At 44.1% G+C, this 71,412-nt stretch overlaps 1 protein-coding gene across 2 annotated transcripts; it reads left to right on the forward strand.

The window, feature by feature from the left end:
- Positions 1-325: 325 nt before the first annotated feature.
- Positions 326-25,111, forward strand: LOC141469072 (glycerol-3-phosphate acyltransferase 3). 2 transcript variants are annotated; one of them, XM_074154356.1, is made up of 12 exons: positions 326-542; positions 12,291-12,363; positions 17,558-17,828; positions 18,314-18,388; positions 18,883-18,972; positions 19,172-19,265; positions 19,678-19,793; positions 21,271-21,326; positions 21,809-21,894; positions 22,429-22,557; positions 23,011-23,090; positions 23,957-25,111. In XM_074154356.1, exons 1-12 carry the CDS (start codon positions 399-401, stop codon positions 24,081-24,083), a joined length of 1,341 nt encoding a protein of 446 aa, XP_074010457.1. In that variant the 5' UTR covers positions 326-398; the 3' UTR covers positions 24,084-25,111. The 2 variants fall into 2 exon arrangements, with proteins under 2 accessions (XP_074010457.1, XP_074010458.1); XM_074154357.1 differs by lacking the exon at positions 326-542 and having other exon boundaries at positions 12,294-12,331; positions 17,505-17,828.
- The last annotated feature ends 46,301 nt before the right edge of the window (positions 25,112-71,412 follow it).

Consider the following 71,412-nt stretch of genomic DNA (forward strand, 5'->3'; position numbering starts at 1 on the left):
CCCTGCAAAGCGGAGCCCCCTCTCCCCAGCCCTGCGCTTCCAGAAGGATGTCTGTGCTCGGGAAGGGGCACCCTCTCTTCCCCTTTTCCAAGAACACCCTTGCTGTAGAAACATCTACTTAAATAAAATGCCCCCTTCGCCGTCACCCAGCCGTGTGTGGGGGTGCTGCCACCCCCGCCGCTGCCAGCGCCCGGCCCCGGGCTAGTGGAGCGGTGGCGGAACGGGAGTGGAGCGGGACGAGCGGGGCGTAGCGGGGCCGGAGCGGGGTGAGCGGGGGCGGAACGGGGGCGGAACGGGGCGGAACGGGGCGGAGCGGGGGTGGGCCGGCGCGGGCCGCGAGGCTTTAGGGCGGCGGTTGGTGGCGCCTGCCCTCTTACCGGCGTGGGGCACTGCCCGCCATGGAGGACGTGGGGTGGGCGCTGGCGCGGGTGGGCGCGGCGTGGCTGGGGCTGGTCCTCGCCCTCATCGTGGTGCCCTCGGCGCTGGGAGTCTCGCTGGGCATCTCCGAGGCCTACATGCGGGTCCTGGTGAAGACGTTGGAGGTAGGCTGGGGCCGCCGTCCCCTCAAGCCCGGCGCCCTCCCTCACGGGCCCGGCCGCACCGCGCGGGGGTAAGGGAAGCGGGGAGGCCTGTTCCGCCGGGGCCTGTCCCGCCTCCCCAGGGGACTCCGAAGTGGTGCCCACGGTGAGGTGTCGCCCGGGGTCGGAATGAGGCGGGGGGTACCCCGCGGGGGCTGGGCCTGTCCCACCGTCCCCCGGCCCGGGCTGCTTCTCTCCGGCAGCGCCCCGTAGCGCCGGCGCGTTTGTGCCTCGTCCCGAGGAGGCTGTGGCCGGCCCCGGGCCCCCGAGGCGGGCGGGAAGGGCCTGCGGGCAGGTGTGAGGGGACGGGGACGGCCTTTCCCCCCCCCTGCGGCCCTGCCTAGGGCTGGGGAGCCCGAAGGAGTGCCCGTCCCCCCCGACCCGCCTTGGGGAGCGAGGGCAGGGGAGGAGAGAGGTAGCTTACGCCCTGACTGGCATCATCTGTGCCCGTCTGTGGTGTTGGGAGTTCAAGCCCTTCGGCAGAAACCTGAATCGGTGTGAGTTTAGCGGTTGTGCGGATTCTGGCGAGCGCTCCTTGGACCCGCAGGGGCACGAGATGAACCTTGTTACCCAGGGCTGCACCATGTCCCGGGCAGGGTTGTCCCTGCTTGGTGTCAGCTGTTCCCCACCTGAGGGAAATGGTGTGGAGTCATGCTCCTAGAGGGTGTAAATGCCTGGCAGCGTGCCCGGTGCCTGTGACAGCAAGTGCTGACGCTCAAGAGAAGCGGGCTGCCATCTGAGTCGAGCGTGTTCATAGAATCATCCAGGTTGGAAGAGACCCTTGGGATCATCGAGTCCAACCATCAGCCCCACTCTACAAAGTTCTCCCCTACACCATATCCCCTAACACCACATCTAAATGACTCTTCAGGGATGGTGACCCAACCACCTCCCTGGGCAGCCTGTTCCAGTGTCTGACCACTGTTTCTGTGAAGAATTGTTTCCTAATGTCCGGTCTAGTTCAGCAACTCAGTCACCATCTTCCCCCAAATTCTCTGGGAAGGTGAACTTCTCACAAAGGAGCTTCTTTCTGGATGGGATGTAGTTCATATGTGTATGAAAACGTTCCCTCTGAAGCTCATAGTGGTGGTGAGGAAGAGGATTTTTAAAATGGCTGGAGGAAATGATCTGGTTTAAATCTTTACTATGCTTTTTTTCAAGGAGGAGGGGAACCCAAACCAACAAAACAGTTGTAAGGAGAAGTGAAGTGACGCAAGGCACAGTCTGTGGCAATGCAGTATGCATCAGTATGTGACTGGAATGTAGGTCTTGCCTGATTTTCACAGAATCTTCATGGTTGGAAGGGACCTTTGAGATCACCGAGTCCAACCATACACACACACACACACACACACACACACAAAAAAAACCCCAAAAACCCAACAATCTCGGGCACTAGAGCATGCCCTGAAGTGCCACATCTACACGCTTCTTAAATCCCTCCAGGGATGGTGACTCCACCACCTCCCTGGGCAGGCTGTTCCAGGGCCTGACCACCCTCTCAGGAAAGTCATTCTTCCCGATATCTAATCTAAACCTCCCCTGCCCCAACTTCAGACCATTTCCTCTGGTCTTTGTTCCATGAGGTTATCAGTCAAACCTTGCTGATGTACTTCAGTGGGTAATAAAAATGACATCTGTTAAATGTATCTTAGGTTAAAATATTTTAAGGCTTTTGGTGAGAATGAACCTGCTTCAATTACTTCCTGGGGCCCTGAATGGTATGAGGATAACTGTTAAGGGTAGAAGATGCAGTAGTTAATGGAAAAAAGTTTTTGGATAGCAAAAGGTGAGGAGGTGAAGGTCACGCAGGCCTGAGCAATCCAGATGACCTGGTAAGATAGTCTTGTTTGGATGACTTGCCTTCACCTGTGATTATACATTCTTTATTCTTAGACCATTAATCCTTATTTTTTGGTGTCATCAACTGTTGTGACAAGAGGTAACTCAGAATGTCTTGGGCAGAAGTATGGAGAAGCAGCTGGCAGCATATTGATGATGGTGACTTCTTAGGCTATGACTAAGAGCTCTTCTGATGCCTAAGGAAGGAAATAATGACTTATCTTGAGAGTTGCGATTAGTTTTGCATGAAATACTTTCTGGAATTACATGCCATTCATTATATTAAAAATATGATGTTAACATAATTATATTGTATATAAATGTTATATATATATATATTAAAAAAAAAGAAGAAAAGCCAGTGACAAAATGGGAAGTGTTCTGAGAAGAGTCTGGTAAGTTGGACTTGGTGCAGGAGAGTGAAGAAGCTCAATCCACCTAGATAATCCCCTTATCTCAGCTTGGCCTTGCTTTGCCTGTGAGTTCTTCATGCCTTCAGAACACCTGCATAGGGAGAATCCCTGAAAGAAGGTGTTTTGTTGTGAAATGTTCCTTGGCTTACAATTGTGGCTTGGTCGGCAGCCTGACAGAGACAGGCTGGTAGCCTGCCAGCCAGTTCCAAGCAGTGCCTGCAAAAGCCCCTGAAGGTACGTGTTATCGCACCTGACTCTTCCCTGTCAAGACCCATGTTAACGATGGAAGGTGTTAAATACATAGCTGCTAGCCTTGTGCAGTTGCCCAGGTGTCTGAAACTTCCGGGGCTGTGAATTGAGCATGCAGCCTTTCTGCTGAGAAGCAGTAGTCTGTTTTGTGGCTGTGTTGAGCTATAGGATGCTGCAATCTCTGATGGCCGAGACCTTTTTCCGGCACAGTGGTTAACTTAATGGCTTTCCTTAAGCTTCCTCTTTAGTTTCCAGCCCTGGATCTCCCAGGCAGCCTCCTCTGTCACTTTGCAGGAGGGTGGGCGTGCAGAGCATTCTGTCAGGATGGCAAAGCTGATGATGTCCTTGCCTCTTTAATGGGCTAGATCGCAGGAGCCATTTGCAAAGTGGTGGCTGTCTGTGCACCCCAGCTGAGTACCAAGTTGCTCTTTGGCTTTGCCTGTTTATATCCATGCATTTGCATAGCGGGAGGACATAGTGACTATGTGAGCCTATACTGGTAGGTAATGACATGTATTTTGTTAAAGCTGATCTGTTAGGAGGGTCCAGCTCTGTCAATGTGGGCACCGTAGTCTGGGACTAAGTAGATAGAGAGTCTGCAGTTTGCTGTGGCATGTCTGTTGGTCTGCTGTCCTTTCAGGTGAAACAAGGCATGGAAGAATAATTCTGTGGTGCTCAGTTGTCATCTAGGCTGTGGTATGGAGCGAGCTAAGGATGATACTGGACTTGTGCTTGACTTTTTTCCTGCCAATAAAAATAAATCTGTTCCCAGTTATTTCGGGAGGGCGGAAGCTTGTTCCCAGTGCTGCGAGCATGGCCCAAGAAAAGGGAGGAGAAAAGCTTCTTTTAAGAACAAAGTGTTCTTGTACTTTGTCTGCCGTTACTGACAGTGGAGATCAGTTGGTGCACAATAGCTTTCTCTCTGTGCTGAGCTGCCTCAGCAAGGCACATGCCTCTGCAAAACATGTACAGAGGGCAGCGTTGAGGATATGTGCTTCTGGTGGGTTGCGTCGTGGGTTGCATTTGACCCTTAAGTACTGCACTAGGAATAACCAGCTTTATGTCAAGTACACAGGTATATTTTTTTCCTATGTGACTATATGTTTTTCTATGTGATAAGGGGAAAAAGAGCAGAAAAAGCATGACCAGCTATGCTAATACCAGAGGAATGCAGTACAGTACGCAGACTACTTGCTATTAGAAAACCTACTTTCCCCATCATGTAGGTATTCCTTAAAGTACATTATTTTCCTTCTGAATTGCCTTACCAAACTAAGCAAACTTTTGGGAAACTGCTCACTTTCTTCTGCCTGTGGCTTCCCTTTCAGTGTCAGAGGGAACTCTGGCACCATGTAAGCATGTCTCTTTTTTTTTTTTTTTTTTTAGATGTTACATTACTGTCACAAAAGCATCTCCATTGGCTGTTTGCTTCTATCAGGTGCTAGTCTGGGCTAGTCACCTGCTACGGGGACGCTTGTGAAATCGCTTGCCACAGAAATCTTTCCTATTGCTGAAATGCTGGGGACAGCTTCTGGTGATCATCAGTGTGCTGCATTTCTCCCTGTTTGTTTTTAAATGTTGTCAGATAGCTTTCGATTTAAATTTAGTGTGTCTTTACCTCTTGGTCTCATTTTTCATCTGTCTTAGTCCATCGCCTCATTTATAAGCCCTGCTATGAGTTGGGGTTGATAAGGCACCTGCAAGCATGCCATTTGAGGTCTCTTGCCAAGCAGTGGAGAAATAAATACAGCATTTCAGGAAGTGATTTGTCTTTCATTAAGGCCCACAGAGCAGCCAGTACCACAGAGCAATCTGTTTCTCTATTCCCATCAGTTTGTAGAAAATGTGGAGTACTAGTTTAGCCTGTATGCCTGTATATTTAGCAGTACAGATTAACCCCCCTGAGGCATGATCTTTACTTGACAGATTGCAGCTCGCCTTGCTAATTCCAGGAATTTTTTTGCTTTTCCTCCAGTCTTGCTGTTACCTTTGGGGTGTGCCTGGCTCCCTGAGATGGCAGGGCTGACTTGTCAGCAGCACTTCTACGGACTGCCCTGCTTGCTCTTTCCAGTGGGAGAACATTTCTTGTATTTTTAAACCGTGTGGTGCGTGTTACTTGTGAAATATTAAGAAATGAGCTAGCCTGAGGGAAGTGAAGTTATTAGGTCACGCTTGTGTTAAGAAACAGCCCGGCTTTAAACTAACATCATCTTATTGTGTGTTTTTGGCTAATGGTTTGTTGGTGGCTGTGAGCGCTTTGAATGCAGCACCCCCTCTTCCCCCCTGATCTGGAGGCTCTTTGATTGTGGGGCTTGCAGTTGGCAGAGAAAGTATTTCTTGGGTGGTTAGTTTTGCTGGTTGTGCACAACAGATGGTTGAAGTCCTACATGTTTAGTACATAGTCAGACATAGTTTAGTAATGTGGTGGGGGTTTTTTGCATGGTTTTCTTTTGTTTTTTTTTTTTTTTTTTTAATCAGAGTTAGGCTGATGGTTGGACTAGATGATCTTAAAGGTCCCTTCCAAGCTAGAAGACTCTATGATTCTCTGTTTTTATGTCCTTTAACTGATCCGTCTGGGTTTAACAGCAGCCCCTTGTAACAGAAGCAATTTCTAATACCTTTTTATGCTGCCCTGCAGGGAATGTGCTTTTGCTAGACAAGGGTGTTACATTATTTGGTTGCTAGAAGGTGAAGCCAAAGGTGCTTGTGTTACAGATGACCGTGGCAGTGTGAATGGATCTAAACTTGAGAATAATATACCTCGGGGGGGGGGGGGGAAAGGACCTTTTGGTGCCTGTGGTCAAACTGTAGATGGTGGCTGTGCACGTTAGGTGGGATGGGCTGTTATGTCCTGTCCCAAGTACACCAGGCTGCAGTTTCTTCCCATGAACCACCGTCAGGATTGCATGTGGTGTTGGGTATAAGGGTGGGGAAGGGAAAAAGAGAATGTGTAAGCTAATAAATAGGTGAATCATTGTGGGTTTTTGACTGTTTCCTCTGTAACTCACTGGCTCCTGAAGAAACTTTGCTGACTAATGTCACGGCGCAGTGTCAGTGTGTAATTGGTATCCTTCAAGGACTGCTGGGCAGAGGAGAAACAGAGCTCTGAAGGCTGCTGGCTCAGACGTTAACAAGAAGCATGTCTTGGAAATGTGCCTGACGTGAATGATGCACCCTTGTTCACAGTGCTTGGACTGGCTTTCAGAATAGTATTTTAGCAAATCTGCTGCATAATCTTGAATTAAATCCCAGGACTTTATATATTATAATAATATAACCTAGACCCTACTCCTCTGGAAAGCCATTATGTGTCTTTTCCACAGACTTAATCAAGGCTCCTTGCACGTAAATAAGGTTGGCAGAGCAGGGGGTTACCCTCTGCTGGTGGTTGCAGTGCTGACTGATGCAGCACCTTTTTGGTCAACACCCTGACCTGAAACTGCTCCAAATTTCATAGCATGTGAACACTGGATGTCCGATACTGTTGATAAGTAAATGCTGTTAAAAAAATAACAGCAGCTGTATTCAGAGCTTACCTTAAAGTAACAGCTTGTGAAGCTGGTGTAAAAGCTACTTGGCATTCCTGTTGCTGATGCCCTTGGTATTTTCGTCCAAAGTTGGACTCTTCATTGTTTTTCAGATACCTGTCCACCAGGAAGGACTTGCTATACAACTTTTGAGTGCAGAAGAATTTGGAAAGCTGCTTGGAGGCAGTGACAAGGATGTCCCATTAGAATGAGGAAAAGATGGCATGGGAGACACCAGAGGACCTTTTGCCCTCACTCGGAAATGGGTGCTCGTTTTGGTGGTGTTGGTTTCTTCTCCTCCTCACGCAAAACCACCCAATAATTGGCATGCAGATTTTGCTGTGTTAAACGATGTAGTATTGTGTGGGAGGTGCTCTGAAACCTTTCTGTTGTTACTGATGTTTGGAGAACCTCCAAGGAGGAGCGCTCACCTAAACTAGCACATAAACTTTTGCTCTGAACATGACCTGGCAGTGCCTTTAAATAGGGGGACACCAGTGATCTAACTCCATATGATTGCGGATTTCAGTCATTGTCAGCAATTCCTCTTCTGAGTAATCATTAAGTATTGCTATTAAGCCAGCAGTTATGTAAAGGTGATAAATGGGGTGAAAGGCAAGGTCCATCTGCTAGGGAAACAGAAGTCCCTGAAATGTTCTCGATGATGTGTGTTTGAGCCTAACAAAGTATCTCTAAATGTGCTTTCATGAAACAACATGTAAAGCTTGGCTTTGGAGGTAGCTGTTTATCTGGAGGTAAGAAGCTTTTTTTGACATCTCATAAATGTGTGACTTTTGCCTGAGGTCTTACTGGATCTTTCTCAAATACTGCATAGGTCCTATATATGTGAGAATTACTTAGTGATGCATAAGTGAAACTGATCTTTTGGCCATTTTGTACAGGCTGTTGACTTGTTGTCTGCTTGTTTTTTTTAAGGTGCTGATAAATTAGAAGCCTTTCCTATGGGGAACCTTCTAGGAGAAAGGTTGATATGTTTTCCTTGTCTAGTGAAGTGAATTAAAGTGTCCAAGCTACTATGTCCTGAGCAGCTGGAATACCAAAATTTCAAACTCAGACCTGTGGTGGTGTTTGTGTAGTTTCTGTGATTGTGCAGCTTTCTAACTTTATGTGTTAGTTCAGTGGATAGCCCCATCTGTAGAAGTATTTTTAATCTGTTCAGGAGCCTGGTGTTTTATACTCATTCCCCAAAACTGCCTCAGGAATCCTTGCTGAAGACTTGGGTCTGCACCAAGGTACTCCAGACTGCTTGCTCAGCACCAGTTCACAAGCTGTGAGAAGCCACTTAGATTTGTGACTGTTACTGGTAAGTGATAAATCCAAAAGACCTACCGGTCTGCTTTTTGCTTGTCTCCTGAGTAGAACGGAGACTATGGCTTAAAATTTTATTTCATGCTTTTTGATTTCTAATACACAAATGTGTTATTTTCCCCTCTGTGGGCTGGATCAGCCTACATTGTGATAGGTCTTTGTAGCATAAAGCTGTTCTTCAGCATAGGAACCAGCTGAAAAGGCAATGGATGGTGCAAATCCCTACCTAGCAGAAAGGAAGGGAAATTATTCCCATTGCTGCATGTGGTGTCTCTTGTTTTTCAAACTAGCTATAAACAAGCTTTTTGCTTGATCGAAGGTCAAATTTTGGCTTTGATAGCGCCTTTATTTCAGGTGCCTGAAAATAAGTGGAAGGATTAGATTAAAGCTAAATAAAAATGCCTTGCTGCTCGGTTGCTGGAACATGCATAGTTTTTGGAAATATGATGGATTGAGGGAAGAAGAAAGCTGACACAGAGGACTTAAAAGTGGTTTGCTGTAGCACCTGGTAGACGTGGACCCTTATGAATGCCCCAAGGCTCCTAGCCAAGAGTGGAGCAAGAGAAGGGAGGTGGTCTCATCCTTGCTGGTTTTATGGAGCCTGCTTAAATCCCATGGGAGATCTGACACCAATAGTAAAACTGCCGCAACTATTGACTTGTGGAGCACAAGTCAGTGGTCTCCTGGAATGCTCTGTGCAGCCTTAGTGCAAGATGCCTCGTTGGTGTCAAGCTTGTGGTGGTGCTCCCATCTCCTGGGAAGGCATGGGTAAAGGGAACCATCCGTTCCAGTCTTTCTCTTTATCCTGGTCCTCCCCATCTCCCAGGTAGGGTACTGCAGCTTTCTGAGTTAGATGAACCTGTGGACCAAAGGTCAGACTACTTTGGAAGCAGGCATGTACTTTTATGAATAGGGTAGATAAGTTTCTACTGCCTAGATGCATTTATTTGGGTTACATGACCCTGCAATTTTTGTCTGCTTTGGGAAGAGTCCACCGCCTCCTTTGTATAGCAAAGTCTCAAAAGATACTGCAGCACAATAGGACGTTACAAGCTTTTGAGCATTACAAAGGCATGTCTCAATAGCCTGTGTCCTCATGGCTTGTGCTGAGGCTCAAACTTTTTGACACTATCTGGCGTGAGCTTGCAACTGCGGGATTTCTGTAGCAAGAGCGTTGTGAAGAGAGAGTGTTGCGTGCTCTTTCTGAGCACCAAACTGAAACTGTTCCCCTAGGTTTCGTAAAGCAAAAGGTGGCAGTGCTAGATTTTGATTAGGATTAGCCAAGTATCTTCTTACTCTTCTGTGTAATAAGTGACACTGACAGATTTTAATTCGTTCAATACAGGGGCTCAAGTCTGGTCAGAGAATCATTGTGTCAATGTATTTTGCAGGTCTGTCTGTACCCTCAAATCCATTTAGTAGAAGAAATGTAGAAATGGAGGTATTGTGAATAGTTTCTTCCTTGAACAACGTTTTGTTTTATTTCCCAGAACTTTTATGCCTGTAGCACTTCTGAGGATGATGTGTAGCTGGAAAGTACTGAGTCACTCGTACAGGTAAAATTAGTTCCTGGAGTAGCTATTGCCTTAGCAGCAGCAGCAGAACTGGGAAAACAAGGGAACATATTGGCAGAGTAGGTTGTAATTCAGCAAGAGCTGATATAGTAAGTGGTCCTCACTATTCTTGGGAAACTATTTGGTGAGATAATGCTATGAGTTGGGATACTGACCCTTCAAAAGGGCACTGCATCCCCAAATGCCCTGCACCTCGGTTGGAGGGGAGAGTTGGAAACTGGATGGTTTAGCACTGGACCAGCAAGGACCGTCTGTACGCTGTTAAGACAAAGTACGCCTTTGACACTGTTTAAGTTGTTAAGGTTTGAACAGGATAATATCTCAACCTTCTGACATGAACTCCTTTCTGTCAGGTCATCTGTCTGTCTTGGAAATGCCTATTATAACAGTATTCCTAGAAATAGGATTAAGTCTCTTGGGGGAAGAATTAATGTGCATAACAGGGAGCCATGAAGTCAGTCCTCTTCGGCTGAGCTTTCCATCTCTCCACAAAGCTGCCATGTAGGGAAAGGAAGAATCCAGGCTAGAAGGGCTACTCTGTCATCGCAGGCAGACTTTGGGGTGGCAAAGGGGTTGTAATCGTTCACCTAGTAAAAATGAAACCTGACGTAGGAGGTAGAAGCGCTATTTAAAAGCACTGCATGGAACTGAGTCAGCTGAAGGTCAAGAAAGCCTCTTGGCCCGAGAACAGGTTAAACTGGCTCCACCCCCATTAGGTCTGGAAATGAGAGGAAGTCTCCTGACACCGGTGTCATTCTGCCACAGGGGTTTGCAGGGAGCAGAGCTGCTGGGAAGCTTTGACACTGTTGGAGAGCAGAGCCTGCTTTATCACCTATTTCAGTGTCCTTCTCCCAGCCCACCCACTAGAAAAGAGCAGGTTAACCCCGGTGAGCTGGCAGCCCTTCCCAATGGCAAGGGAAGGGGCTCTCTGCAGCTGTACACTAGAGCTGGTGATTTGGCCCATTTCATAGAATCATAGAATTGTCTGGGTTGGAAGGGACCTTTAAGATTATCTAGTCCAACTATCAACCTAACTCTGAGGAAAAAACCCAAAAAACCCCCCACATCACTAAACCATATCTCTAAGCATTATATCAACCCGTTGTTTGAAAACCTCCAGGGATGGTGCCTCAACCATTTCCCTGGGCAGCCCATTCTGTGTAAAAATTTTTCCTAATAACCAATCTGAACCTCCCCCGGTGCAACTTGAGGCCATTTCCTCTTGTCCTGTCGCCTGTTCCTTGGGAGAAGAGACCGACCCCCCCCTCCGGCTACCCCCTCCTTTCAGGGAGTTGTAGAGAGCCAGAAGGTCTCCCCTCAGCCTCCTTTTCTCCAGGCTGAACAATCCCAGTTCCCCAAGCTGCTCCTCATAAGACTTGTTCTCCAGACCCCTCACCAGCTCCGTTGACCTTCTCTGGACCCGCTCCAGCCCCTCAATGTCTTTTTTGTGGGAAGGGGCCCAAAACTGGACACAGCCCTCGAGGTGGGGCCTCACCAGTGCTCAGGACAGGGGGACCATCACCTCCCAAGTCCTACTCACCACGCTGTTCCTGACACAGGCCAGGATGCTGTTGGCCTCCTTGGCCACCTGGGCACACTGCTGGCTCATGTTCAGTCCGCAGTCCACCAACACCCCCAGGTCCTTTTCTGCCAGGCAGCTCCAGCCACTCTGCCCCAAGCCTGTAGCGCCGCAGGGGGTTGGTGTGACCCAAGGGCAGGACCCGGCACTTGGCCTTGTTGAACCTCATCCTGTTGGTCTCAGCCCATCCATCCAGCCTGTCCAGGTCCCTCTGCAAAGCCTTTCTACCCTCCAGCAGGTTGACACTCCCACCCAACTTGGTGTCATCTGCAAACTGACTGAGGGTGCACTCGATCCCCTCGTCCAGATCATTGATAAAGATGTTAAAGAGCACCAGCCCCAATATGAAGACCCAGGGGACACCACTTGTGACCGGCCGCCAACTGGATTTAACTCCATTTCCCACCACTCTCAGCCAGTTTTTAACCCAGCAAAGGGTACTCCCGTCCAAGCCATGGGCAGCCAGTTTCTCCAGGAGGATACTGTGGGAGACTGTATAAATGCTGCTCAGAGCTCTAAAATGCCAAGAAATGAGCAGTTGCCGAGTCAAGGGATATTTCAGTTTTGTTCATCTTGGAAAAATATTGGGTGTATCCCTCTTTGGTCTGAGACCGAACTTAAATGACGCTTCCTATGACTGCAAACGCTGTTTTGTTTTTTAGCGGAGTTAGCTGTGTGCAGGCCTCGGTTTGACTTAACCCAGTGAGGAGTTTTTATTTTTTGCTTCAGTATAGTTGAAACTACTCTGGAGAGTTGTGGTGCATCTGTTGGCTCTGTGAACACGTGTGTGCTGAGGGGCTGTTGTCTAGCTCAGCTCCCGGCGTTTCCCATGCGGACGTGCCCCCGTGGCTGGTGTGCAAGTAGCAAGGCCGATGGACGCCTCTCGGGTTCTTGGTGGCTGCGTATCTGAACTGGAACTGAAACATCTGTGAGGCACCGAGTTGGCTCCCTGAAAACTGGAAAGCAGAGTTGGGAAGTACTCGCTAGCAACGTGTGGGTTTTTTTGATTACTAAATGCACTGAGGCAGTGTTTCCTCAGAGGAACCGTGTATGGGTGTTTGGGCACATCTGAGGAAGACGGGTGAGGTTATTCTTTGAAAATCACAGCCTATCTTTGATTAACTATATCTTTCTTAGGTGACTTTTTTCTTAAGTGAATGCTATGTTTGTGAAATTAATGTTTTCTTTCTCTTCAACAGTGGGCCACTATACGGATAGAAAAAGGTGTCAAAAAGCCACAGCCACAGATGCTAAAGACTCCTGCTGCTAATGGTGAGAGCTTGGGATAAAGTCAAATTGATAAGACTAAAGAAGGAGCACCAGAGTCCTTTTCAAATGCAGAAGTTAGATGTGTACATGAGAGAACTGGAGAAGAGGTTGGGTGGTTACAAGCTAACTGTTACATCTAGTTGTTTTGCAATGCCACTGACACAAGAACTGTTCCTGCAGAATGAAATGCTTCTTTTACTGGCTTGTACTGAATGATTGAAAAAACAAGGGATAAGGAAATTAGGGGTATGAAATAACACAAGTTTAACAAAACAAAGTAGAGTGTAAGCTGTCCTCAGCTGAGAGAAAATCTTGAGTTACCGTGTAAGCTTGATTTTTGTCTTGAAATCTGTCTCTAGGTCACTGACTGCAGGGCTGCTGGTTAACTCTCTCAGTCCTAACAGCATCAGAGTACACTTAATAATCTCTGAGAAGATCTGAATATTTAGTGGACAGCACTTTTCTTTCCCAAGCTCAGTGATTTTTCTGTTGTAGGACTCCTGAATGAATGGAAGTGTGTAGTGTTATACATGTTCCCTTTGTTCAGTCTGCTGCTATTCACCTTTTGGCTCCTGGAGTTACCTCACTGTTTGCCAGATGAACTTCTTATGCTCATTGCCTGTGGAAAGGCAGAGTAAGAGTTGCTTCATATTTCTTCCTTTAGCCTAATTTTGAAATGAGTTATTTTACTATATCTTAACCCATACTGTGTGTGTGTGTCGTGGTAGGCTGTACTAGGTCAGAGTTGGCTGTAAGACTTTGGAACTGTAAGCCCAGCAAGAGCAGTCTGTTTGCCCAGAAAATAGAAGGCTGAACAAGGTGTTGCAGTCGGCGTTTGGTTTTCTCCAGATTCCCGACTGCCTTGGTATTGCTACTGATTTGTGAGTTTGACTGCATTTGACAGCAGTGGCAGCATTTTCTGTGTGCTCCCTCATTAGGCAGCACAGCTGGAAACAGGACCAGCTTGCCAGTTAGCATACAAGTCGATTGTTCCCCAATTCTATGAATTAGCTCATGTGAACAAGGTAAAATAAAGGAGACCGAACTGCTGAACTGATTGTTTTTTCATCTCCAAAGGAGTATCTGTATTGATACTGTAAGCATTAGTACAGTACCAATCAGTAGGCCAAGCATGAGACAGACTCCAATGGTGGCAGGTCAAACTGTCAGCACCTGTAAAATAAACGGAAAGTACTGCACAGCAGCTCTTAAAACAGGTTAAAATTTGTCTTTTTAAATTGCTGACTTTAAAGTGGCTGAGAAAAAGGGTGTCCTGTATCACTCACCAATGTCCTGAAAGTTGTGGGGCTTTTTAGGGGTGGCGGGAAGGTGAGATGAGTGATCCTTCCCAACAATGGCAGTGCCCTGCTAGCTATGTTTCACAAGTTGTCAGTGATGCAACAAGGTATCATTTTTCTTCCTGTAAGGATGATAGTGTCTCGTCAAGTCACGGGTCAGTGAGAGGGCAAGAGACCCAACTGAGCTGCTTTAATCACACAGTAGGAACTCTTGTTTTCCTAGACATCTGGTCATTCTGGCACATAGTTTTTTTTCTTCTCTAGAAAAGAAAAGTAAAGGGAGAGAGAACCCAGCTAGTAGATCATGTTCTGTGAGCTATCTTTTAGTAAAGCTACAAGTGCTGTTCCCTGTGTGTGTGACTGAGAGGCGTGTAGTGCTAATATGTGCTGTAGTTCAGGACCTGGACTAATCTGGGTGTACTCCACTGCCTGGAGGATTAGTGATAGTAAAAATGGCCTGAGGTTACTCATATAGACAGCTGCATGCAGGCTATGTTCAAGTGGTCTTATGGATGGGGTTACACAACTGTGGTTGTGGCCTGAAGCACACTTAATGTCCTTTTAGATTTAAAATTAAAATAAAAATGTTTCCCCACTCTAGGTGACTCCTGCTGCAGTGAGCTGGAGTCTAACTCTTCCATACTTGCAAAGGTGTGGGAAGCACTGGAGATGTGGAGTCTGTAATGCCAAGCTGTGCTCTGTATATTGCTCTTGGGTGCTTTTTAAGTGTAGGACTAACTGACTTGTTATTAGGAGTTTGGGTTCCTGTATGTGGATGAAAGTACCTGAGGGCCAGGGCAGGAGTAGGTCTAATAGTGCATTATATAAGTTGGCAGAACACGAGTAGACGGAGAGGCCCAGTTGCATTACCCAATATTTACTGAGGGAGGAGAAATTCCCTCTGATAACTAATTATGGAGTAGCTGATTAAAACAGGGTAAAGGTAAGTGTCTATGTGTGTGTATGCATATGTGTGTTAAGTGCTGAAGGGGAACGTGTAGCACCTCCATCTTTCCTGACCATCCAGCCCTCACTAGGAGGTGGGTCAGGATGGGAGGCAGTATTGCAGATGCATGTGCAAGGGCAACTTTTCCTGGTCCCAGGCAGAGCAAAAATGGTCCTCCCAAAGCCTTTAAAATCCAGTGTCCCTCAATATGAAAGACAAAAGAGAGCGTAACTGAGGAGACGCTGCAGCACTAAATCTGGTATATTTTGCATCTCTGGGCAGAAATGGCAGCCAGTGCCCCAGTGTTGGTATGGTGGTATGATGAGGTGTCTCAAGAAAAATGTAGTCTCAAGGCTGGTGTAGTTGCTGCGTGGGGAATTACCTGGTGCTGTCCCCTCAAGGTCCCTCTGTGTTAGAAGGCAGTGTGGTTATGTGCCAGGCCCAATGGTAGCTCTTGGCTGAGCAGATCCTTGAAGGCTAGTTGTCTATCTCATTGCAGCTGAGTAACTAGCTCTCAGCTGTCAGTGTGGGTGCTGGGTTCAAGTTGTTGGGTTTAAAAAAAACACAAAAATGCTGTTAAGTCAGAGTTTTGAAAGTGACAGCCACTAACAGAAAAGCTTATGCAAATAATATGACTGTAAGTAGATGGTGTCAAATTTTAGCCTGGTATAATTAGCTGGCTAGAGTATGTGAGCTCGAAGGCTTGGTGCTTGTGCTGTGACACTAAGCAGTGGCTACAGCTTTTTTGGTTGAGTGATGTTTGCTACACTCCTGTATAATGCTGCCTTTTAGCTGTCTGTGGCAAACTCATCTCTGCCCATGGCCAAGGGATTAAAGGCTGTTAAATGTTACTTCTGATTACAAGAAGGCTAAGTACATCACCTGAGCAGCATGTGTTTAGTTCTGTTCGTAATAAACTCAGGTGCTGCTGAGATCTTGGCTTACAGTAGCTTGTCCCAAGGCTGCAAGGCAGCTTGCGCGTAGCAGTGTCGTGTGACAATGACAGCGCAGGCTTGTGAGGCAAGACATTACAACCGTGCTATCTCAGCTGTGCCAGCAGCGTGTTAACCTTGAACCCTGGGCTGGTTTCAGCCAAGGAGCAGGAGCCAGGGGAGCCAGCTGCTTGGCTGATGCTGAGCCTAGGGCTGAATAAGTGTTCCCCGTTCTCCTGGGAACTGGAAAGAAGAGTGGTACTTGTGTGATGGGTGCTGGAGAGTTGCCCTGGCCAGTCTCTTGTCCGTGACCTGTCTCCCACCCCAGCAGCAGCAGCAGGTTGGGCTGACTCACGTAGTCCTGGATGTTTCACAGCTTAGAGGTTTAAGGGACTGACTGAGAGAAAAAATGAACCACAAACTAGAGCTCTGGTTTGGGTTTAGCATAAGGCACAAGTGTAGTATGTCCTATTAAATGTTTGATGTGATGCATGTTTGTATAATTTAGATCCTGAAGGGCATGTGGGTGATTGGGTGTGCCATATTAACAATTTATATTTATAGTCTAGTGGTAGGACAGTGTACTAGGATGGTCTGCTGCAAGCTGTGGCTGTGAAGCTCGGAGCTAAAGGTGTTGATAGGTTTTGTTGCAGAGTGACATCTCTCTTGCCTGTTGTTTAGTGCTTACCTCAGTGATCTGTGGGACTTGTATCTTGGGCCTTCTTGTGTTATCCCATATGCATGCTACTGTACAATATAAAGATTTTCCATGGCACTTGTAATTTAAATGTTGCCTGTAATATTCACAGCTTTTTTCTGCTGGCAAGAGTTTCTTGGGATGCAGATTTCCACGTTGTGGGATGTGTAGTTGTAGGAAAACATCTAGTAGCTTGAAACAGTTGGGTGTTTCCTCCTTTCCCCCCTTTTTTTTTTTTCATCTCAACATGGAAGCACAGAGATTATGCAATTCCTCAGAGGGTGTCTGACAGTGGCAACCTGAACTTCGACCTCTGTAGTCCTAGTTGAGCGTCTCAGGGGATGGTTGTTCTGGTTAAATGTTATTCTAGATTTCTTCAGTCATCAATTTCTGGAGCCAGACTTGCTTACCAGAAAACAGCTACTTGATCTTTATATTTAGCTTACACAATTTGTCCTTGCCTTTGAAAGCTCTAGTGAGAAATCGGTGCTTATCAGACCATAAGTATAAAAAATGAAAAGGGGGGAGGAGAGGGAATATTTGCTGTTTGCAATTCTGAACTCCCCAGATTTCTTTTTCTATTGCCAGGCATTATGTGGGCAGAATTTAACTGAAACATAACGGTTAGTGCTGAACTAAATTATATCAAGGCACCTAAATTATATCTAGGCACAAATTTATTTGTGTTTTTTGGAGGGGTTTTTCTTTGATTTAAACTAAAATAAAAAAATATTAGGGGTGGGGTTCTGTCTATGCTTAGAGAAGAGACTTGTGCTGTGAAGAGCGGGAGGTGCATTTGGTTCCATGCTGGTCCATGCACAGATGTCAGGTAGCTGTTGTGCTTTGGGGCTTTGGCAGGTAGTAGTAGAGCACATCTCAGCTGAATGTGGGACACCAGGATGTCTGACAAGAGATGGGCTTAGGGAACAGGGAAGGAGGCTGAATGCCCTTAAAAACCCTAGGAGAAAGGAATAGGAAGGTCAAGGTGTCACTTGGTTTTGGTTTCCTATGGAAGCATGGGGTGGTATTGGATAAAGTTGCTCAGTTGAGGGCTTGTCAGATGGTGGGAAAGGATTTGCCTTCTTGCCTTCAGTAGGAAAGAGAGGTTGATGTATTTACTGCTCAAGGTGTTTGTGGGAAGAAGGGGAGCTAGAACTGGCCTACTGAAGAGTGTGCTGTGTTCAACTAACGATCTCATCTTGCCATCATAGGAGGGGCTCTGGCAGCAAATTTGTAGCCTCTCGTAATGCAGAGCATCAAGTGATTTGGAGGATGACTTTACGGCATAGAATTATTTCCTCATGGTTACCCTTTCCTTCCCAAGGTATCATTGAAAGAGATGAAACGCCTATGGAGAAAGAAATTGCGCGTCTGCATCGAGTGGACTTTGAATTCTCTGACATATTCTACTTCTGCAGAAAAGGGTTTGAGGCCATTGTGGAAGATGAAGTCACCCAAAGGTTTTCCTCTGAAGAGCTGGTCTCCTGGAATCTCCTCACAAGGACTAATGTCAACTTCCACTACATCAGCCTGAGGCTGACCATTGTGTGGGTCATTGGGGTCATAGTGCGGTACTGCTTCCTGCTGCCCCTACGGTGAGCTCATGGGTGCCGAGGGATTTTTGTCAGTCTGGGAACACATAAATGTGTGTTTTCTTGGGAAATGTCATCTCAGCTTTTTAACCCAGAAGCAGTGTTAGCAGATACAGAAGATGAACTGGCTTAAACTCTCCTTTGAATGGTTAAGAAGCCATTCAGAACATTTTTATTTTTCCATTTACTGTGGAGAATAGATTAGGGCTAGGTGGTCATTTTTTCTGTGAATGCTTCCCCTTAGTAGTGTATTGGCAACATAAGTGTAAATTGGGCAAGCTCTAAAACTCCCTGACACTATATACATTGGGGCATCTGAATCTGCAGCCTTTGCTAGACCATGATTTTGAACAATATGCCAGGGAATTACTTGACATAAGCAGTTCTCTATCTGAGGAATAATTGAATTCCTGCAATCCCTTTCCATTTTAAAGGGGAAAATGATATTAGACCTACTTACTTCCATTTAATGTCTGTTTTATCTGTAGCTTTACACTTGCTGCCATTGGGATTACCTCAATGATTGTGGGGACAACAATGGTAGGACAGCTGCCAAACAGCAGGTAGGTACTGTGTGTGGTGTGTGAGGGATGAACTTGCCAAATTACATCAAGTGCAAACAGGTCAAGATTAGGACATATTTTACAAGTGTTAGAGTACCGATAGTCCACTCCACCTCGTGGCCTTGCCTTTAGTGGTGTTTTGAACTTGGGGCTGAGGTTGGCTTCTTTCCAGGCTTGACGCTGAGGTTGGTGGTTTCTGATGGGCTCCTCTTGCTGGCATGAGAGACTCAAAGGGAGCATTGTAGGGAAGGTAACGATTGCTGGGATTAAAAATACCCAGTGAGGAGATGACAGCCTTGCCCAGGTAAGCGAGACCAAGGATATGACGTGTCATGGCTGAGCTGCTGTAGTGAGTGGTAGAGTTGGGAATATCCATCTGTGCTCCAGAGTATCAGGAAAATACCAGCCCTGAGTTGTGTTGAGTAGGCTGGAGAATACTGCGTGTGTGTCTAGCTGTTTTCCAGGATCCTCCTGATGCTTGTCATTTCTTTCAGTGTGAAAAACTATCTGAGTGAAGTGGTCCACCTCACCTGCTCCCGCATCCTTGTCAGAGCTCTGTCTGGTACTATCCATTACCATAACAAGTGAGTAAGCCAACTTCATGGTAGCAAAAACGTGTGTGTCCTACATGTGAGTATCCCATTTGAAATGGGGAGGCTCTTTCCTGCTGTGCAGGTTAATGTCATGCTAGATGCTGACTCATCTGACAGCTTTATGGAACTGTCGTGTGTCATGTGGTGCTTAGTGCATTAGTAGTCTAACAAAAAAATCATGTCATTGCAGGGAAAACAAACCTCAGAAAGGAGGAATTTGTGTTGCCAACCACACATCACCAATAGATGCGATCATTTTGACAAATGATGGATGCTATGCAATGGTATGAGGACTTCCATGATGAACACAGAGGGAGAGAGACCAGGAAAGGGAAAGACTGCAGGGTATTGGCTATGGAGTTCAGTTCTTAACTTTCGCAGTAGAGATGTTAACTTGAGTACTAGTTAGTGGGGAAAAGTATAAATTGTGTTGAAGTTGGTCCATGAGTTACATGCTGGTGAAGTTGTCCTGGCAGTGTCAACGCTAGGCTCTTCATGTGGTGAAACACTTGAGATGCTTCCATGCGTGTGCCGAGATCCTTTCAAGTGAATGCGTTTTAATAGTTTCTGTGGGCACTTCCCAGTCCTGGTTTGCAGTCTCCAGTGTGTTTGGGGTTTTTTTTTGAGGGGGATGCAGAAGAGGAAGTTCTGCTTTTCTGGCGTCTCGTGTGCTGATGTGCCTTATTGGGCTTGCAGGTTGGCCAGGTTCACGGTGGACTAATGGGAGTTATTCAGAGAGCCACAGTCAAGGCTTGTCCTCACGTCTGGTTTGAACGCTCAGAAATCAAAGACCGCCATCTAGTGACAAAAAGGTGAGGTGTGGGTTGGAGCAGGGGATTGCAGTGCTGGTGTGACGCCGGTATCTACTAGTGCTTGAGGGGCCACACACGCGTGTGTAATCCCCGAAGAATCTTTCAGCAATCAAAGACCTAGATAAGGAATTAAAGCTTTGGAAAGACAGTAGCCCAAGAAGCTGATGAGGTTGCAATGGGAAACGGGGAACTTGGAACCTTGGGATCTCAAGAGGGCAAAAGGCTGACTTGCGAAAGCATCTTTTAGCAGGAGCCATATCTCATTGTCCTGTTCCAAATGATGACTGCTGCTTGTGAATGCTAATCACAAGGATGCGAACTATCTGTAATTCCACTTTACTGGAAGGATGCAGGGTATTGCAAATTAGTAGATGTAGTTAGGAGTAGAAGCAGCCGGTATAGTAGTGGCACAACAGCAGTTCTTGGAGTGGGTTGAAGGGGTGGTATGCAGCGAACTGGAGCATTTAGAATGACCCAAATATGCTTGCTTTGGGTACAGTAGACTTTGGTCAAATGCCAGGTTCCCAGGTCACCAGGGAAGGCTTGGAAGTTTATGCTGAGTGAAATGGTTCAGATCAAAGGTTCTGGTAAAGTCTAGGTTGCAGCAGACTGTCACAAAACATCTCATTTGAGTAGCCATCAGCATAATAAATATCTGATGAATTCAGATATACATTTTGAAAGGAAGTGAAGATAGTTCAAATTCTGGGACTTTCTGTGAACCTAAATACTGTTTTTTTTTAAATTTTTTTTTAAAAAGGGCTTTCTGTAACACAAACTTTCTCAATGTCATTTGAAATTGTGAGCCACTAGAAGTAACAAGTTTTGCTCATTTGGCTGAGGGGCAAAAATGTGTTTAGTTATAAAACGGAGCTGCTTACAAAGGTAGTTTTCTCTAGAATGTCACCAAAGTCATACCCATAAAGACTGCAAGACGGTGGTAGAAATTCCTCCCAATTTTTAAAGAACTTTGAGGTTCATTTTGACATAACTTCTTCACCACTTCATTGGCTTCTGCGCAGCAGGACAGCTTTGCCAGGTCATCCAAGTGTTGTTCAAGTAGTGTGAGCTGTAAGCATTTAGGAGTTCTCTTAAGAAATCTGCTGTTAAGTAGGTAGAATCTGGATGGACCACTGCACAAGACTTTTCTTCTCATGTAGGCAATTTATCGCAGCTTGAGGTAATTAGACTGACTTAGTGGCATACATTTGTTGGCTTCCGTGACAGTCATTAATAAAATAATATAAAGGAAAGAAGACAGGATGTTGCCTCAGTGGAACGTCCCATGGGCCTAAGGAATGGCTTGCACAAAGCTTCAGGTTTGTCAGAAACAAAAAAGCAAGTACAAATTAGCATCCAGTGAAGGGCTCTGGTTTCAAACAAATGTGTTATATGTAAAGATACTTTTAATGCACCTGCCTGGAGAAAGAAGAGTGGAAAAGGAGCTGTTTTTAAAGCTTTCCTTTTGCTTCCACAGACTGAGGGAACATGTGGCGGATAAAAGCAAGCTCCCAATCTTAATTTTTCCAGAAGGTAAGAAGCTGAACTGCTCCTTATCTCCATTCAGTGTTGATGTCATCCCTGTTCTCTTTTCATGGCTTCTTGTGCTCAAATGTGTCTTCACCTCTGCCTTAGATTTTATTTAGGGCATCCTGTTTTTCATCTTTGAGATCACATGAAGACAGCACAATACTGTCCCTGGCTGTTGGGTCTCCTGGCAGAAGCTATAGGCAGAAGAATGGGAAGATTGTTTCTTTTGCCCTGTGAATATCAATTCGCTGTCCTACAGATCTAACCTTAGCCTCGTGCTTTTTGTCTCCTGCATGTTCTGGCTTCATTCAGGGAGTCAGTCACAACACAAAGAATGAAAGCAAGCAGGGCAGAGATGCTTAACTTACCTATAAAGCATCTGCCTTTGTTCCTTAGTGAGTGGAAGAGTTGTGTGCTCATATAGTGTTGTTACTGAAATGTGGCAGGTGGTGTGAAATAATGACTTTAGTTTCTGTTCTGGACAGGCACCTGCATAAACAATACATCTGTGATGATGTTCAAGAAGGGGAGCTTTGAAATAGGAGGCACAATCTATCCTGTGGCAATCAAAGTAAGTGGGAATAGCTGGCCACTGTTTCAAAGTTCGGGATCTGTTTTTGTCAGGGTGGTAGGAAGTGTCTCAGCACAGCTGCTAATGAGAGCACAGTAGCTCTGGCAATTGGCTACATGCTGTGGATGACTCCTATAGTATAAGTGGCTGAAATGAGAAAGTGAAGTCCTTCAGGCCTGGAGCCTGGTTGGTGGGACCTGGTGGGGTCAGCTTCTTCCTCCAGAAAGCTGGAAGGAAGATCCAGCTAGTCCTTCCCAGTGCTGAAAGGAAGAGAAGCCCGCAGCTCACAGCAGACGTAGCTCTTTTGGCAGTCTGGGCAAACGGGTGACATCTGCTGCTGGTTCTGTCATGTAATCACAAGCAGCACTAATAAACAGGCTAATTTTTCTAAAGCCTCATTCTAAGCAAACATGTCAGTTGTGAATTTTCTCTTACTCCGGCATGTGACTGAAAGCATCCACCTCATTTCTGAGACAGGCCACGATGGTCTGTGGGGAAAGGGTTTTATCACTTGTTTTTTGTGATCCCTTACAGTATGATCCTCAGTTTGGAGACGCGTTCTGGAACAGCAGCAAATATAACATCGTGAGCTATCTGTTGCGAATAATGACCAGCTGGGCTATTGTTTGCAATGTGTGGTACATGCCACCAATGGTTAGAAAGGTAATCTTTTAAGAACCTGACTGTTTCTGCAAGTACTACTCTTTCCCTCCCCGCCCCCAAGCCCCTACTCACCCCATGTCTCCAAATCAGAGTTTTATACTGGACTTTTTAGTGTTGACTTTGTATGATTTGACTTAGGTTTTTCTCATGCAGCTTGGTACCACCAGCAGTGGATCAAATATGCAAAGGAGAGCAGTAAATATACTGCTGTTCACAGTAGCAATGCTGTTAATGTTCCGTCCTGTTGGAACAAAATTTTTCCTTAATTTCAACACTCTAGGAGAAAAATTAGCTAAATTATCACATTAGAACATCAGATTGTGTTGGTATTATAAGGGACAGATTGTTTGGCAGTGAGCTAATTTGATGAGGCAGCAGATGAAAAGTTTTATGGAAGTCTGTTTCAATTCAATTCTCTCTGCTTTGATTATGTTGAATTTATGACCCTTGAAGGAAGGCGAAGATGCTGTTCAGTTTGCCAACAGAGTGAGGTCAGCCATTGCTCGCCAAGGAGGACTGACTGAACTTCCCTGGTGAGTGATGCCATCCTGGTTAGACTTCATTGACTATCTGTTGTTAGTTTGACAGGTGCATCCTCCCTTAGCTTTGTGACAGTAAATATTCAGTATAACTTTGTTCCCCTTGAGAAAACGGGGGAGTAATTTCACATGCATGTATGTGAAAGTAAAAATAAAGATGCATGATACCTTGGGAACGTGTAGCTCAGAACGCAGAGAGTTTCACCTAAAAGCTTGATGCTTTTGAAGAGGGTCCCTTTACAGTTGTTTCTCATGTTGAGACTCATGCTGAGGTTAAGGAGTAGAAGTGAAGTTGCATCAGCAAGGCTAGTGGACAACAAAAAATAAAACACAGGGCTTGAGGCTTTCTGCTCTGGCTTTCTCATGTCCTAACTCGGTAGCAGCATAATGCCTAGATTTCATAGGACTGTATGAAACTTGAGAGCAAGATTCAGATGAAGAGAATGAGAAGATTCAACTATGAGGCCCAGCTGGCCTTCTGAATGATGTAAGACAAGAGACAGCGATGGTGTTGCACAAGATTGACTGCCTCTGCAGCCTAGGGAAATAGCATCCTAGGCTGGCAAAGATTTCTATGGTTGGTACAACCTGTTACCAACCTCAGCAGACTCCTTTAATAGGCTAAATTCAAAATTTGAACTGCATAAGCATTATGGCTTAAGGTAAATGTTTTGATAAATGTGGTTAAGCTTGGATACTCCAGAAAAAGTTCTGAAGGAAAAAAAAGTTCTGAAGGAAAAGCCTTCCTAATAATCTTCTAAGACTTTAGAGTTGACCAAGATAGTTAAAATAATACATAGTTTGATAACAATAGTGGTAACAATCATGATGGGTTACTTTTCTTTCTTGCTCTGTTCCAGGGATGGGGGTCTGAAACGAGCCAAAGTCAAAGATACTTTCAAAGAAGAACAGCAGAAAAACTACAGCAAGATGCTAGTGAGAAATGGATCAATAGGAAGTCTGTCTACAGGAACAGAGTCAGACTGAATGGTGGTTCTTGAAAACTAATTTTGCACAACCAGCCTTAGCAGGAATAATGTTTTTAATTAGAAAAAAAAGCAACAACAAACCCACAAAAACTGAAGCAACGAAATCCCTCGTCCCGTGTATGCATATTCTCTGTACGGCTGGTGCAGAGCCTGCCAAGGGCAGTGTCTCTGTATCTCTCCCTCCCTTTCCACTCTTCTCATTCCCCTTCCCCTCCCCATCTTTAAGTGATGATGCACTGCAGCTCCTGGTATTCTCTAGCTGAATGTGTGGAGAGTTAAGAGACAAAAGAAAGCAAGCACCACAGCTTTTCCTGAGTTTGTAAGTATGAAGGGAAGTACACTGATGCTGCCAGGACACCGGTTGTGAAGATACCTCTTGTTCATGGTACTTTGAAGCTTTAAACATAACAAAATTTTGTCTCTCTTCCTGTTGCTCCCAGACTTTTAGTTGTAGATGACTTTGACAACATCCTAAAACATGTTATTTGAGCTGTAAGGTTGACTCTTTTGGTTAGCTTGCACATGGATGTGCAAGGGGGGAAAGGAAGCAAGGGCTAGGGAATGGAAAAGGAGCTGGCCTGCCAAAAGCACAGCTCATGGACTCTGAGGAATTTGGTGGCCTTATAACATGGTATTGCCTTTATTGGTAACTGCTGCCTGTGGGAAGATAAGGGGCAAGTCCTCGATCTCCCTGTCCACTGCAATTTTTGAAATTGCTTTCTTGAAATCTGAAGCCTTAAAAGAAGGTAAGATACAGTAAGCAGCTGGATAATGTAGTCTGACAGATGAATTTTTATGAAGTGGGTTTTCAAGACTATCCTTCTGCAAAAATTGCTGCTAATGGCTTAAAGATCTCAAGAGAGCCACTCCAGAAACACATTTTGTGTTGATCTGGGCTAGCAATAGCTATCACAACTATAAACATAGGATCCATAAGTCACCTATGATACAACATGTGGCATGTGCAAATCTGCAATATATTGCTGTCTGAGCATAAAGAGAAATAAATTCTATATTTCTAATGGGTCTCGTGTGGCATTTATACTCTTCCCTAAATGCGTGTAAATAAAACAGTTACACTTCCTGAAAACTTGAAATTAGGGTCATGGAAATGTCAGTCTCTGTGATGTAAAGGACCAATTGTAGTTGAACTCTTACCTGATTTCTAACCTGACTTTTTCCCCTTTCCGCCTCTCGGACTCTTAGGAACACACATGTCTTGGTGTTTATGCTTTCTAGAATAGGAGTGACTCATCATGCAGCCTGAACTTGAAGTTACAACATGAAGTCACATCAGGGAGACTCAACTAATGAATCTATAATTAACTGGAAAACAACTATGAGCTTCTAAATTTGTAATGAACTGAGTTCATTTGTAAGTAGTTTTTTCCTTTAGCAAAGTAACTTTCAATTTAATGCTGAAAAGAAATAAAATAAATTATGGTTCCACAGCTGATAAGTTTAAAAATCTGTTAGAACAGTTTCCCAAAAAAGGGTTCCTGGTCTATTTTCCATTATCCCTCAGTCCATGCACTTACACAAGGACAAATACACTTATTAATTGAATATTATATAGGCATGCAGCATACTGTACTTTGTCTTGGGAATCTGGTTGTGAAGCCTGTTGGAGGTGTGTGACCTTGGAGGAAAACATTGGGAAGGGACTCTTGGAGAAATGCTTTTAGGTTTAGCATAGCAGGCCTTTAAGAATAAAATCGCTTATATTAAAAGGGTTAAAGTGGTAAGACAAGTGAGATGCAGCAAAGGTTTTTTTGTTTAATGTGAACCTAGTTCAACTTTGAACTGAGTTATATTATTACTGTTAAGATGAACTGGTCATGCAGGCTTTGGGCTAATGAATGTGTCATAATTTATGGATATTAGCTGTGAGCTTGAGCTTTCCTGGATTGCACTCATGGTAGGAAGCTTTGTGAGGGTGACTCACCTTTTTAAAAACATGCCTGCACATGCATACACACAAAAAATATGATTTAAGTAACACATTTAAAAATCTATTATGTATAAATACTGGTATGTATATATATATATACAATATTTCTTATAAGGTATGGATTGTGATGTATTTTGCTGTAGGGGGAACAAGAATTGTTTTGGTGAAGGCTTAGATACATGATTCCTAAGAGAATCTTCAGTCAGCTTATGGGCTGATGTCCCTGCTTTCTTCTTGCTTTTGGAGTTGACCATCAGTAATTCAACTGCAGTGTCTTTTGAAGACTTAACTGTGCTCACTGGGATGCCCTGTTCGATGCAGATGTTTACAGCAACAGGGTTGTGGGCTTTGGCAAAAGCGTCAAAGACTGCAGTTTGCTTCTTGCTTAAGGTAAAACTGGATTTTAAGGCAAGAAGCCCTGTTAAGTCAAAGGATGATGACAGTAAGGTAATACAATGGCATTGTAATGTTGTTTGATAAGCCAAATGGGGTTTTGTAACGTTTTTAGAATCTGTGACTTCAACAGATTTACAAATAGTCTCTACTGAACCCATTGTTTAACAATCTGCCTTACTTTGGTGATAATTTATTAAGAAAAACTGTAGATGAGCTGTATGAGTGGCGCTAAGGACTGCATGAGTGAAGTAGATCTGTGTGGCCATGAGAAGAGGCATCACTCGGTTCTTAATTGCTGTGTGAGTGGAGAAGATACAGGCAAATGAATAAGCTGATGAGATTTTTTGAACCTGTAGTTGTTCAGTTTGCTTTACTAAGCAAAATGTGATCTTGCTTGTTCTTTGCATTCCTGGCAAGACTGGATAGATTTTTGGTGTTGTATCCCTAGACTTCTCATACCTCTGAAAATGTGTTTAGGGAGGCTGAATGCGCAGTTGTGATGACTAATAGATGATTCTAGCCCATATCCCACATCTGTTAGAGACATGAAATCCACATTCTTTCAGTGGTTTGGAAATGAGTTTATTAACTTCGGAGAAGTATTTTTATAGGGCAGCAGTGTATATACCATGATGGCTAATAGCAGAAGGACAGCAAATAGAAGATACCACTTGGCTCAAAGCTAATTAAGCTACTCTCTTCTTTCTGCTGCCTTTGGAAAGCTTCTTGTGCTTTTTTTTTTTTCTTTTTCCCCTGACAGATCTGGGAAATACTGCAGCTGAATTGGGTTGGATCACTAGAGGTATCTCAAGAAATCCATGCAGCAGCTGAATTTGAAGTTTTAGTTCCTATTGCTGGGCACATAGAGCATTAATTCTTATTTAAGGACCTAAGTACATATTACTTCTGTTTAGGTTTAGAGGAAGACCTTTGCGTTTAGAGAATGGGTGACCCCTTACAAGCTCTGACAAAACTTGTATGTTCCTCACTGGCTTTGGGCAAAAAAACCCCAGGTAGTTGGTTTTAAAGATGATGATGGAATCCATTTAAAATGTCATTAATTCTTTTCCTATTGCTGAGATCCACATGCTATTTCTGCCTTGAGCACAGTAGGTGTAGCCAGGGGTTCTGCTTGTATCCTATTAAGTTGCTCTGCCTCTGATATTAAATGTATGCAGGCTGTCATCAAGGAAGACTCATGCTTGATGTGAAGGAGACAGATGAAAAACACTCAAATTGAGAGTCCTTAAAAACTTGTTATGGAAAACTCAGTATTTGCTGTGGAAGCTTCTGGGCCAAAATCTAAATTATGTTTTACCCTGAGATTTAAGGTACTTAAATGTTCTTGTCCTCTCTACTACTGAAGAGATTGATAGAGGTTTCTGGCTAAGACTTAGGTCTCCCTCCCCCACCCCCAATATTTATCTGATAGAACTTGTAGAACACTAAGCACCAGGCTGGCAAATGTGATGTATTCCTACTTTTCTTCGGTTTGACTAGCTCTCAAGGAGTGGACAGTCCAGATATTATCCGATCTGCAGATTCTTACTTGAAGAATGGAAAGGATTTTAAGCAGGATTGAGTATTTAAGGAAAGACCCTAAAGACACATAATGAAGATAAAAGCAGATTTCAGCTATGAAACCTTGTCCGAGGAACTAGTACTGATGCCCTGACAGTGAGTAATCCTAGTTACTGATTTTTTTTTTGTGGATGTTGGACATGAAGTAGCTGTTGATAAACAAAAAAATTTATCAGTACTAGCACTAAGTCTGATTTTGTATGCAGTTGTGCCTCAACTTAGACTGCAATCTGTAATTGAAGTTGTGGCATAATATGGTGTTTTCATAGAATCGTAGAATGAATTGGGTTGGAAGGGACCTTTAAAAGTGATCTAGTCAAGGCCCCCCTGCACTGAGCAGGGACATCTTGAACTAGCTCAGGTTGCTCAGAGCCCTGTTGAATCTGATTTTGAATGTTTCGAGGGCTGGGGCATCTACCACTTTTCTGGGAAACCTGTTCCGATGTTTCACCATCCTCATCATAAAAAAATAAATATTTCTCATATCTAGTCTGAATCTACCTTTTAGTTTAAAACCATTAGCTCTTGTCCTATTGCTACAGGCCCTACCAAAAAGTTTGTCCCCATGTTTCCTGTAGGGCCCCCTTTAAGTATTGAAAGGCTGCAATAAGGTAACCATCCCCAGAGCCTTCTCTTCTCTTCTCCATGCTGAACAAACCCAACTGACTCAGTCTGTCTCCGGAGGGATTGAACACCTCTCTGTGATCATTTTTGTGGCCCTCCTCTGGACCAGTTCCAACAGGTCCATGTCCTTCCTGTGCTCAGGACTTCAGAGCTGGACATAATACTCCAGGTGGGGTCTCACTGGAGCAGAGGGGCAGACCCATCTCCATTAACCTGCTGGCCATGTTGCTTTTGATGCAGCCTAGGATGTGGTTGGCCTTCTGGGCTGCAAGTACACACTGCTGGCTTGTGCCCAGCTTTTCATCCACCAACACCCTCAAGTCCTTCTTGGCAGGGCTGCTCTCAATCCCTTCATCCCCCAACCTGTATTGATACTGGGGGGGTTGCCCTGACCCAGGTACCACTTGGCTTTGTTGAACCTTATGAGGTTCACATGGGCCCACTTCTTGAGCTTGTCCAGGTCCCTTTGTATGGCATCCTGTCCCTCAGGTGTGTCAACAGCACCACTCATCTTGGTGTTGCCTGCAAACTTACTGAGGCTGCCCTTGATCCCACTATGTCATTGATGAAGATATTAAACAGTACTGATCCCAGTATGGACCTCTGAGGTCCGTATGGAGCATGGATGTTGGCCAGTGTGTTATGCAAAATGTGGATCTTGACTCAGCCATGTGTGAGGTTATGCAGTTAGGCTAGGAAGCTGCTAAAAAGTTGGGGATTTTTAGTACTGATTTGGGTGACAAACGAGCTGCTCAAGCCTGACAGTGAGGGTGAACTCTTGGTTTTGTCACAGCTGTGCTTCTTGGCACTGCTGCACCTGAAAAATGTGTCTATGCCATTACTGGCTCTGATTTGTTCCCATCCGGAATGTGGTGGGGTTTTTTTTTGTTTCCCTGAAATGAACATAATAAAAAAAAGGCAGAAATGTGACCTCAAGAGTCAAGATACAGACTCCAATGATTGGTCACTGTCTCCATCTTTTTATTAGATTTTCTGAGGCTGTTTTTACCCTGATTTGCTGGATAAAATCCATACAAATGAAATACAAGCTCAGTCAGTAAATAATAATGAAAAGGTAAATTCATTTTACGGAGAAGCCAGTGCATGCAAGGCGTCATCTAGAATGATGGTGACTTTTTTTTTTTTTGCACAGATCATGAAGCTATTACAGTCTTTCAAAATTAATATTGGGCTTTTAGGCTCTGTAACGGTTTGTGTGACCTCCTCTTACCCTTTGGCTAATAGGAGAAATGATACTGTTTTTAAATACAAGATAGACACAAGGTACGATAGTTCCATGGATAAGACCAATGCTTCTTTTGAATACCATGGGATGGGCAAGTGCTTGGCTCAGTTTTCCAAATTGCAGACTAATGATGGGATCACCTTTGGGGTGGGGGGTAGGGAGTTGCCCTGCAACATGGTGAGGAGGCAGAGAGAAGTCTCCCTGCCAGCTTCATACCTGTCCTCTGTGGGCCGGGCAGAGCACAGGGGTGGAAACTCAGCTAGAGATGCCCAGGTGGCTAAGAAGGCCAACAGCATCCTGGCCTGTGTCAGGAACAGCATGGCCAGCAGGAGCAGGGCAGTGATGGTGCCTCTGTACTGGGCACTGGTGAGGCCTCACCTCGAGTGCTGTGTTCAGTTCTGGGCCCCTCACCACAAGAAGGACATTGAGCTGCTGGAGCGTGTCCAGAGGAGAGCCACCAAGCTGGTGAGGGGGTCTGGAGAACAAGTCATAGGAGGAGAGGCTGAGGGAACTGGGCATGTTTAGTTTGGAGAAGAGGAGGCTGAGGGGAGACCTCCTTGCCCTCTACAACTCCCTGAAAGGAGGGTGTAGAGAGGTGGGTGTTGGCCAGGAGCAGAGGAAATGGTCTGAAGTTGGGGCAGGGGAGGTTTAGATTAGATATTAGGAAGAATGACTTTCCTGAGAGGGTGGTCAGGCCCTGGAACAGCCTGCCCAGGGAGGTGGTGGAGTCACCATCCCTGGAGGGATTTCAGAAACGTGTAGATGTGGCACTTCAGGGCATGCTCTAGTGCCCGAGATTGTTGGATTATTTTGTGTGTGTGTGTGTATGATTGGACTCTGATCTCAAAGGTCCCTTCCAACCATGAAGATTCTGTGAGATCACCAGGTTGCAGTTTCTGCATCTTTGTGGTGGGAAGGGCCACCGGGTCTGGGCCTGGCCTCACCAAATTCCAGTATGATTCCAGTGCCCCATCAAGCAGCAGTGACTCTGTCGTGTCCTTATGCCGTGGTGGTGTACAACTTACGGGCTGGACTGTATCCAACTTTTTATTGCACACCAAATGTCGTTCTGTGTGCACAGCATGTCTTGGAGACCTAACTTTGTGTAGGGATTTTAATTTCAGAAAGAGCATGAGAGATTAATAACCCTGAACTTTTGTGACTTGCTCTGACATGTGGTGTTGCTACATTATTCCACCAGTGGAACTTGCTTCATTTTAATGGTGTCGTGTCAGTTTAAGACAAGAATGGATCTCAGGAATTGAGGTTTTTAGCTATACTTTGAATACGTGTCCTGTCTCAGTACTTAAACTTTTAAGTCCTGTCCATTGTGGTCTGGTGAAGCTCCCACTGACTGGGAGAAAAGGGGAAACACAAGCCCCATTTTCAAAAAGGGGAAAAAGGAAGACCCGGGGAACTACAGGCTGGTCACTCTCACCTCTATGCCTGACAAGATCATGGAGCAGATCCTCTTGGAAACTCCACTAAGGCACATGGAAAATAAGGGGGTGATTGGTGACAACCAGCATGGCTTCACCAAGGGCAAGTCATGCCTGACAAATTTGGTGGTCTTCTATGACGGTGCTACAGTGTTGGTGGATAAGGGGAGAGCAACAGATGTCATCTACCTGGACTAATGCAAAGTGTTTGACACTGTCCCCATGTGACATCCTGATCTCTAATTGGTAAGTCGTGGATTTGATGGATGGACCGCTCAGTGGTCAAAGGGTTGTGGTCAATGTCTTGATGTCCAAATGGAAACCAGTGAAGAGTGGTGTTCCTCAGGGGTCAATACTGTTCAACGTCTTTGTCAGTGACACGGAGAGTGGGATTGAGTGCACTCTCAGCAAGTTTCCTGACAATACTAAGCTGTGTGGTGTGGTTGACACGCTGGAGGGAAGGGATGCCATCTAGAGGGACATAGACAGGCTTGAGAGGTGGGCCTGTGCAAAGCTCATGAAGTTCAGCCAAGCCAAGTGGAAGGCCCTGCATGTGGGTTAGGACAATCCCAGACACAAATACAGTTTGGGCAGAGAATGGCTGGAGAGCAGCCCTGAGGAGAAGGACTTGGGGGTGTTCATGGATAAGAAGCTCAACATGAGCCAGCGATGTGCGCTGGCAGCCCTGAAGGCCAACCACATCCTGGGCTGCATCAAAAGAAGCACGATCAGCAGATCGACAGAGGTGATTCTACCCATCTGCTCTGCGCTCCTGAGACCCTACCTGGGGTACTGTGTCCAGCTTTGGAGTCGTCAACATAGGATGGACATGGACCTGTTGGAACGGGTCCAGCGGAGGGCCACGAAGATGATCAGAGCGCTGGAGCACCTCTCCTATGAAGACAGGCTGAGAGAGTTGGGGTTGTTCAGCCTGGAGAAGAGAAGGCTCCAGAGAGACCTCGATGCTCTCAGAGTTTTCAAGTAAAGGGGATTCTTTCCAGAGCACTGCCGTGTAGTTTGGCACCCTGTGTCAGTGTTAGGCTAGACATACCAAGACTTTCTGCCCCTGAAGTGACTTGTTGACATGAGTCGGAGCTTTACTGAGCAGCAGTGGGTTTTTATGTGTGCTTTGCTCCTCAGGACTTCCCATCTTTCCATATATTTTGTCATGCATTTCTTATAACCTCGTTTTTAATCTTTTAAAATGTTCTCTGGCTGTGCAGTTTCATGCCTGATGGCTTGGTGTTTTTTTTTTTTTTTTTCCAAGCGTTGGCACTGAAGAACGATGTCTGTACGTACTTTCAGTTCTGATTTTCTCATACTGCTTGCCTGTGGGCTCTCTTTCTCTACCTCCGTTCCTATATAACAGCAAGTCACTGTCTCCTGCAATTAGTTACAGAGAGGAACAATGAGATTGGCCCCGTGTTCTCCTCACTTCATCCTGGGATGATGGATTAGTCCAGATGCTTGACAGCATTGCATAAAGTGAGCGTGATGGAGTGCAAGCCCATGTGGGGACAGCTCTAGCATAAAACAACCCTTGCATGGCATGCTCTAATTTTCTTCCTCATACCTCATCTTGCGCAATGGTTCCACTTAATTATTGCACTGTGGAAGTCAGCTGCCTGGGCAAGGATTAATCCTTTCCTACAATTGCAATCAAACTTCCACTTGTGCACTCGACTCCTAATGCTGGGTTCGTGCTTAGGGGAAGAGATGGGAATTCAGAAGCATGGTCTCTTCCCAGCAGCACAAATTTCTTCCTTGTCTTGCTCAACAATAATAATGATGATACCTGTTAAGGAGGGAGAGGAAGAATCTTGTTTAGGAGGTAGTTGATCCCCAAGTTAGCCATATGAAGAAACCAGTGATCAACTGAAGTCCCAAATGCACCTGGCTTAGGGTAGAAGTTAAATGTTTTGTCTGGGGTTTTGAGGAAGGGCTGGGGAGTGAGGGAGGGTACTTAGGCTTCTAGGGTTGTTAAGTGGATATTAGATGCTACCTTGGGATACCTAAAAACCTTGTATCTTAATCTTCGGATGCCAAAAGATCTTTGGAAACTGCCCCTGACACCTTGAGAAAGGTAGTGCCCAAATATAAGTATTCAATCTTAATAAGTTCAGAAGTAGCACAGGCTCGGACTAGTTCTGTAAAACTACAGACAACACATGAATTAAAAAGAAGATATGACTGGGGAGAGAGTGCAGTTCTGGCTTTTGAAACAACTTGCTGATCAGAAAATGTAGTGCTCAAGCCAGATCACATCTTCAGTTTGTACTCATCTTGGTATCTTTGGAGCTGTGCTGGGCAGCCCAATGACCACCTCTTCATGCACCAAAGGGGCAAAACCTTTGCTTGTGTTTGAGCTTGAGATGTCCTTGCAGTTTTGAAAGCGTTTTAGTTGGGATTCACCTGTGCTCCCCCTTCAATCAGTACAGGATTTACTGTGTTTCAAAGGATGGCAGCGGTGTTTGTCTCCCATTCCGGTGTTTGTCTCCCATTCCGTTCCTCCCTTGAAATCAGATGCACTCATTTATCTCTTTATCAATGCCCCATGATTTTCTTAATCAGTGCTATCTCAGGGCTGAGATTTCCAGTTCCCATAGACATGTTGATTTCTGGTCCTTTGGTTATTTGAACAGGGTGTTTACTGCTGTATTTGCAAAAGTTTTCAAAGCACACCAAGCGGGCTGGAGAGGTTTAGCAAACGGGCTAAGGGCTTTCTACTAAGGGCTACAACTGAGACTGAACTTCTACCCAGAGTGGCATCACTGTCATGTTGCTATACAGTGTAGAGACAAGATTAAGGTTAGATGCGTGTGTGCGCTCACTAGCAAGCACTAACCAGCCTGTCTTATTTAATCACCACTACAGGTGCCATCTCTATTTAACAGAATTAAGGCATGCTGTTACTTTCTTTAAATTACTGTTATCGTTTTTATACAATAATCAGCCTCTGGCATAACTACATTTCTGTCAGATGAATTTCACATCCTTTTAAACTGCACATACTCCTCATTTTAGGTTCTTTTCAGATACTGCATCTTCCAGCAGGACATTGGCAGTGAGTGTCTGGCTTTTTTTGGGGGGTGTGTGTATGTGTGTGTGTGTGTATATATATATATATATATTTATATGTATGTTTCAAGTTCCACTTACTGATCTCTATCTATTTCACACAGCCTAGAGTGGTTATGAACCCAAAATACTGCCAGAACCCATTGGCAAAATCTCAGACCATGAACTGTGTAGATAAGTTTTACTGCTTTGAATTCTCCATGTTTCATGAAAAATGAATATGCTTTTGACGTAAGTATTGTCATGTGCGTAGTGTAAAATGACCAGGCTCCCTTTTCCCATCTTGCCTGATTGCTTGGCAAAAAGCTTCTGTAAATCTGTGTTACGTCGTGCTCTGATAGCACTCCTGGATAAAGAAAATTCCTAAGTCATTGGGACCATTGAGGTTCATTAGCGACTTTTCCAGCTCTTTAGATAAACACCTCTTGGGGGTATGATTAATTGTAAATTTTCTTGAAAAACAATAAAATAATTGCATGTAATTTGATAAGAGTGGATCCACATGCTGCCTGTGTGGCCTCAGGGTTTCTGCCAATGACATTCAGATTCTTAATTTGCACTGGAATCCCTTGAGGCTTTAGAGTAACAAAAAAACCCCAACAACCCCAAAAAACCAAAACCCCAACCCCACGATTTTGTGCACCAATAATTTAAAGATGACAAAGGTGCAAGTAATATTGCAGAGGATCAGATACACAGGGAAATGGGGATTTTCATACTCTGAGTTTATTCAAATCTGTATGTAGCAAATCGAACCTTGCTTCTGGATTGAGGTGGGTTGAGAACTGGCTGAATGGCAGAGCTCAAGGGTTGTCATCAGCGACGCAGAGTCCAGTTGGAGGCCTGGTGGTTAACTAGTGGTGTTCCCCAGAGGTCAGTACTGGGTCTGGTCTTGTTCAATATATTCGTCAGTGACCTGGATGAGGGGACAGAGTGTATCCTCAGCAAGTTTGCTGATGACACAAAACTGGGAGGGGTGGCTGACACACCAGATGGCGAGACCTGGGCAGGCTGGAGAGTTGGACGGTGAGGAACCTGATGAAATTCAACAAGGGCAAGTGTAGGGTGCTGCACCTGGGGAGAAATAATGCCATGCACCGGAACAGGTTAGGGGCTGATCTTCTGGAAAGCAGCTCTGTAGAGATAGACCTGGGAGTCCTAGCGGACAACAGGATGACCATGAGCCAGCAGTGTGCCCTTGTGGCCAAGAAGGCCAATGGCATCTTGGGGTGCATCAGGAAGAGTGTGACCAGCAGGTGGAGGGAGGTCATCCTGCCCCTCTACTCTGCCCTGGTGAGGCCCCATCTGGAGCACCGGGACCAGTTCTGGGCTCCCCAGTTCAAGAAGGACAGGGAACTGCTGGAGAGGGGACGGCAGAGGGCTACAAAGATGATGAGGGGCCTGGAGCATCTCTCTGCTGAGGAAAGGTTGAGAGATCTGGGTCTGTTTAGCCTGGAGAAGACTCAGAGGGGATTTCGTCAATGCTTATAAATGTCTAAAGGGTGCATGTCAAGAGGATAGTTTCAGGCTCTTCTCAATGGTGCCCAGTGACCGGACAAGGGGCAACGGACACAAGCTGGAACATAGGAAGTTCCGTCTGAACATGCAGAAAAACTTCTTTCCTGTGAGGGTGGCAGAGCCCTGGAAGAGGCTGCCCAGAGAGGTTGTGGAGCCTCCTTCTCTGGAGATATTCCAGACCCACCTGGGTGCGTTCCTGTGCAGCCTGCTCTGGGTGGACCTGCTTTGGCAGGGGGGTTGGACTAGGTGATCTCCAAAGGTCCCTTCCAACCCCTGCAGTTCTGTGGTTCTCCGATGGGCTCTGCACGTGGTGTGGGAGTTTTACAGTCGTTGCTGATGACAACGCCAGGAATTGGTAACTGTGCTGCTTTGGGGATGGTACACCTGTCACTTTAGGCTTTACTTTGGAGGAGCAAATAAGACCATTTGGCTCCTCCTGGTGGAAATACACACTGTCTGCTCGTGTAGAGTTTGAGTTTGATCTGGCTAAATCATAGTAAACTCATATTATAGAAATCCAGTTTAGGAAGCCAGGCAAGTACAGGCTTATTGTCAAAAAGACAAAACTATTTACTTAAACCTGTACCGTCCAGCTTTGAAGAGCTAAAGTGGCTTAACAGTTTGGGCAACTGGAATGAAATTGGGCAAAGGTGGAATCTGTGTAAATGGGTCCCCCGTTGAGGCTTGCACGGTGTTGCATTTTAGCCCCCTCTACGTAGGGCTGCCTTCCTCACAGCAAGTTATGTCGCTCCTGCCAGTTCTCCAGGCTTGTCGCAGGCTTGTTGCTGTCCTTGGAGTTTTCCATCAGTAAGGCAGCCTTCCTCCTCTTGTCTGCTCTTATGTTCTGGCTGTTTGTGGAGCACCTTTTCCTGTGGGCTTAAAAAAAGAGAGAGAGAGAGAGAGCTCAGTAAATAGATGCAGAATAAGGTTACTTGTATATGTCACTGTGGTTCTTTAAGAAGATGGACTCTGTAGGGAGTAAAACTCTCAGCCATTAAGAAAATTGCTATTTGAATTGCTTGTGACCCAGAGAGAAAGCAGAAGAAATACATCCCAGGATGCGACAGGAGAAGTGCTGTCTCGAGAATGCCCTTGATAGCCCTGAAATTTTTTTTCATGGGCATGCGATGACAATTCCAGCAGACCTCGTTACAGCTGACAGAATTCCCTTACCGCAGCATCTCCCACAGCCTTCTAATTGTGTGTATTTGTCTGTACATCCTGAAATGAGAGTGGTTATTTCACACTCCTCTCTTAGCAAAAAGGTAAAATAAACCGGGTACAGGGAGTCTATTACGCTGTTGAGCATCATGTTACTTTGCACAAGGCTTTGCTCATTGCTTTCAAAACTGTCTGAAGAGGATGCTTTTTATTGCAGATAGCTGCTTATGAAGTAACGAACGAATATTTTTTCTCCACTTTTTTGCTTTAAAGATTTCAGTTTTAACGCTTTCAGTTCTTGAAGTTAGAGATGTGCAGTATTTAAATAGGAAGATTTTATTTTTTTTTAATGACAGAAATGCTAATGTCTGGATTTAGCTCAGAAATCAGAGTTACCTGCAAATATGCAGAAGGAGTGAGGGTCAACTGTGGTTGGAGCAGTTGATCCCCCAGGTTTGGCTTCCCACATCTCTTAGGTGTGTATATCAAGATTTATGTATATCAAGATTTAGTGTTAAAAGCAGTAATGGTTTGTCTTCCAGGCTTCAAATACAGCATAATTTTTTTCCTTTACAAGGCGCTTAAAAAAAACCAACCACACCAAACCCTAGCTATAATATGACTAACATAAGAAAAAAACCCCCCAAACACACAAAACCCGAAAGCCTAGGCTGTGCCGTGACATCAGAGTTTCAACACCACAAACAAAATTTGGGGACACCCTGATCTTGCAAAAGTCGCATACTTCATTTTAAGTCCTTCTATAGCTGCTCTTACATAGTTTACTGCCACACTTGTCAGTGTTGCCAGGACTTGCAGTAAACTAAGTATTACACCATAATTTTTAGGTAGCCAATGGAAAGATGAAGCTGTCTGTCAAAGTTGCCTCTAATGCCAAGGGTAGAGTCCCGCTACATGGGCAGAAAGCCACTGTGCAGGAGGCTTTTGGCCAAAAATACCTGGGCTGTAGCCAGAAGAGAACTGGGAAACCCAGTCCCTGCAGGTGACTCCTTGAAAGGAATAATCCTGTCTGTTGTGAGCAAACTACGGGAAAATTGGTCAGGAAGAACAGGACCCAGGAGGGCCAGAAGTTGCAAGCGTATGGAATCGGATCTCATGGTCTGGCAGGCGCGTGCCCACTGCACGCGTTGCTGCAAGGCTGTGCGTACCGTCACCGTCCACGATGGCAATGGTCCCGTGTGGCTGGGACACGCGGAGCTCTGGAGCACTGGCAGGAAAAAAGAAGGTTCGACTCAAACCAGCTCGTCATGCGGTAGTAGCCATGTGTCTCCAGGCAGCTATGGAGCACACATTGCATGCATGAAAATTTTGGCAAACTTTTCCTTCACAGGCTGAGTTTTCACGAGGAAGAGGACAAAGCTTCCTGAAATGCCATAGTCTTGGTTTTGTTTTGGTGAGGCGAAAAGCAGGCTCAGATTAGAGCAGGGTGGATGTGTGCTACTGTCTATATAGGTAGACAGAAACCTGTCCTAGAGACACAGAGCTCTTGGTTGTCGTTTGAGAGGGCAAGATGCTTAGGTTGCAGTTGGGCAAAATCATTTCCTTGCGATAGAATGATGGGCTTCTTAAAGTGCCTTTTCTTCTTGATGAAAGGAAGGTGGGCTCACGCAGTTTTCTGTAGTTTTACGCGCGCCTTTTCATGTAACTAACCTTGAATCTGCTTTCTGAGACGCATTGGTGGGCCTTCTGCACCTGAAATTACAGAGGAGGAACCTGATGAAGAAACGGCTATTGGGCACGTTTGGTCTCTGCTACTTTTGCATCCGTTTCAAATAAAACTGGCAAGGAGCTGGGATTTTGCAGCACAGGCAGCTAGGGGCCAGCACCAGCTCACGTTTGCGTTTGCCTGACGAGTGTCTTCTTCCTCGGCAGTGCCCTAAGCAACAGCAGTTTCGTCTACACGCTGCACTATTTGCATACTCTAACGAGATGGGCTATAATTGGCCTTCATTGATTTTGTTTTCATTGAGCTAAAATAGAGTCAGAGCTTCTTAGGCAAGAAGAGCTGATTGATTTGTGGTAGGATTCAGGACTATTCAGTTGAAGAAATAATTAATTATGTTCTTATTTAGTAATTGTCAGGGTCTAAGTTTGCTCTTACCTTTCAAGTAGACACTGCTGAATTTTCTCTCTAGACTGTGTCTCTCTTTTTAAAAGCTGGGATAAGGTGCCAACGTATGGAAGACAGTTCACAGGAAACACTCAACTCCTTTCCCTCTCTATCCCTCCATTACCACTTCTTTTTATCCCTGCACTTCCTCCCTACTTATCTATACGCATGCCATTCTTCTCTCACGGTGCTAATTAATCAGCTCCATTCCCCTGGCCATTTTCTTTTAATTAATTCCAAGAAAACACTTTTTTAACAGAAAGTTGGAAAAGGAAAGAAAAAATAGTTGCTTACTAAAGAAAATTTGAATGGTAAGATGCTGTTAAGATAGATATATATATATATTTTTTTTTTTTTAAATCAAGCTCTTGCCCAAATGAAATGCTTTCGTGTGTTGAGTATGGGTGTTGAACAAATACACCTGCGTGGCTCAGGAGCTGGGGTGCGTTGCTTGTGTGCTGTTGTACACTCATAAACTCGAACCAGGGGGTGCCTTTGTGTGCGGGTGAGTGAGTTACGGTCTTGCTGAAACTGGGAGGTTACTTCTCCTTGTGCTTTTCTTACCAAGTATCCATTTAATTAAAGGGTAGCCCGGTGTGAGCAGACAGCGCTGTGCAGCAGAGGCAGGTTTTACGAGCTGTTCCAGTCGAGTTGAAAGCAAGGTTATAATGGCCATATACAGCAAAGTTAACGTTGGCAGGAATGTGACAAAGGTGATGTTTAGCACACTTTCTCCTCTTCTTATCTTGTGCTTGCAGCATAATACGGTGGCAAGGTTTGCTCGTGCTTTTTAAGTGGTGGATCTTATTACAAATATAATGTTAAACTAAGCTAACGAATTGAGCCCAGGCGGTTTCGGTGCTCCTGCCAGGAATGCGGAGCTCAGTAAACGCCTTGCACCAAGCAAGTTAAATGACAAAGCAACTTCCTGGACAAACAACCACCAAATGCAAGAGATGGTTCTTTGTAACAAATTAGTTCTTAAATAGCAGGGTCTTCCACCAGCTTCACTGGATGATGCTTCCTGACTCAACGAGTGTGCTGAAGTGGACGCAATCGCCAGTAATAAGTAGGACACAACCCCTGGGCGGACTCAAGTTCTTTGTGATATGTGAACTGCAGGAGTGGGAAAACCAGAAGAGAAAATTACTGAAATAAGTAATAGGGAGTGCGGTTGTCTTGGCCACCGGCTCCGAGGAAAGGGCCAAGTCTAGCTCTGAGGAGAACCATCCAGCAGCTCTAACCTCTGCTGGGCAGGTGGAGTCAAAACTCCTGCCCACTCGCTGCCCGCTGTACTGGAAGAGAAGCAGCACTGCTGCAACAATTCTCTGGAGCACACGTGGGCTGTCCTGTCGTTCAGATGGAAAAGGTGCCTCCAGGCCCTTAGCTTGGATATATTCAGAGCGGTGCAGTTTGCTCTGGGAATGCTCCTCTTCTTTGCTTGGGGGCTGGTGGAAATCTTATAGAAAATGCCATAGAAAAAATGCAAAGTTCATTTTCTTTTGTGCTTTGCAGGAAAGAAAAAATTGAATTTGAAAGGATCTTAGCAAAATTACCATCTTAGAACTCCACTGTGTTAAGGTTTCTCCTTTCTTCCCCTTTCAATTCGAAGGCAAAGCAGGAGGAGAAGCACTTTGATATGCAGAAAAATCTTTTTCCCATACATCAGTTTCCTTCAAAATATTATGAAAAGACAGAAAGACAGTAGATTCTGAGATTTTGTTGTATTTTTTTCATTTGGGGAGAAGAAAGATGTGGGATTTTTTGTGGGAGATCTCTTATTTAGAAAGTTGGACCAGATTTCTTTAGCAGTTTGGGGAATATCATTCCTACTCACCTTTCCCAGACATGAGCTAACTTCTTTAGTCCTACTGTATGGAAGGAGCTCCCACGGAGAGACCGAAAGGACTGGAGGCCAGGTTCTTCAAACTGATGTCTGAGTAGGCTTTGAATGCCATCCTACATCTGAAAAGTTTCCAAAACTGTGGCAAAACCACAGCTAGGTAATAGCTGCATAGGATCCAGGGCACTTTTACAGAAATTTAAAGAATTTTACAGAATCTTCATGGCTGGAAGGGACCTTTGAGATCATTGAGTCCAACCATACACACACACAAAAAGACCCCCAACAATCTCGGGCACTAGACCATGCCCTGAAGCGCCACGTCTACACGTTCCTTAAATCCCTCCAGGGATGGTGACTCCACCACCTCCCTGGGCAGGCTGTTCCAGGGCCTGACCACCCTCTCAGGAAAGTCATTCTTCCCGATATCTAATCTAAACCTCCCCTGCCCCAACTTCAGACCATTTCCTCTGCTCCTGTCATTATTCCCTTGGGAGAAGAGGTCAACACCCACCTCTCTACACCCTCCTTTCAGGGAGTTGTAGAGGGCAATGAGGTCTCCCCTCAGCCTCCTCTTCTCCAAACTAAACATGCCCAGTTCCCTCAGCCTCTCCTCGTATGACTTGTTCTCTGGTTGGCTGTGTAAGCTCCCCTGTATGCTGTTGGGGTGAGTAGCCATCTCTGGATAGTGCATATGACCCTTTCTCGAAGCACGACTGCCCCCACAGATCTGTGAGCTATGTCACCCGGCACTGAAAATGCTGGTTTCCTTGCTTGCTGCCTCACTTTTTGATTAACTCATCTTTTACCACAGGTGGTACTTATGGACCACACATACACGCACACCACCACCACACTCCGATGTCCCTGGCATGAAAGGTCCCAGACCCTCAGACTAGTTGGTGGTCTTTGCAGCAATTTCCATGTTAGGACCTGTGCTTTGACTGGGATACAAGGTTATGTTGGAGGCCTTGGGGATTGGAGGAGGTTTTGGGGGCAAAAGGAAGTAGGAGGAGACAGCTGTGTGATCTTCTGGTGGTAAATCATAGTCTGTGCTGACCAGCATGTTCCTTTGAATTGGACGCTCCTATTACATCATCTAAGTTGTTCTCTTTTTGGCAGTGACTTTTCTCTAAATAATGCTCTGTATTACTCCAAGGTCCTGTTTTGAGAGCCTATGGTCATAGGGTTCACTATTTCCATGGAGCTGTTTCTCTCCTCTCCTCTCCTCTCCTCTCCTCTCCTCTCCTCTCCTCTCCTCTCCTCTCCTCTCCTCTCCTCTCCTCTCCTCTCCTCTCCTCTCCTCTCCTCTCCTCTCCTCTCCTCTCCGTTACTGACCTGCTTTAAGGAGCAGAGATGCATTGTGTTACCTTTTTTCCCCCCAGAATCTTCCTCTATAAAGTTGCAATGGTTCGTTGTAAAATACCTTTTGGTTAAAAAAGTGAATGGGTGCACCACACCACCAGAACAATTACTATCAATTTCTGTCTGACTGTTTTCTAGCCGGGAATTAACTCAGGTGTGTGTCTGCTGGGATTTCTGTGATGGGCGCTGCCGTCTCGCTATTTGTTCTGCGTCGGAGACCGCAGGGCATTTCGGAGCAAGGCAGGCAGGACCTGGGCTGTGCTGCACGTGTTCTGTCTGGCTTTCCTGCACCAGAAACCTGAAGGCACGTCCTGCCTACGGGCAGTTTACCAAAGGCAGCTGTCTTCAGCGCATATGCATCTCTTGCGCTGGATTCTTATATATTTCTGCCTGGGGACAGAGGTAGCGCTTAGGGCAGACCACTGCGTTTGTGAGGGTTACCTGGTTTTGTCAACATTGTGAAATGAACCTGAATTCCAAGTGCTTGGCAAGAGTCTTCCCTTTGCTTTCACTGAAAGCAGGAGGAAGCCTTAAACCTGTTTAAGGTTAACCGTATGTTTACAGGCCTCTTAAACTTCATGTGTTTAAGGTGGACCAGAGCTTCAAAGACTTGTCATTTCTACTAGACTGATTGCCTTGAAAAATGAAGAATTTTCCATGCTGATATGCTCTGGATAATGAATGATCAGCTTAGGAGAAGATGAGCACCTTGGGGGTTGTAAGGATTATTGTACTGCCTACCCTGGAGCTTCAGCTATTGCATTGTAAAGATAATGAATGATTAATTGATCTCATACTTTGTACTTAACTTAATTGGTAGCAGTGCTTTGGCCGCACTGGCTGCTGTAGCAACTTATCCTTAGAGAATATATTCATTCTGAGTCAAAAATAAAAAATATAAAAAAAAAAGGACAAGGAACAGAAAGTGCCACCCACGTCATTGTTGTGGGTAAAATGGGACTAAGGGGAAGAGCTGGGAAAGGGGGACTGCAGCAGGAGTGCTCCCAGCTGTGAAGATGTGGAGACTCCCCGTCTGGAGAGAAGAGCTTGCATTGCATCCTTCTCCCTTACCAGCTGAGACCTCGTTTTTTCTCTTTCCAGAAGAATGCAGAACTAAGTTAAATGTCTGAAGTCTGTCTGATATTATGTCTCTCTCACACGATATCACTGTACCAGCCTCTCTGTAGAAGGAGACTGACCCAGGTATCTCTCCTGGGTATCTTCTCCTTTACAAATGAATTTATTGCAGCGACAAGGGCTTGTTACCGCTGTTGTGTTATTTCCTCTTCCTGGCGTTACTGCTGAGGTGTTCTGTGTCCTTGGTGGATTATTAAACCCCGTACTCCCGTGTTTCAAGGGGTGAGTTACAGAAATAAGTGGCTGTTAAAACAGGCAATTGGCCACAGTAAGTCTGTGTTAGACGTGAAGTTAGTTCCTGTTAGTGTTGCCTTTGTCTTTGTTTGCAACCAGTAAATCCCTATTTTTTGCCACCGTTTGTGTGGTATGTAAAGTAACTTGCCGGGTCTAAAGGGAGCTCTGGCAGCTGCGCAGCTCTAATCTTGCGTGCATCAAGGGAGAGTCCCAATCACGTTTTGCCTAACAGTCTGCCAGAGACCATCACACACTCATTTCACAAAGTGGAAGGAAAAAGCTCTGCGACTCCTCAACGTAAACCAGGGAACAAGCTGTAGAATTACATTGTCTTTCCTCTTTCCTGATGAAAGGAGAAAGTATCCTATAATGACTTGCATCAGAGTAAGATGCTGGAATAGATGCTTTCTGTGTTGTTCAGCCATCGTCTTGCCAGGTGAACCTTCATCTTGATGGACGCGGTGGTTGTAGCATATAATGCTTAGAATTGTTCCTCTTGCTGAAATCTCTCATTAGTTTGGAAAAAGGCTGAAGTAAAGCTAATAAAACTGCACTTGAAAATGAAAATACAGACATTGCATTGTGGATAAATGGTTGGATGGGTAGAATATGAACCTGCTGATACTTCTGCAGCAATCTTTATGACCAGGGTACTGACTTGGGCAAAAATCCCTGGAGCAAAGAAGTACAGCTTTCAACCAGATTTTAGAAAGGACAGACATCTGTCATTAATGGCCCAGAGATGAGAAATCCTGTCTGGGGGAAAATAAGTCAATTTTCTTATGTGCCGTTTCTGCTTTTTCAACTTAGAAATAATTGCCAATATGAAAGTGGAAACAAATACAAATGCATATACTATGTTGTTAGTAAATGGAGGTTATGTTAATTTTGGTATGAAGAGTCCACATATGTTAATAATGATCAAATAAAACTGCTCATTAATAATCATCATATGCAATATTGATCCCCACAGCACTTTCCATCCAGATGCTCCAAAATGTTTTATGAACCTTTGAAAATCACAGCAAGATGAGGTAAGCAATTTTGTCTAGCAGAGGCAGTGGTGGGAGAAAAATGAAATCTGGGGTCATAACGACTGGAAAACTTTCAGTGAACAAAGCCGAGTAGTCCTGAGAAGAGCGGAAATATCCCTAGTTGGTCTGATGCATGAAGATACATGTCCACTGACGCTACAAAGTGGCTCTCTTCTGGGTTAACCGTTGTTGGAGAACTGCAGCAAAACTTAGTAGCTCTGTACACCACTTTTGCTGGTAAGGAGCAACTTCTTCTTTATATCGTCTTTGGCACGTGAGATGCCCTCAGAAGATAGCAAGTATTGCATATTTCATAGCAATAATGTGTGAAAAATCTTTTAGGTGGGCTTTCTCATTTGTTTCTACTTCAATTAACTTTTTTAACCGCGTATCTTGTCTCATAAAATGATGAACGCTTTCCAATTTATTGAAACAGTTGTTCTATAAAAGAACAATATGCTTGAGCAACTCTTTGTACTGATACATCATCATCAACCTTAGTAATGAGTGGGAGAGAGATAGGGCTGGCTTTAGCTCCATTGAAAACATTTGTAGATTTTATCTGGGACGGATTTTATTAAAATTGCAACAAACTTTATAAAGCCCAATATACGCTTCATTAAGGGAACATTACCTTACAATTATGATTAATTAGATTAAACTTATGAAAGTGTGTTATTTGTTCAAATCAAAAGGGTGGCGGGGAAGAATGATGGATGATGAAAGAGTGTGATAAATGAAGAAAGCAGCTGAACTAAATTGAATGTGTATTCATCCGTTTTCACTTCATAACTAATGATAAATTGAGCATGTCACATTTAACAATACATGTCTGAGCTTAAGCACAGTCCCAGCTCCTGCAGCCTAATGTCTTTTGTCAGGTAGCTGCATTCAGGGAACGTGATATTTTGTTTGGAGGAACCTATGCAGTTCATTATCTATCTGTCCCTGCAGCTAAAATCACAAGTGAAGGCTCTTGCTCTGTCTTGAAATAAAATCACGGGAATCTCAATTAGGATAGAGTTGTCTAGGAAGCAGAATCTGACTGTGAAGTGTTAATTTGACTCGAAAAGCAGGTGATGTATTGAAAATTGTGTGTTGTTGACAAGAATACATTTTGGGATAATTGCGAAATTGAACAAGGCTGCGAGGGTCAGAGTCTAACTCACAGGCTCACAGTCACTTGTTGTGCAGCCACTTGAGAGAGATGCTGTTCAGCACCAGCTGAAATGTCTGAATTTGGCCTGAAAGACCCAGGGACTTTGTGTGGGCAATGTCTGGGTGCTTTGGGATGCTTTTGCAGGCTTCTGAACTTGTACCACCTTTTCTTCTTTTTTTTTCCCTTCTGCCCTCCAACTGAGAAAACTGGCTTTCTGACCATAATCAGCAGTTCTGCTTCTATTCTTGGCTGTAATAGATATCACGGAATCATGGAATTCTCAGAGTTGGAAGGGACCTCTAGAGATCATCTAGTCCAACTCCCCTGCTAAAGCAGGGTTGCCCAGAGCACATCACTCAGGACTGCATCCAGGCGGGGCTTGAAGATCTCCAGGGAAGGGGACTCCATGACCTCCCTGGGCATATGAAGAAGGGTGGCAGCAAATGAGTATTAGGGAGAGGATCTTGATTTTGTTATCCTCAAAACCAAAAAGCAAAACATCTTGTTCTGGGATCACTAAAAGCTTTGGTTAACATTTCATACCAGAAATATTGTTTTAGCTGACTTTGTTGTTAATTCCTGTTCCAAAACTACTTGAACACGTTAGGCCAAATTCAGTGATGATGGATTGAGCTGCTGAACTGCACCGCAGACAAATTTTGGGCATGAGGTGTTTAGCATTTGCAGGAATAGTTCAGCTGTGATCCCGCAAACCCTTGTGTGCTGTAGACCAAAGAGTGAGAAAAGGTTGTTGTGCAGTTTTAAGGAGTAATAGGAAGCAACTGCGGGAGAGCTGAATACATGAAATAATAGCTGTGGTCCTCCAAAACTGAAATGGAAGAAGCAAGCCCTGCATTTCTTAAGAGCACTGGGCATAAAGGGATGTGCTGTGAACAGATAATGAATAAAACTGGACAGCTAAGTATGGGCATAGCTGTCATGTATAGCTGTAGCCAAAGAGCGTAAGGAAAAGGCAGTCTCTTCTTGTTCTTGGGTAATTGGGAAGGGATTCCTTGTTCCTTTATTGCAGGACCAGAGACCCCTTTTGCTCCCTGTGCTGTTCCTAAAATGTTACATGTCCCCGGCTCGCAGCCAAGTCTCTCGACGTTGGAACTGCACTCTGTGCCCGATCCCTGTCCCTTGCTAGAAGCACTCTGTGGAGTTTGAACAGCAAGGCATATTTTTGAGCCTCTAAGTCAGGAGTGGACCAAAGCTCATTCCTATTCGGTGCTGCCTGTAAGACTGGATATTAAACAGGTTCTGGACAATGAAAGTATTTTAAGAAAGTTTGTGAGGTGTAACTTTGCCAGCCTCTCTATATTTAATGACTGGAGCGAAGGAGTTTGCATGTATAAGAGTTAAGAAAAAACTAATGTTAAACTTTTCAACCAGTTTTAGTAATGATATTGGTTCCCCCTAGACTAATGCCAGTGTTTTAAGCGGCTGCAGTGTTGTTCAGCCCTGGCCTTAGGTGGCTGGGTGCTTTGTGGTTATGTGCCAGACGTCACACCTGGATGGGACAGATGTGAGGGAACTTCTCTGAAGTTGTTTCTGCTTTTCCTTTATCTGTTTCCCAGGAATGCTGTAAAATGTTTTAGTCTATTTAACTGAGGACTGCAATAAAGAGTTTCTTGGTGTGTAAAGAAGTAATTTATTTACACCTGTAACCACCTCTCATAAAACCAGAAACCTAACTGCATGGAACTAGTAAAGTCTTATCCTTTGGGAAGGCTGCGATAACACAGGGCATAGAATTTGCTCTAGCGACCAGGTTAATAGGACTAGCATTCTGTTTAAATGATGGGCTTTGTAGTGAAATTAATTCTGCAATTTCAACTGTGTAGTCACTGACAACAAAAGTTTAAGGAACGTAGTGCAAGCCCTGTGCAAATTAGCAGTTTTATTTTTCCCTCGTTCCATGAATGCATTTGGGGAGGTTTTTTTTATGTAGTGGATGTATGAAGAGCTAACTTTGTGCTTACCCCTGGCTGTTATTAGTAATGCTTCTCAAGCAATAGTTTACTGACTATTCAGAAACTAATAGTTTCTGACTGTGACCTGATTGATTGAGGTGGATTTTTTTGAGAAATGATCTATGCTGTGAAGATATTTAAGACCCTGGGAGGTGGAGGTAAGTGGACCCCATGGACTGTTTTAGCCAGCTGAAATATCTCATTACCTGGTTTTTACAGTGAGGCTGGATTTGGGTGACAAAGGAGGGTGTGAGGTGCTGGGCTTCTTTTTGGAATATTCCCACAGGCTCTTTGGCTTGCATGCCCTTAATGAAATGGTGCTTGCGTCTCTGTCTTGCCACCTCTGCAAACCCCTTCCCTGTGAGCTCTGCACCGCTTAAGCTGCTGCATTATCTTGTAGAAAATAGTGAGTTGACTGAGGAAGATAAGGTGACTCTTCTGGAGGAAATGCTGCAGACTGTTCAGTCCCCTTGAGGAGATCACCCCTTCAGTGGTGCCACCGTTTTGGGTGGTCCAGTTGGAGACTCCTTGAAAGGAGATGGCTTTGAGTACTTTCTGGACTTCAGATTTCTCCAAGGCTTTGCAGCATGACCTCCTATAAAACGGAGGTACTGGAAGTGACTCCCATCTTAAAAGGTAGCCTTTCATCTTTAAAAAGCTATGTAGGCCACCCTTCCCCCACAACTGGGCAGAAGGAGAAGCAGAGAGGAGACACGGGTGTAGGAATCATTAAAGTGAAATGTGAGTCATGTTCATTAAAGGCAAGCTAGCAGAATGTCTTATATTAGTGGCTGCGTAATGATTAGAGCTTCCTGTAATAATGATGATGGCGATTCTACTATATGAATTGAACATTCATTCTAAGTTAATTCACATCCTTTTAACTAATAAGTTATTTAAGGGAACAAAAAAAAAAAAAGACCTTTTTAGCTCATAATTTGAATAGACTGGCCAGAAGAATACTGAAATAGCAACCCTCTGTCTGTGCTGGGGAGATTCAAACGCTGATCTGTATCTAAATTTTGTAGTGAAGGCATACTTATATTTATTTAATCATGATTAATGGCATCTCTGCTAAATACTAGACTTTCCTCCCCTTGGAGATTATATATGTGTTCACTAGTGTTCATATGTTCCAAGTCAAGATGGTGATAAAGAGCTTTATTTTGGTGTGAAATTATTCAAAGAGAACTTCACTTTGATTTTTGTTATTCTGAGACATGGCAGGGAGACAAATGATTTACTGTTCATCTTACAAACATCTCCATTTTGAGCAAAAAATCATGATGTACAAGTATTTTTCATCATGAAAAAATTAAAAAAGGGGAAAGAATTATTTATTGTATGTAGGAGACAAAAATTTATAGTAACAAGATGAAAATGTTTAGTTTAAATATCGAAGGAAAACTTTGGTGGTGACAGCCATGACTTTGTAGTAGTCTCTCAGCAATGAGGAAAACCCTTGGTTAAAGCAGTTTAAAGATAGCCTGAGGCATAAAAAAGCACATAAACTGCCCCAGCAGACTGGAAGATGGATACAGTAAGTTAATCAGTCTTTTGTGCTTGCAGCTTTGGTTGTTCTGAAGACCCGGACCCATTAGCAAATTGAGGACTTTAGAAGTTGTGTTCCATTGATATCAACTTCTGCATATTTGCAAAATCACCTGAGCAATTCAAGGTCTTTGAGTTAATAAGGTGGGTTTTCTCATCTTTTTATTCAATACCTTTGCCTTGCAGTCAGAATAGGTATGTCAAAGACAAGTTTTTGGCATAGTTAGGTATAAACACTGTACGGAATGCCTCAGCGTTTGAGTTGTGAGTGCTGCTTAGAAGTAACAAGTGAATTTTTACTATGATTTCCCTTCTGATTAAAGGATTACGTTTATTAAAATATTTCTTGCATTGCCACACATTTCAAGATTAAATTAGTCAAAACCTCAGCTCTGAACACTATAAAAACTTGGAGGAATTCCAAATGGTGTGAACTGAGAGGTTCAAGGTGAAATTCAGATTAATGTAATCTGGTATGAGCCTGGACAATACATTCTGATGCCTTTGTACATTCAGGTTTGTTCAGCTGAGTTCTAGCATGTAATAGCCTTTACAGATTAACTTGTGCAGAATTGCAAAGATATAGGAATTGTGAATAACTTGTCATAATCAGCTCTTTAGGTTGTGCTCTTGTTTCTGACGTGTAGTCTAATCTGCAAAGCCCTCAGAGTCAATACTTATCTTCTATTTGAATCATCGCAGGTTATCTGCTTCCCTGTAAATCATTCACTTGATAATGAACATACGGTTGTTTGAGGTGTAACTCCAATTAGTTCGGAGAATGTTTCCTTTTGGATGCTGTGAACGGATTCTGGAGGAGAAGGGCGGCGGAAGGCAGGTGGGCTGTTGGTGGGTTTGTCTGGGAGGACGGGGCAGGCTGAGAGAGCTGTGCAGCCTCAGGTTCTGGATGGATTTTGCTATGGTGATTCTTACGATATTTTTTTTTTTTCTTTCTTTAAGATGAAAGCTTTCCTGTTTTCCTCTTCAGAACTACAAGCAAATCCTTACTGCAGTGAAAGATGGTCTGCGATAGCAGTACTGGAATCCACCCCAGATCAGCTTGGATACTCTTTTACTAAAATAGCAAGTACTAACTACCTTAATTAAAATATGCTGAAACACCAGCACCTTACTATGTTAAGATGATGCAGATGACATTCTCACTTCAGGGTATAATTAACTTGAAATAACATCTACAATATGGCCCTCTCCTCATCCACACCTCTGAGAAAAAAAGTCACTTGGCAAACAAATATTGTTTTCTTTAGGATTTGCGAATACACTTGCAAATACATTTGCGAATACACTGGGACTGTTTAGTTTGAGGAAGAGGAGGCTGAGGGGAGACCTCATCACTCTCTACAACTACTTGAAAGGACACTGTAGAGAGGTTGGTGCTGGTCTCTTCTCACAGGTAATTAATGACAGAACAAGAGGGAATGGCTTCAAGCTCCAGCAGGGTAGGTTTAGACTGAACATTAGGAAAGAATTTTTCAGGGAAAGAGTGGTCGGGCATTGGAACAGGCTGCCCAGGGAGGGGGTTGAGTCACCATCCCTGGATGTGTTTAAGAGCCGTTTAGATGTGGTGTTGGGGGATATGATATAGGGAAGAACTTTGTAGTGTAGGGTAGATGGTTGGACTCGATGATCCCAAGGGTCTCTTCCAACCTGGACGATTCTATGATTCTACACTGCTAATCACTGGTTGTCCTCAGATTCTGTCTCTGTTTAGTTCTTTCTGCATAGCATCTAACACAGGGACTATTTCTGGTAAAGTAACTCAAACAGTTTCTGCATGCTTCTGATAATTTTAGTGGTTTGCGTATGCTTTGACATGGGTCTGGAAGACATGATATATTGCCCCAAAGGTTCGGCATAGCTAATAATCTTGACCTGAAATCTGGCAGACATTTATGAATCTGTTGGTGAATGGTGAAATAAAATATGTAGCAAGGCCCAGTACATCTTATCTAGCACTTGCATGTTGCAGTGAAGATAACTGGATGTTAGGAAATGAATCAATAGTCAGGATAATAATGTTCAAAAAGAATGTTCATGTAGCATAATTAGTGATCTTCTGGCTTTATTTTTTTGCCAATAAATATAATGTTCTGATGAAGTTGTAGTTTAATTAAGCTCATCTTAACAGTATCCAAAACCTATTCTTTGCAGGAGTCAGTCGTGCCCTGTCATCTGTCTACAGTGATGTTACCATCAGAATTGTTTGCTGTAATCTTCCTGTGTTGACTGTGAAAATTGCATCCAGCTTTACTATGAAATTCATGGAGAAGTCTGCTTTTGAGCAACTGTCAAAAGAGCTTTTTATCCTTCCAACTTGAACAGTCATGTATCTACATTTAGCTCTGCCAGGAACCACTTGGAAAAAAGGGATTTTCTCTCCCCTCTCCTCTCACTTTCCTCCTTCCACTGCATTTCCCAACCCTCTCCTTTACTTCCACCTCCCTTTCATAACCTCATCTAGATACCTATTAGCTCTCTCTTTCAATAACACTGCTCTGGCTTCCACGAAAGTGCTTTTTAATGTAGGAGATGTACTTCAGCCATAACACCAGGGTCACTTTCTGAGTAACATTTTATGGGATTGATTAAACTTTAACACCATAACTGTTGACTTTATAGGCCAAGGAAGAGACACTGAGTGCTAAGCTCTGGATAATTTGTGCTTCACAATTTTTTAAAATCAGATAGATATAGAGCTTAATGTGTTTGATAAAGCAACACTCTATTTTTTCTCAGTGTATCCTATTTTAAAAGACCCGCAACATTTAACATGAAATAATGTCTTTAAGGAAGTAAAGTTATAGTAAACAACCATATATTAAAAAAAAAAAGGTGTTTAGCTCTATGGGAAGAACATGAGAAATATTTAATTTGCGCTTTCCTTGGCTCCAAATGTGAACACCTCATATTTTCTGTTATTGCTAGAAAGTGAATGAATGGGTGCTGTTGGCTGAGGGTTGATGTTGCAGAAACATGTCGTTCCTTCTCACTGCAGATTCTCTCCTTGCGGTGACTTTGGTAGAATAGAAAAAAATGGCAGTTTGCTAAATTAGCAGAAGACCCTCAGCTCTCTTAAATTGCTTCTTTCAGTGTGCATGGGCGTTGATGCTGAGAAATTGCTGGGACGGTCGTGCGTCTTGCTGTGTACCAAGAAGAAAGGTGAGTAGGAAGGGAGTGCTTGATGGGTAAGAGTGACTGCAGATTTGAGGACCGTTTGCAGGTTGGCTGCAGTCTCATGTGACTTTAAGCAGATCATCTGTAATCTCCTCATGACATCACCTGCCAAGTGGCTAACAGAGTACTTATCTGCAATATTCTTTTTTTCCCTATGGGTAACTCCTCTGGCTGGAGCTGACACACTGTTCCTAATTGCACCAGTATGTTAGCCTGGCCTGGTGACTTAAATCCAATGCATGATTGATCTTGGGCAGGAGGACACAGAGGTTCAGTTTCCTCTTGGCTGAGCGACTGGGATGCAGGTTCCTGGAGACCCTGGGGACATACCCAGGCTGTTAGGATCTCCTGCAGCTTATGAGGCTGGTGCTTCCCTGCACATTTTTACTCTGTTAGAGTGAGTTAGCACAAGGATGTTGGATAACGCTGTGCAGATCTGTATGAGGAGCATGAGCTTCCATTGGGGTTTCCGGGCCTCAGATAATAAATCACAGTTAAAAGCTCTTAATGAATCCCTCAAAGTATTCAGCTTGTGTCATGGTGAAACCCAGGTATCTTCAAGGTGAGAGAGACCTTCTCAGTTGGAAAAGATGGCGTGGTGTAGCCAGTGAGTGCAGTTATGGCCTGGCATCAGCAGATTTCCTGATGAAGTCACAGTAAGATTGCTATTTTAGAAAATCAATAACATGGTTAATTGTCTTGTCCTAACATTTCTTGGGAAGGGTAATTGTACAGCTTAAAAAAGAGCCAAATTTTAAAAGCCTTGTGGCTTACCATTTGAGTTGAAACATTTTTAAATTGAAAGCCAAATCATGCTTGTATTGCTAACTTCCAGAAAAGGGTTCACCTGCTCGAACATCTCAGCTAATTTCCCCTCTTGAGACTCAAATTGAGTCCCGTGGAGTTCTGTGTCTCCTCTGAATGCACTAGAGACCTGGCCTCCTGGGGAGGCAAATAGCCTGAGAGCTGTTGAGAAGAGCTGGAGAGCACAGGGGGCAGTTGTTGCCAAAGAAGGCCAGCCTCTCCATGAGCCCTTCACATGATGCTCCTCTGCTTGGGCCATTGCCAGTAGCACTGACCAACATCTCTCTTAATGCCCTTCTCCAGAGATGGGTGGTAGTGGGAAAGGGGTAGGGGTAGCATTGAGTTAAGGGCAGCTCTCTAGAGGAAAAAGCACGATTGCACTGCTGAGGAGGACTGGATTATTACAAGCGATGTGGAAGAGGGAGCCCCTGTCTCAGGAGATCCCTGAAACATTCATTGCTGGAAACTGGGAATAACATCCAAGAGAACAAATGCTCTGTCTTGATCTTATGCGGTTTCCTGGAGAGTCTGCTGCTTGTAGCTGTCAAAGATGAGTGCAGTGCGGAATGGAACTTGAGTATGTTCTTAGTGCTTGTGAAACCCAGTTCTTCCCTTAGAACTAAAATAGCTTGATATAAGCTTCAGGGCAGCTCCGTAGCACACAAAATAAAGATTGCTTTATTTTCATTCCCAGAGTTAAGCATTTGAAATTTAGCAGACTTTTTTGTTGGTTCAAGTTTTTGGGTTGTTTTATCCTGGCCTCTCTGACTGAAAAAAATGAAAGAGGATGAGAGAGGAAGAGTTTGTGGTATTTTTGTTGTTGTTGTTGTTCATTTTCTTTTAAAGCTAGTCATTCACAGTTTGTGGACTTTTTCTGTCCGTAAAGAGCTGCACATCCATAAGCCATACACCATATTTTTAAGGTTAAGGAATGCAGTCCAAGATCAGATGAAAGTAGAATCTCAGTGAAAAAGCAAAGTGTGTACTTTCTCTGGATTACTGCACTTTCTCCGCTGCAGCAGGACACAAAGGTTGCTATTTCTGCACATCGGCTGAATCCAGGAGAGTTCAGATTGCTTGTGGAAACCAGGAGGAATCTCGGTCAGTGTTCCCTAGATGGAATTTCACAGGTTGAGTGTCAGGTTGCAGATGGTGGAGGCTTGACTGCTGGAAATTCACTGAATCGGGTGCCTGCTGTCTTTGCTACTTTTTTTTATATTTGTTGTTCTCCTTCACATGATCTTTTTTTCCCCCCTAATTTTATACTTTGCCTTCACAACTTTCCCAGAACTTTTCCCTCTGCTTGCTTTCTCTGACTTCTTCTCATAGGGGGTTCTTTTACATCCTTAAACTTCATTTTTTTTTCATTCAACAAAGGAGTCTAGTAAACATCCGATGTCTTTTCCTTTCCACACTGATGAGTCGATCTGCATTTTCCCCCTCAAGTCAAATTTATTTCTGAGATAATTTCTTTCTAGCTGTTACCTTCTCTCTCTGAATCTATACGGGATTTGTTACTTGCAATTCCCCTTCAGTATTTTCTTTGCTCTTGAGTCTCGTGTCCTTCAGCGTGCCACTTAAGCTTATCGCTGAAGTCTCAAGAGGGCCTGGCAGGCACTGTTGCTGTTTTCTGCTCTTGCCAACAGTAATATTTCTTCCAGGCAGGGCCCCCTCATAATTCAAGTGAGGTCAGTCAGGACCCAAGAGCTGAACCTGTCCTTTCCAATGAATCAGCAGTGGGACTAAAAGAATTTATGCAAACCATCAAAATGAAATTTTTTTTTTTTGTTCCTGTGCTGGGGATAGGTCTTACAGCATTGCAAGTTTTTTTCTTTTCCACAGCAAACAATAAAAGGTATGGGATCCACTAGAGATCAGCTCAAGCCTCCTTCATCCTAGATGTGGGCCTTGAGTCAGTCCTCCTACTGCATAGGAAACAGAAGAATGAAGCTAAAACCAAACATTTTAGGTAACGATTTATCACAAGCCTGCTTGTTCCTCGCTCACTACCACTCAGCTCCTCAGAGCCCTGCCTCTCACTTAAGGGAATGCAGTTCTTCTTTTAGACCATAATTAATTGCCTTCTCAGATAAAGGCACTAGACTGGGAATTTGTCTCTTACCGTGCGTCTGGCATTTTTTAGAAACTCTCAGAAGAGAGGAGGAGGTACTTTTCTTAGAGCAAGCTGTACTTTCAGAATTAGATAGTGTGAAAATGTCTAGTCATCTTACTGAAATTAGAGCTGTTCCAGAATCAGAACCATATATTTTGGTATCGCTTAACTTTCTGAAGAATTTGAGACCTGACTCCTGGTCCAAGCCTGAATTTCTGTTTCGGGTGCTCGCGTTGTAATGAGGTGGATCATAACAGAGAGAAACAAAAAACACGGAGGATTTGAACCCTCAGGGAAAGCTTGTATGGTGTGGAAAAAAGAACCTGAAAAAGCTGATCAGTTAGATCAGTCTGTGGATACCCTGAGGTAAACATAAACTCGGTTCAGATTGGATATTAGGAAAAATTTTTGCACAGAAAGGGTTATTAAGCCTTGGAACGGGCTGCCCAGGGAGGTGGTTGAGGCACCATCCCTGGAGGTATTGAAAAGATGGGTTGATATAGAGCTTAGAGATATGGGTTAGTGATGTGGGTGTGTTTTGGTTTTTTTGTTGTGGTTTGTTTTTTTTCTCAGAGTTAGGTTGATGGTTGGACTAGATGATCGTAAAGGTCCCTTCCAACCCAGATGATTCTATGATTCTATAGTAGATAAAGACAAAACTTGCTCCATAGGTGCTCCAGGCTTGCCTGGAACCAAGCCTGCTGTAGTGGGGAAGCTCTTCCTTCAGTGCCATACTTCATCTCATATCTCACTGCCGATACACCTTTGTAAATAGTCTATCCTTAAGGGTTAAGATAAGATACCTTCTAATTCACATTCCAAAAGACTTTGCACGTGCAGATCGCTACCACTGTTGAACTAACGTGCTTTAGAAATCGTCAGTTCAATTTTCCTGAAATTTTGGATGTAAACGTACTTAGATTCAGCTCTTGGTGATTTTGAAACCTTTTCCATACGTATCCTACTCTAAACACTGTTTCTTTCACCCTAAAATAAATCAGGAGCATTAGCAGTAGCTCTGAAGTGTGAATTGGACCCACTGCAGCTCTTTGCTGTGTACAGCGGAGCCTGTACAGTCCAGGTCCAGTTCCAAAAGGTGCAGATGTGATCCATTCTTTGTTTCAGTCACTTCTTTACCAAGGAAAAATGTCTTTCATCTATGTAAGTATCCAAAATACTCTTAAATCTGGGGTGTTATCCTTGCTCATATGAATGGCACCTCCGTTCCTAAGCAGTCCTTGACTTGTCAGTGCTTGCCTGGTCAGGGTGCTACCTGAACAGCTCAAGGGTTGCAATCTACACACGACACATGAGTGACGCAGAGCACTTTAAAATCACGCAGTAAGTTTTTTGCGCACTTCCCTCCCTTGAGCATGCTGCCAAAGCAGACATTAATCAGCTTAACTCTGGGAGTTAGAATAGAAACTCGCTTGTAAATTACAACCATTACATTTCCGGCTTAAATTTCCCTACTTCTTCGAGCTAATGTTTTAAAAGACTAACCCTACCGCTCTGGCAAGAGCCATGTCTTGCCTTTATATCCATTTGGCACTCTCTCTCTTTTTTCTTTTTTTTTTTTTTTAAGTTGAAGAATTACATTATCTCTGTGAAATAACTTTCCTTCTTTAGTTGTTCAATTTGATTCAAGGATTTTTGATTAAGCGTTCAGGGGTTATGAATAAATAAGAACCAGCAGCCCAGTAATTGGTATATCATTACTCCCTAGTAGCACATTTAATCCTCAGCTTCGCTGCACCACATAACCTTTTCCTTCAGTCCTCCTCCTCCTCAATATTGCTTACAAAAAAGAAAGGGAGGAAAAAAAAAAAAAAAAGCAATGTCACTGCAAGCTTTGCAAGTTACCATTAAAATGAATACTTTTTAATTTCTCTGGATGAGATGGGGCCCTGTGCTCTGGGACGATGCTGATGGATGACATTTTAATGCAGCTGAAATGTTATTTTTACTGAACCAGGGAAAACTATAAATTTTGCTTCATTGCCACTGATGGCTCTATGCATAAAACTATGGTGGCGCCCATTGCCCATGAATAATCACCTCAGCATGGCAGATGTTACTTCGCGGGGAAAGCAATTCTTATGCCGAGGAATTGTGGAAAGATTAATTGTCTACAGCTGTTTCATGGCCCACAGCAATCTTGATACATTTATGATAAGTTTAAGAGCTCACTAGAGGCAGCTCCTATTCCCTGTTGTGAGAGAAGGAGGGGGGGGGGAGCTGAATGGCTTTATTTTGACACCTGGATTCATAGAATCTGTCAGCTCCATTACAGCCCTCATAGAAAGCTGGCTGTTGGCAGGTTTGGGATGATTGTGAGCGGGCTAAGATGCAGGAATTATCTAGACATAGATAAAGAAAAGGAGACTGAGAAGAATTATTCAAATTTGTGCAAATGAATTGCTTCCATTTTTCCTCCCTCTGCCAAGTGGAAATTGAACGTAACCCGCTCTGACCTTTCTCTATTAAGTGCTGCAAATTGCAGTAAATGCATAGTTCTCCGTGCCCTAATGAGACAAAGCTCTAGCAATGCCTCATTAATAAGGAAAGTTTGACCTTGCTGGTCAGCCCTTCATTCGATATTGAAAAGAAATAGGAAAAAAGAAGAGATGACCTGCTGTAAATTTTGAACAATACCTTTGATTTAGTTTGTATATACTCCCAAGCAGACACTTCACAACCCCCTTTTTTTTTTTTTTCCTTCCATTTTCACTATACAAGTGAAGAAGAGGTATTTACTTACTAGGTTCCTCTGTAAATTCATGAGGACTGCAGTGATTTGTGGCAGGAATGCACATAGGCAGTCTGATGAACCTTTTTAAAATGTGTTTTTAGTGTCCTTGTATTGATGAAAGAATATCGATACCCTCCATCCTATACAGGTTTGTTTTCCTTTTTTTCCTCAGACCATATCCGTTATCACTGTATCTGAGTGCTAGCGCGTATTTCTGCGTTACTTGAAAAGAGGTCTGCAAGGAAATCGTATTCTATCCTTAAATACAGTTGCTGGAGCAGGGATTGCCTCCGAGGAGGTGATGGGAGATGTTTGGTCTCACCCTGACAGACAAGCTCGCTGATTCTGGTCACTATACTGTCCCAGATAAGATATAATTTAAAGGACACAGTAATTTGTTCACTGATATATGCCAATAAGCCAACTTAAACAGCTGTATTAGAAAATCCCAAACCTGTGAACACATGCATATTAAGGAGGAAAAAGTATTGAACAAGGGTAAAAATTAAGAGAGAAACTTTGAAATCGATAAAATCCCGACCTGCTTTGGCAGGGGGTTTGACTAGATGATCTCCAGAGGTCCCTTCCAACCCCATATCATTCTGTGATTCTGTGAAATAGTTTTATATAAGTTGAATGGTTATGAACTGTGGTGTTCTCTGGTCAGTCTCACTCTTAGAAATTGTAATGGGTCAAATATTGCAAATGTTGCAAAAGTACGTTCCCCTTTTGAACGACTTGTTCACGCCACATCTCCTTTTTTGATACTTATAGAGTCTAGCTTGATTTTTATGTTTTTTTTTTTTTTAATATTCTCTATTTGAATTTGTATGTATACTTGTGTTACTTGTTATATATTGATATTAGTCCAGTTACATAAACAATATTTTAATATTCATTTTAGTTATATAAACAATAGTTTATATAATATATTTGTGTTATATACTTGCTTCCTATGCTCTTTGTGTTCGTTATTTCAAATGTTCTACAGAATCACAGAATCGCATGGGGTTGGAAGGGACCTCTGGAGATCATCTAGTCCAACCCCCTGCCAAAGCAGGTCCACCCAGAGCAGGTTGCACAGGAACGTGTCCAGGCGGGTTTGGAATGTCTCCAGAGAAGGAGACTCCACCACCTCCCTGGGCAGCCTCTTCCAGGGCTCTGCCACCCTCAAAGTAAAGAAGTTCCTCCTCATGTTTAGGTGGAACTTCTTGTATTCAAGTTTGTGCCCATTTCCTCTTGTCCTGTCCATGGGCACCACTGAAAAAAGACACATTCAAGAAGCTGAAGTAAGCAGTGAGGCTTTAGATGTTTCCTCTGCTTGCTAGAACTTGCTTGTGTTAGCTGTGTTAGGTGGCTACAAACAGTAAATTAATAGGTATGAAGCTGAAGTCTGCTTAGAGGTGGTCAATGGATCAAATGACTGTCACTCAATTTGCTGGATAACTTACAAATAATAAGTTGGCCAGCTCTGTTAGACATTCATTCTTCCTCCAGAAATTACATCCTCTGGGATTTTTGGGTGGCAGGGAATGTGCCAGATGATGCCTTTAGGGATTCTGTAACAAAAGGGAGCTGGATGGAGGTTCTGTGCGTCCTGCAGTGGTACCCTCAAGTCAGTTTTTGGAAATTTAGCAAAGCATTGGAAACTGTGATCAATTTGGTAAGTGGAGTAGTGGCCCTCTTGAGCTGAAATACACTGCCACACAGAAAAGAATACGAGTATGTGCCTTGCAAGATCAAAACATCAAACACTGAGATGTTGACCAAGGAACCAGTTTTGTCCACTGGTGGACAAAAGTTTTGATAATGTTAGCTTTAGGGGCTGAGATGTTAGGTCTTCATTAAGAGTACTGTTTTCTAGAGAAGGCCTAACAACTATGCTTTCCATGTCCATATTTGGGACGTGCTACTGATGTCCAAGTGGCTCATGAAGCAGTGTTGGTCTTGCAGGGGACAATGAGGATGCTAGGATGAGTTTTCCCACTTGATGGGCTGTTGCCGTTGCCCACAGGCACAGCTATTTTTCAGTTTCGCATTCCAGTGCACTATGACTGTTGTGGATGTTAATGTTACAGGTTTCAAATCAGAAACAGCGTTCAGAAGAGCTTTGAAAGTTTTGGGACTCCAAGGGAAGGACTGGGTTACCCCAGAGGGGCAGCGTTGCAGAACAGCAGCCAGAAACACTGTAGTCAAATCCAATGGGGGAAAAGCTGAAGTCTGAAATTCCACTTGGTTTAAGAATCTGCTGATGATGAAAAAATCCCTTCCCCCCAAAAAAAGATTTCAAAAAATAAAACAGATGTGTTATAGTGGTTTTATACGTATAGTGCTGTAGTCACAGAATCGTCATGGTTGAAGGGACCTCTGAGATCACCGAGTCCAACCATACACACACACACAAAAGACTCTCGGGCACTAGAGCATGCCCTGAAGTGCCACGTCTACACGTTTCTTAAACACCTCCAGGGATGGTGACTCCACCACCTCCCTGGGCAGGCTGTTCCAGGGCCTGACCACCCTCTCAGTAAAGTCATTCTTCCTGATATCTAATCTAAACCTCCCCTGCCCCAACTTCAGACCATTTCCTCTGCTCCTGTCATTATTCCCTTGGAAGAAGAGGCCAAAAGAGCAGAGTTGTGCCTCTTAATGTGCATGTCCTCGAATGCTTTGCAGCAACATCATTTATTCCATAGATGTCTCTCGTATACAGTTGGTGGACCCTACATAAAAACACGCACAGCTGGAAATTGAGTCTCAAAGCTCTGGTTCCCAAATGGTAGTCTGCGGTCCATGAGGTCATGATAAGTGGTCTGTGACAGGTCTGCAGACCTGTAACCTGCAATAACATTTATATTACCACAGATTTCCAAGCAGTAGTGCTAGCAGTGGAGAAAATTTAGGGGGTGACAGCAATCATCAGTCTAAAACATCTGGAATACTTGTAGTGAAGGGACATCAGCTGTCTGGTGAAGTCCCATAAAGGGACTTCTGTAAAGGAATCTAGGTGGATGCTGTATACAGTCAGATTCTGTGTAATGGAAGGTATAAGCATATGGAATAAGCTCATTTTTAATGGGTAGAATAGTTTTAGATAATTTTTTGACGTGTTTTATATTTCTAACTTTGCCATCCCTCTGAGATTTTACTATTAGACCTAGAGTAAAAGGTCAATAGCAAAACGAACACAGATACATGAGAAAAGAATCCTAAACAGCACATATTAAAAATATCAGCTTAATAATTTCCTTGTGTCAGCGTTATTTAATTTAAAGAGTCCAAGTGCGACGTACATAGCAGTATTCAGCCCCAGCTTACTAAGACAAATATTTTTTATTTCTTTTAACAAGTTATGCTGAGAAACCAATAGGATTTTCTCAATATATTCATAATTCAAAATAATTCACTAAGATTCTGCAAATGTGCCTTAAAATCAGGATTATTTTTAAGTGGGCTCTGACAGATACAATTTTAAATATACCTGAGTCAAGACAAGCAGGACAGCTTTCTTTGGATATGTGAGCCTCACACCTCGGATTGGAGGAATCTAAAGCTTTGAATCAAATTCCCACCATGAATATTTATGCTTAAGACTTAAAATGTCCATTTTATATCAATATTTTCCAACATGAACTTAAAATGTACTGTTTCTGCAAACATTCCTCCAGAAGGAGTCACTTATTTGAACATGGTGAAAGCGTTTCAAAAAAGGTTGCCCACACAGCTGGAATAATTTTGAATAAAAATTCTGAGGTATTTACCTACAGGTTGTATAATACTCGCTTTCCCCTCATAAAGGGTTCTGTTTGAGCCTGATGAATAAGATTAATAATCTGTTGCCAAATTCTCCATTTTTCAGGATCAGGTTTTTAAGCATAGCTCAAAAATTACAAATATTTAGTAAAAGATTGATTATGTAAAAAAAAACCTTTTGCGGTCTAAAGTGCCTTGTAAATAGTAGAGACAAGTCTTCTGTATTACTTGGTGGGAAAATACAATAGTATTTATTCAGAGAAGCAGAAAAAATACAGAAGCAGCTAAAATGATCTTTTGTGGGAGCTGTCACTAAACTAAAATATGACATGTGATTTCAACCAGATTTTTTTTTTCTGCTATAATTAACTTTGTCTTTTGACAACTCCTTCTGAGGCATATATTAATTAAATATGGGATAATGAATAGAGACAACTAGATCACCAGAGTATAAATCAATTGAGGGGTTCTGATGATACCATAAACCACAAGAATGGAGTATGTGCAGTTAATAATAACATCAAAAGACTGTGATTGATTTGGAACTTAGCGATCCTTCCACATTCATTATTATTTTATATAAAGCATAAAAAGGAGTGGTGTTTTATGCAAAGACAAGACGATTTTTCTCCCCTGGGTTTCTTTGATAATAGAGAAATTGTCATTGTTCAGAGTTAAAGAAAAAGGCAGTGCTTATTATGTGGAGAGGGATGGCGGAAGATCCTTCTGTGGTCACAGAGAAGCCCTCAGACTAAGAACAATTTTACTGTCATTATTTACATAGCTTCCATGGAGAATTTGGGGCCGAGTTTTCTGGTGGTTTAAAATGCTGCTGCTGCTTGCAGTCCACTGAAATTTTACTGATTGATTATTTTTTTAAATGCTTTTCTTTTTTACCCTCAGGTTGTGCACATTCACCAGATTCTGTTCCATGGAGTCTAAGACTTTTTCACTGCAAGTGACCTCAGGTTTTAATTTCTTCCAGGAAAGTAAAACCATACACTTAAGTATATTTAAAGTATATAAATGCTAATAACCTTTATTTACCAGTGGTAACGTTAAGGTCAAACTAGTGGGTTTTCCCTGCAGTTGTGCCTCTTGCACAGTAAATCTGCACCAAAGTGTTCTCTCTATGGTATGACAGTAGTTGTTCTAGAAAATTGCATGGGGGTAATTATGTTTGTGTTTGTATACACACACATATATAAAAATGAACTTATGTAAAATACCATTTGGTGAGCACAGCGTACCTCTGGGTTATGCCATGCACACCCCTTACATACTCAGCGTTTAGCATTTTTAATTCATGGGGCATGGGAAGATGAGGTGAGGGAACGTGGGATGTCTTGGTTCCTAATGCAGAATGTTCAATGGGAGAAGTCTTCATATAGAAAGATGAGCTCATGCTCCCTTTAGCTATGCTGTGATGCTGTCAGAAGTGCATATGGAAAGGTTTTTAGCAGATAGTTAGGGCGTTGGTCAAAGTCTCGTTACTATTTCTTAATAAACTTTCAATCGTGATCAGGTACCTCTGGGCTATGCAGCACTTTGTCAAACAAAGAACTAGAAGATGGTTCTGTGATTGCATACCAGGCATGATGGTGGAATGTGATTTTGGCTATTTGGTCAGACACAGCATTGAAGAATGAAGAGTCACGTTTGAATTTGTCAGTTAATTGAGCCATCATGACCAGCTATAAATGAATGTATTAACCTAAAGTCTGTCCCTACCACCCAGCTTTCCCTAGGCTAGTCTGCAGAGCTTGCTGGCAGCTCTAGCTCTCATTCTTTGCTGGTAGCTTTTGAAATTGTAGGCATTGGAAAGAAAGACCCTATAATCCTGGAGGGGACGTGAGCCCTGGAAATTGTTGGCTTTGGAGTTTGGCACTTAACTGCTCCTCTAAACATTGCCCATTTCTGACACTCATGCCAGGACCTGAGAATCTGCTCTGTTTTGTGTGCATGAGGTTAGACCCAGGGTGTTGAGGAGAGGCTGTGGAGACTGGAAGGAGAAGCCCAGAGAGTTGTGATTAACGGGGTGAAATCTTGTTGGCGGCCGGTCACCAGTGGTGTCCCTCAGGGCTCAGTTTTGGGGCCAGTCTTGTTTAATATCTTTATCGATGATCTGGATAAGGGGATTGAGTGCACCCTCAGTAAGTTTGCAGATGACACCAAACTAGGTGGGAGTGTTGATCTGCTTGAGGGTCGGAAGGCTCTACAGAGGGATCTGGACAGGTTGGATCAATGGGCCAAGGCCAGTGGGATGAGGTTCAATAAGGCCAAGTGCCGGGTCCTGCATTTCGGTCACAACAACCCCAGGCAACGCTACAGGCTTGGGGAAGAGCGGCTGGAAAGCTGCCCAGCAGAAAAGGACCTGGGAGTGTTGGTGGACAGCCGGCTGAACATGAGCCAGCAGTGTGCCCAGGTGGCCAAGAAGGCCAATGGCATCCTGGCCTGTATCAGGAACAGTGTGGCCAGCAGGAGCAGGGCAGTGATGGTGCCTCTGTACTGGGCACTGGTGAGGCCTCACCTCGAGTACTGTGTTCAGTTCTGGGCCCCTCACCACAAGAAGGACATTGAGCTGCTGGAGCGTGTCCAGAGGAGAGCCACCAAGCTGGTGAGGGGTCTGGAGAACAAGTCATACGAGGAGAGGCTGAGGGAACTGGGCATGTTTAGTTTGGAGAAGAGGAGGCTGAGGGGAGACCTCCTTGCCCTCTACAACTCCCTGAAAGGAGGGTGTAGAGAGGTGGGTGTTGGCCTCTTCTCCCAAGGGAATAATGACAGGAGCAGAGGAAATGGTCTGAAGTTGGGGCAGGGGAGGTTTAGATTAGATATCAGGAAGAATGACTTTCCTGAGAGGGTGGTCAGGCCCTGGAACAGCCTGCCCGGGGAGGTGGTGGAGTCACCATCCCTGGAGGTGTTTAAGAAACATGTAGACGTGGCACTTCAGGGCACGCTCTAGTGCCCGAGATTGTGTTTTGGGTTTTTTTTGTGTGTGTGTGTGTATGGTTGGACTCGGTGATCTCAAAGGTCCCTTCCAACCATGAAGATTCTGTGGTTCTGTGAGAAGCAGGGTGGTGCAGGTATGAGATAGCATACCAGCTCCAACCCCTCGCGGAAACCAGGCTGGGCTCAGAGTCCAGGAGGCAACCACTGTGTGCTCCAGCACAGACTGGTCTGCATAGGGAGCAGTAGGCTGCTCGAGGAGGTGAATCCCAACACACGTAGAAGCTCTGGGAAAGGTGTTTCCAAGGAAGTAGAGAAGGGCTGTCATATACGCAGCACTATTTATCCAACAGTATAAAAGGAGGGTCCAGAGGCATTTAGGTTGATCTCAGCTGCCTTGCACACGAGATACATTTTAAAACCAAGTTCATTTGTATAACCTTGCAGCTATAACTGCGTGCACACATAACCCAATGTAACTGGTTGCTTCAGGAGCTTCTCGTTCCATGTAATCTGCTCCGATTCCTAGAAAGGAACCTGCAGATGGTTTGGGCTCCAAATCCTTTCATACCAGCTTAAATTGGCTTCCAAACACTGGGACAAACACATCCATCAGTGATTTTTAGGAATATCTATCTGTCCATCTACAATGTAAATTTGCTGCTAGGGGCACTGTGTATAAGTAAATCACATTTTAAACATCAAATCCATTTTATTTGCTGCAGCTTTGGGCATATTTTAATACTGCAATGCTAGCATTTTAAGTGTATTTTTGTGAGGCCTCTAGAGCGCTGTTGCGGATAGGCACCGTATAAATAACATTTATTGTTATTATCATTGTATGTCGTATTCACTCTGTTTTGCTACCATTAATAAACCATTCAGGCAATGTTGTTGTAATGTATAATATTAGCAGCAGCCTCCTTTGGGAGACATATAAGCGGGTACTTAATATTCTGGCTGCTTCCTGGGCCATGTCTCCACAGACACAGACGCTACGGTGTGTTCTAAGTTCAATATGAAAAAAAAACACCCCGTGCTGGCTGTGCAAGGATCACAACATCTTACAACGCACATCACAGTAACTCACCTCGTGGCCGTCGCTGTCAAAATTCTGCTACACCAGATAATAGTAAATTAGTGAAATTGCCTGTGATTTTGGGAATGCTGTTTTGCTCCTTTTCAATTCATCACTGCTAAAAAAAAAAAAAAAAAGCATTCACTAAATTCATCCCTCCTCCTCCTCAGCATAAGGCTGCGGCCCTGCAGCCCGCTTGTGGGCCTGCCTAAATTAAAGAAAGGACTGGTGCTTAAGGAAAAGCCAACTGCCAAGCCCAGGGTTGTTTGATGGCTGTGTTAATTTGTGCTGAGCCTTATGAGCCTTTCGGTCACAACAACCCCAGGCAGCGCTACAGGCTCGGGGAAGAGTGGCTGGAAAGCTGCCCGGCAGAAAAGGACCTGGGGGTGTTGGTGGACAGCCGGCTGAACATGAGCCAGCAGTGTGCCCAGGTGGCCAAGAAGGCCAATGGCATCCTGGCCTGTATCAGGAACAGCGTGGCCAGCAGGAGCAGGGCAGTGATGGTGCCTCTGTCCTGGGCACTGGTGAGGCCTCACCTCGAGTGCTGTGTTCAGTTCTGGGCCCTTCACTCCAGGAAGGACATTGAGCTGCTGGAGCGTGTCCAGAGGAGAGCCACCAAGCTGGTGAGGGGTCTAGAGAACAAGTCATAGGAGGAGAGGCTGAGGGAACTGGGCATGTTTAGTTTGGAGAAGAGGAGGCTGAGGGGAGACCTCCTTGCCCTCTACAACTCCCTGAAAGGAGGGTGTAGAGAGGTGGGTGTTGGCCTCTTCTCCCAAGGGAATAATGACAGGAGCAGAGGAAATGGTCTGAAGTTGGGGCAGGGGAGGTTTAGATTAGATATCAGGAAGAATGACTTTCCTGAGAGGGTGGTCAGGCCCTGGAACAGCCTGCCCAGGGAGGTGGTGGAGTCGCCATCCCTGGAGGTGTTTAAGAAACGTGTAGATGTGGCACTTCAGGGCATGCTCTAGTGCCCGAGATTGTTGTTTTTGTTTTTTTTTCTTTTGTGTGTGTGTGTATGGTTGGACTCGGTGATCTCAAAGGTCCTTTCCAACCATGAAGATTATCTGATTCTGTGAATACCCTCCTTAGTGGCTTGCAAAGCAAAATCGCTGTGACCTCTTAATAACAGTGTTAAAAAATGAAAAAACTAACAACATTTTTGGATAATAATGATGTTGTGAATATGGAAGAAAGAGAAATACGTAGCTGTGAAAGCACTATTGGATTAGTGGGTGGCTTTGCCAGTCAGGGAGGAAAGACGTGGGAAGCATTCCTGCTGCAGGACCTCCACACCACCGTCCTGGAGACCGGCCAGTCTCCACGGGCTTTCTTCCTCTAGTGTTGTAGAAGAAGAAACAACCTTTTTGTGTTGCTGTTTTGCCTTCTTGGATCCTGTCTTTTAACAGTCCTGCCTCTCTTTGTGAGGTATTCACCTTTCCTATCCCTCTGCGGATTTTCTCACAGCTCTTCCTAGGCAAGTCTGTGTCATGGTGATGTGCTGGGACATACTGGAGCTGGCCCGTGGGCCTTGGCACGCTGGCAGCGAACATCAGGAGGAGAGGAGGGAGCTCACGCCAGGCAGCCCCTGCAACAGGCATCCAGGTAAGGACACAAGCCTGTGGCTCCGTCGCTTTTTAGTTCTAGACACGCTTCCCTTTCCTTGTTGCTTGTCCTGCTCTTGCATTTTACCCTTCTGGGAAATAAAACTTTGCTGACATCGGTCACCAAATAACACGCAAAAAGCCAGCGGCAGCTGTTGGTTTGGAGGGGCCTATGCTGCGACTCCCAGCCCTCCTGCCCGCCTGAGGAGGTCTTGCAGGGGCTCTGCTGCCTGCACAGCCAGCTCATGGCATGGGATGCAGCAGCTGTCCTGCGACTGAAACTCCTTCTTGAAACACTACCACCTCCTTCCTAATGCCATTGGCAGAGCCCAACAGTGTATACCAGCAATTGATGCTTTTTTCCAGTCTTTCCTTCCTCACTCATTCCACATAAAGCTGTAGATGTAATTTGCACGCTCATGCATTACTCATTTAATGGCCTCCCTGGGACCAGTTCTTCCATCTCTTTGGAGGTAAACGGTTAACTTTGCTGTCTAATGATGTGATCATCATCTTAGCCTGTATTAGACCACGCAAAAGTCCTCTCAGCCCTGCATAACCCAGGAGAAATGTTTCCTCTCCTTTTATTCCTGGGAAACTGCGTTTCAGGGCAGGTTGACTCACAGGTTTCCAACCTGCACACAGGACGGGAGGGTAGGGGGTAGGAAGCATTTCCTCCTCAAGGTCTAGTCCAGTGCCCTGTTTCTCACACAGACAACGCCATCTGTGGAGGAATCTGAGTAATGGGCATAATGTAAAAAAAAAAAGCCATCTGAGACTGAAAGGATTAAACTTGGTGAAATGATCTTGTAAATGCACTCTGTGCTTTTTTTTTTTACATTCATTTCACTACGTGACTGCTATTGGTAGGCACCTGACTCTTGAAAACATGAATAATCAGCAGACCAATCCATGGCAATTTCCTGCCATAAGTTCAGCTGGGTGCAGTCATGTCGTCTCATGAAATGTTTGCAGCCAGACAAGGCCATTTTGACCAGTGGTCAGAAGTGCAGTGGAAGTCTTTGGAGTTAATGCTATATACGTTCTCTAAATGTTCCCGCACATTTACAGGGCAGCTAGTGCTAAAAAAAACTAAAAAGAAGTTAAATTCTTGTGTTAGAAATGTTCTGATAGCATCCTGTCATAAGAAAAAATCACTATAATTAAGGTGAATTTTGTTGCACACCTACTCACAGATCAAGTATACATTGATTTTCAAAATAAGAGACTTAAATACATTAAAATAGAGAACAATAACTGAATTGTATACAAGACATAATTAAGTTCCAAAGGCAGTCCTGGATTTCTTCGTAAAGGTTATGTGAGAGAGGAATGCAGGGTTTTGGACACGCAAGGATCATAGACGTCGCTGTGTCAGCTCTTTCACAGAAATTGGCAACCATTTAATAGACGCCATGTCCAGAAAGCCCCAAAAGGGCTGTAGCCTCTGATTGCCTAATGTGTTTCCTAGGTACTAAGCCAGATTGTATCTCATGATGACAGAGCTCTTTTGAATAGTCTCCTGCTAAAGACCTGGTTCTAAGCAAGGCTGGAGGACTAGTACCAGCGTGTCTCACTTGGATTTCTGCAGTTCCGTCACTCACTGGATACAGCCTGCCTTTTTTCCTTGGTAGCACGGAGCTTTTCTTTGTGATCAGTTTACGGGAGCCTGGGGGTATTAAAAAGGAACAGAATATGGGGAAGCATGAGGAAAGGTGATGGAGCCTGAGTCGATCTCTAACCTAGATATTTCTGTAAGTACATTATAAACATACTTCAGTGTACAGGTCAGATGGGCTGTGCATATCTTGTTTTCCAGCAGAGTTTCACCAGTTCAGTCATGTATTTTATTGTGAAAGTCACGCTGTCCCCATTCATGACCATGGCACGCATGTCGTGCAGAAGATAAAATGCCTGTTTTTCCCAGAGATTATCTTGTTTGTCCGATCTGTTAGCACGGAGATGCTGTGCTGGTGTTATGGGTCAAGTGTGCAGTGTCAACTTTATTCCAAAGGCAGATGGGAAATGTTACAATACTGGAATAAGACCCTTGGCTTAAAATATTAAGACTGCTGGAATATCAAAGGCACTCGGGGTGACACTATCTCCCACTGAACTAAATGTGGGAGGAGAGATCACATATCCCTCTTCAGCGTCCGTGTGCTGGCTGCTGCATCCTTTCAGACCCTTGCTGACCCAGGCTGTCACTTGTAGAAATCCCAGGGTAGCGTGGAGGCCTCACATTGTTCTTTGGGCTTATTACTTTATTTCAGCCCTTTCTTTTTCAATTTTGGGATTGATGTGTGGCTCTGGTGGTGATGTGCAGTGTCATAAATAGACACCCTGCATGCAGACAGTTAGTAGCCTGGGAAATCGGTGAGCTGTTGCCCTTCTACTCTTCCCCGCTTTGCCCTAGGCTGTAAAGCTCAGAGAAAATGGTGCAAGTCCCAATAAGTGAGATGATTTATTTATTTCATTATGTGTAAGAATATTATATATAATTGAGCTCTTTTTTTTTATTTTTCTTTTAAGATGAGTATCCGCATGGTAGCATTTCATCAATATTTGTTTTAGAGCTTTATGCAAAATGTTTGCAGGGTGAATCTGGATCTCTGAAAAAACACAGTGCTCCAGGCTCTGATGGGCCCCTTCCGGAAGCTCTTCGATGGACACTGAACTTCCCTGGGACTCTTCACTGGCCTTTTTGGAAGCTGTGAGCTAATCACCCATTGCTTCACAACAGCAATTGGGCCACACATTCTCCCAGGAGTGGAGAAAAACACGATGGCCAGGGCGAGGGGGAACAGCTAGAGGAGGATAGGGATGGGGAGAAAAGAGCACTGGAAGCAGCTCATCAAAGTCCACTCTTGGCTGCTACCTGTTGATAGTGAATAGAAGATGAATCACCAGCTTAGGTCTGTGACAGGTTTTCTGAGATGAGAAAAAAGAAGCCCGGTAAATGCATGCAGCCTTCTCCCATCATCCCTTTAATAACCTGTAATATCGTAGCAGGATATTTTTGTCACACCGAATCTGATTGATGGTCTTGGCTATAAGACATTACAAGTGTAGAGTAAATTGACCGAACACCTAAACATACAAATTATTAAAAGGAGGAGGGAGCGGGCTTGGGCCTCCTGGGGAAAGCAGGCAGGCTTTAGTTAAGATGATCCCATTTCCAAGTGCAATTTATAGTCTATTGACTTGCAGCAGTGTCTTTTCAGATGTGAGGAAATTGTCATACATTGCAAATGAGAAGCTGTTTTGACATCGGGATCGCAGAGAGTGCCAGGAAGAAATGATATCAATGCCTGGTCTGTTAAGGTTAAATGAAGTTGCGTTGTTGCCAGCAGATAGGCATTCATTTCCTTTTCTTCCCTGCCTGTCCCTGTGTACAATTACTGTGATTAGGATGAGTAACAATGTGCTTCTGACACCCATTGTATTGACAGCTCACCTAGTTTTTTTCCACTCAAGTGGCACTATTCATTACTTAAACACTTGGGTATTTTGACAGGGAAGATCCATGCCTGCCAGTCAAGTGTATCAATGACAAGGCGGCCTTAGCCCCTGGACACGTACTGCAGAATTAAAGCAGTCAAAGCCATTGCTGCTGGAATATGAGGAACTTTTTTAGAAACGGGGCTCTGGCAAGCCTGTAGGT

This window comes from Numenius arquata, chromosome 10, assembly GCF_964106895.1.
Source record: "Numenius arquata chromosome 10, bNumArq3.hap1.1, whole genome shotgun sequence".
Taxonomy (NCBI): Eukaryota; Metazoa; Chordata; class Aves; order Charadriiformes; family Scolopacidae; genus Numenius; species Numenius arquata.

Coding starts and splice junctions, on each gene's coding strand:
- LOC141469072 (XM_074154356.1), top strand. CDS start 399: ATGGAGGACGTGGGGTGGGCGCTGGCGCGGGTGGGCGCGGCGTGGCTG. Junction 18,973..19,171: donor ACTATCCATTACCATAACAA/GTGAGTAAGCCA, acceptor ATGTCATTGCAG/GGAAAACAAACCTCAGAAAG. Junction 23,091..23,956: donor GGACTGACTGAACTTCCCTG/GTGAGTGATGCC, acceptor GCTCTGTTCCAG/GGATGGGGGTCTGAAACGAG.